Source organism: Zea mays, chromosome 5, assembly GCF_902167145.1.
Source record: "Zea mays cultivar B73 chromosome 5, Zm-B73-REFERENCE-NAM-5.0, whole genome shotgun sequence".
In the NCBI taxonomy this organism is placed as follows: domain Eukaryota; kingdom Viridiplantae; phylum Streptophyta; class Magnoliopsida; order Poales; family Poaceae; genus Zea; species Zea mays.
In genome coordinates this window covers 221094528-221165077 of record NC_050100.1, presented here as the reverse complement: position 1 = coordinate 221165077, position 70550 = coordinate 221094528, and the positions used below count along the sequence as shown (strand labels likewise).

At 46.9% G+C, this 70550-nt stretch overlaps 4 protein-coding genes and 1 pseudogene across 7 annotated transcripts; 2 read left to right on the top strand and 3 right to left on the bottom strand.

Moving 5' to 3' along the window:
* Positions 1-5065: 5065 nt before the first annotated feature.
* On the top strand, positions 5066-7004 carry LOC100280095 (uncharacterized). 2 transcript variants are annotated; one of them, XM_008645283.4, is made up of 2 exons: positions 5066-5255; positions 6277-7004. In XM_008645283.4, exons 1-2 carry the CDS (start codon positions 5134-5136, stop codon positions 6893-6895), a joined length of 741 nt encoding a protein of 246 aa, XP_008643505.2. In that variant the 5' UTR covers positions 5066-5133; the 3' UTR covers positions 6896-7004. The 2 variants fall into 2 exon arrangements, with proteins under 2 accessions (XP_008643505.2, NP_001146505.1); NM_001153033.1 differs by having other exon boundaries at positions 5067-5255; positions 6274-6981.
* A 14456-nt stretch (positions 7005-21460) lies between these two features.
* On the bottom strand, positions 21461-22669 carry LOC103627841 (eukaryotic translation initiation factor 3 subunit G-like; annotated as a pseudogene). Its single transcript, XR_002748332.1, has one exon. The product of XR_002748332.1 is annotated as a eukaryotic translation initiation factor 3 subunit G-like (transcript).
* Positions 22670-27244: 4575 nt separating this feature from the next.
* Positions 27245-36463, top strand: LOC100284664 (uncharacterized). 2 transcript variants are annotated; one of them, NM_001413045.1, is made up of 13 exons: positions 27245-28004; positions 29131-29253; positions 29475-29612; positions 29695-29780; positions 30239-30335; positions 30647-30716; positions 31152-31234; positions 32241-32311; positions 32378-32455; positions 35027-35114; positions 35391-35507; positions 35804-35986; positions 36090-36463. In NM_001413045.1, the coding sequence occupies exons 1-12, from the start codon at positions 27636-27638 to the stop codon at positions 35960-35962; spliced, it is 1479 nt and encodes a 492-aa protein (NP_001399974.1). In that variant the 5' UTR covers positions 27245-27635; the 3' UTR covers positions 35963-35986; positions 36090-36463. The 2 variants fall into 2 exon arrangements, with proteins under 2 accessions (NP_001399974.1, NP_001151031.2); NM_001157559.2 differs by having other exon boundaries at positions 36080-36463.
* Positions 36089-40472, bottom strand: LOC103627840 (glutamate receptor 2.8). The gene is made up of 4 exons (XM_008648156.4): positions 39950-40472; positions 38128-39437; positions 37701-38013; positions 36089-37609 (listed from the first exon to the last, which is right to left on the bottom strand). The coding sequence occupies exons 1-4, from the start codon at positions 40287-40289 to the stop codon at positions 36561-36563; spliced, it is 3012 nt and encodes a 1003-aa protein (XP_008646378.1). The 5' UTR covers positions 40290-40472; the 3' UTR covers positions 36089-36560.
* A 1667-nt stretch (positions 40473-42139) lies between these two features.
* LOC100272782 (uncharacterized) lies at positions 42140-46593 on the bottom strand. Its single transcript, NM_001147235.1, has 8 exons — positions 46255-46593; positions 45880-46168; positions 44665-44888; positions 44499-44589; positions 44091-44346; positions 43443-43510; positions 42798-43277; positions 42140-42726 (listed from the first exon to the last, which is right to left on the bottom strand). Exons 7-8 carry the CDS (start codon positions 42959-42961, stop codon positions 42357-42359), a joined length of 534 nt encoding a protein of 177 aa, NP_001140707.1. The 5' UTR covers positions 42962-43277; positions 43443-43510; positions 44091-44346; positions 44499-44589; positions 44665-44888; positions 45880-46168; positions 46255-46593; the 3' UTR covers positions 42140-42356.
* Between the last annotated feature and the right edge of the window lie 23957 nt (positions 46594-70550).

Genomic DNA, 70550 nt, shown 5'->3' with positions numbered 1-70550 from the left:
CAACCCTCCGGAAGGGTTCAGCCCAACGCAACCCCGGCCAAACCGCCCACCTCCATGAGTCGTTGTTTTAGACTTCAGAACTTATGTATAATACTTATGTTTCTGTTTGATACTTATGTGAGAGCTTGCGACGTTTGAGACTTATGTTTGTGTTTAATACTTGTGTTGAACACTTATGTTTGTGATGGATATTTATGTTTGTGGTCACGGTTTTATGTTTGTGTTGGCTATTTATGTCTGTGATGATATCTGTGATGTATATATGTGATATATATGTGATATCTTCTGTTTGTGTGGATGGAAAACAAAAATCAAATAAAAAAGGTACATACTGGTCACTTTGCCGAGTGTAACACTCGGCAAAGAGACTCTTTGCCGAGTGTCTGGGTCAAAACACTCGGCAAAGAGCACAAACCTGGGCACCGGCTTAGGTTCTTTGCCGAGTGTTATGTCGCTGACACTCGGCAAAGAGCCTGACACGGGGACCCTCCCTGGCGGGCTCTTTGCCGAGTGTCCCAAACGGCACTCGGCAAAGAAGGCGGCTTTGCCGAGTGCGACCAGGAGGACACTCGGCAAAGATATCTTCGTTGCCGAGTGTCAACGGTGACACTCGGCAAAGCCGCCGTCTCCGTCAACCGGCGCCGTAACGGTCGCTTTTCTTTGCCGAGTGCTCCCTGACACTCGGCAAAGATCTTTGCCGAGTGCCCGAGAAAAAGTACTCGGCAAAGAAGTCTTTGCCGATGCACTGTTTGCTGAGCCCTCTTTGCCGAGTGTTACACTCGGCAAAACCTTTGCCGAGTGTTTTTAAGGCTTCGCCGAGTGCTTCCGGCACTCGGCGAAGCTATTGATTCCGGTAGTGCCTTACTGCCTAGTCTTTCCGGCGGCTGCAAGTTGCAGTTCTTTTTCTTGTACGCCCTTCAGTCTGTTCCGAGAAAGAGGAAGAGAGAAAGCATCCAAAACTACTACTACTGCTGCCGCTGTGGGCATATTTGAATAACTAATCTTGACTGCTGTACACAAGCACCAATGCTATCCCCTAGAGATACACGAAGAATAAATACTACGCTATCCCATCATATGCATGGCAGAGCGCATATGCAGCTAGTACGTACGTCGTCGTCGTAGGTACGCATCGTGCGTCGAAATGGAAGGGGGATAGAGAGGGAATAATGACGGTCTGTCGTGGAACAGAGCAGAGAGAGAGAGAGAGAGCAGCTAAGCTAGGCGGCGGTAGCTGACAGAGACAAAACGGCTGCATGTTTAGGGATAAGGGCCAGAGGACAAATAAATGCACGCTGTAAGTTTCGTTATAACCACTCTCTGCTGTGCGTGGGCAGCCTCTGAAACTGAAAGGGGGCATATGCATGCATTAATATACAAAAGGTCTCAGCTGGCGGCCCATGCATGTGGTATGTGGAATTGGAAAGCGACATCTTTCTCATCACAGATGTACTACCGCCAAACAATTCATCTACTGACGTTACTACGTGCATGTAAGTTTCGTCCATCCTGCAGTTTGGGATAGATGATGCATGGGAATGGGATAAGAATGAACCAGAGTGAAAATATATGCATGAAGACTTAATTAATTTGCTTCAAGTACGTGCTCGATCTGGCAAGCAGATAAATTATTGGACGATGATAACGGCATGCAGAAGTGATTTAGTAAATAAAACCACCCCAAGCTTTTATCGATCGATCTTTTTTTCGCAGTAGGTGAAGCTTGCTCGGTCGCGACAAGGAGATGGATCGGAGAGGAGTAGTGGCTAGCTTAGCTAGGTCGACAAAGGCCACAGATGGGTAGGAACAAAGCGGATCGGGGAGCTAGACGCCAAGGACAAGACTGCTGCTTGTTTAGGGATAAGGGCCAGAGGACAAAAACAAATGAGGCGCGCCGGCTTATTAAGCACGTCGTAACCGCCTTTAATCTGCGCTGCGTGCGTACGTTTGCCGGTGGAGGTGTGGTGTCTCTGCAGATCATGCATGATAGATAGTAAAGCCCTAGCTAATCTATCCCGCAGATTTAGCAGCTACATGCCTAGGAGCCGTTGGAATCGACGATGGAGGAGAAAGAAGCTGCTCCTGCCTCCTGCTTCTGCATCCGCCCCCATTCTTTCATTTCGTTTCAGAGTTTGGGTGGGGGGGGGGGGGGGGTCAGGGTCAGGGATGGATGGATGCGGATGCGAGTCCGCGCGTGAAAGTCCGCGCCGCCACTGACGCCACTCGGCAGCTTTCTGAATTTACCACCACCCTCCCCTACTCCTCCGGTCCTCACCGCTTTCAGCGCCTGGCCTGCCTCTGCCATGCCATCGGTAAACAGAACAACATCCACACCTGCAAGCCCCATGCCGCCTGTAGACAGACGGTGGGTGGGTGGGTAGGTGGGTGGAGTTGGACGGTGGTACCATTTTGCAGCGCGGCGGCAGGCAGAGATGTGCCTACGGCGACAGTGGCAAGAACAGGAAGTGGCCGATGCATGCAGATGCTCATGCAGCCCATGCACAGCAAGCTGCTACTGCATGCAGGCTCCACTTTGTGTTGTGCTCTCTACTACAGTAGTGCTTAAGCTGGGGGCATGCAGCTTCGTACGTGTCCCTGCCCACTCTCTCCAGTCTCAAACATATGTAGTTTCTCCCAAATGACGAACTGTGCAAACGCGCAGAACCATGACATTTTTGGACAAAAATAGTAAAATGCTTTCAAATGCTGTGCTGAGCAGTGGAGGCCCGGAGTAGGGGGGCTGGCGGCGTGCGTGTCTTTCGCCATCTGCGACTACGCGACCCCTAAATTCTAAACTACTCCATCCGTTTTAAATTCTAAGTTATTTTTGTTTTTTCAAGTTATAAAATAAATTTAGTTATATAATAAAAGTTATTTCGTATCTGAAAAAAAAATCAGAATATAGCTCTTCCCTCACCTCATGGCTATAGTGGGAGCTCTTGCCCAATGGTAGAGCACATAGAGCCTTCCTAGAGCCTCCCTTAAAATTGCAACATGTACTTCTTATATGTATTTTATGATTTTTATCGTACATCGATGTTTTAATATAAGACTACTTTAAAATACTACTAGTCGGTTGCCCGTGCGTTGCGACGGCTTACAACAATACCGACGTAAACTATCCATCAAAAAAAATTCTAGATTTTTTATTGATTGTCTCCGCTCTCTGTATAATATTTTTTGATTTGGCTAACTGATGTTATTGTTTACTCCATGCAATATATCTTGGTACAACACGGCCAATAAAGTGAACGATTAGAAGTGAGTTCACAACGACTGACTGAACGAACAAAGAATATAAAATGAAATAATTCCACCATATAGAGACCAAATAAGAGAAAGTTTGTGAGCTCAAATTTCTAAAATAAGTCACATGAAGTCAAACTTATAAAAAAGATTGATCAAAATATGGAGTGATTGCTAAAGTCATGCATCAATAAAAACTGGTGCGCTCCATATAAATTATGCTACTTCGTAGCAATTACTAACGTTTTAAACTAACAAATAACCTTTCATTTTATTGTTAGTGTGACAAATCATTGTTGCTCCATCCAATTCAGCAACCTCAAACACCATGGAGTCCATTGCGCCAATGTGGTCTCACAAACGACTTAATGCTTGCAAGAGCCAAGAACGTCGTGTCGTGCTTTGGCTGTAGCCTCGGCACGTAATGCTGGCCCGCCCGACACGATTTTTTAAAATTTTTTTTACAAAAAACGTATATGCACATATAAAATTTATATTCAATACTAAAAACATCTTATCATGATGTTCTAATGGTTAGATAGCTTCACTCAGTGTCTTCCGCTCTTCTTTCATTATAGGGCATGAGTTTGAACCCCACCTCCTACACCGTTTTTTAACATTTTATGCTGATTTAATCAAATGGGCCGATAGGCTAACAGGCTGGCCCGACACAGTCAGCAGGCCGGCATGACGTGTCTGGGCCATACTTCAGCAGGCCGACATGACGTGCCTGGACCATAGTTGTGGCCCGCATGTATCTGGCCCATGTCGGGCTGCCGTTTGGCTATCTATAGACGTGCAACTGATTAATTTGAAATAGCTGAGGGTTATTTGTAAAAAGATGACGCGGGACGACCGTTGAAACTGACACTTTAAGTATAATATAAATTTGTCTATTGTGAGTGGTTTAGTGTGATATTGAGGTAGCGGTTTAGTTTAGCTCCTAAACTTTTTTTCTGACTCAATCCTTATCCTAAAATAACCTCCACGTACTCCTCCTAATGGTTCTTTACGGCAGGTGTTCAGGAGTCCAACGACGAAGAATAGGATTGATGTAAGTTTGACCTGTTTGCGGATCAGTTTAACGATCCCCTATGGTTTTTTGTTGCATTCAAAATTACGTGTCAATCATGGGTACGGTGTGCTAGCACTTGTTAATGTGTGATCTAAATCTCTTTTATCGCTAACGCAGGGCAAGATTATCTGTACAGACAATAGCTTCCACTGTCTGCGGGTCCTTGACTCCTTGTTAACGAGAAGTTAAGGGTCTGTTTGGTTGGGCTGTGGCTGTGAAAAAAGCTGCTGTGGGTTGTGAGCTGTGAAAAAAGCTGCTGTGGGCTGTGAACTGCTAAAAAACTAAAAACCGTTTGGTGGAAACTACTAAAAGTCGCTAAAAATTCTTCCATATATATTTTTACAGTTCCACCTAAAAGCTGCTAAAAGCAGGTCCAGAGGTGCTTTCAGTTTTGCACTACAAGAAAGTCGGCTTTTAGAAAAAGCTGCTTTTCTAGATTCAGCCCTTTGGTTTGACTTTTGGCTTTTAGGGGGCAAAAGCCAAAACCAAAAATCAAACCAAACACACCCTAATTCTGAAGCTCCCACAAAAACACCCGAATCATCTCTATCTCTGGCTATGACCGCATCTGTGACCTTACCAGAATTCTCTAGCAGTGATGCAATGATGATGGATCGCTACGACTTAATACGTGCTCCTAGTTCGCAGGACGTTTGCAAGCGGGCTGGCAGTTGGGCTTGGGCCCAACTATAAGCAGCCTAAAAGGCCCAGTGAAACGAAGGGGAAGCAGAAAAACAGAGGAAATGAGAAACCTTACCCGTCCTGTCCACCACTCTCATAGCAAAGACCAAGACCATATCCTTCCACTTGCTATGGCGGCGGCGGCGGCGACGGCGACCACGACCTCTCCGGCGAGGGCTTCGTGGCGGCCTACGGTTCCCGCGACCTCGGCATCGGCAGCAGGAGTCTGCTTCCGTGTTGGAGCGAAGCGCTTGTGAGGCCCCTCCCTTCCCCTGAACTCCGTCTTGCGTTATTTCGCAGAATGTTCTTTAGACGAGCGCTCGAGCAGCAATTCCGCGAAATTGGGTTCTGCTTGCTTTCCGCGTACCTGCAGTAGGAGTCTAGGGGCAGATCTTCGGCTTAATTTGATGTGTGCCTCTTCACTAAGCTTGTCGTTAAGGGTTTGAGTTCTTCCCCCAGTGACATCATCACAATAAGGAAATGCAGCATCAGAGACACGCTAGTAGTTTATGCAAACCAACAGAAGATATCTATGTCTTCTTCTTTTTTACAAAATTTCCAAAGAATAATGTAACCTCTGCTCTGGCCTTGATCCTCCTAACGATGCTTAGCTTTACTCTTAGGGCCAATTCCCTATATGTCACTGGAATTTTGTTTGGTATCTTATTTGTATCGCGAACGTCATGATCCCCACTCGGATGCTTTTTCATGTTATCGTTAGTAGCATCGAAGGATTAGGGTATATAATTTTCTTACTCTTTATGTCACTGAAAATTTGTCTCATACCTTATTTATCATCGCAAATGTTTTATTCCCTTTTATGCCACTTGGATCTAATTTCTTAGAACAGATTAGAACATACAATTTTTTTAATCCTTTTATGTCACTGGCGACAACATAAAAAGATAATAAATTGCATCCGGATGGCACAGAAGGGGTTAGTATATTTACAATGACAAAATAAGTTATTAGACAAAATTACAATGACATACATACAGAAATTTTTCTCTTACTCTTATTATTTGTTGGCCTGAGAAGATTATCTGAATCAAAACAGATTTTCCCATTTCTCCTCTTCCTCTCTTCTGTCTTCATCAGTGCTGGTGCAGTAGTTCAATCTAGGAGCGTATGCGCACTCGATTCACCGGTTTCATGAAATTTTGCTGCTTTGCTTGCTGCTTTGCATCGATTCTTTCCCCTTGGAAATGTGTGATGTCATTGGTAACGTGCTGATAATAAACTCTGTAACATCTCCTCTGCATCCTGTCCAGCAGTCCAGGGCTCCGAACGGCAAGCACCTGTCGGCACCGACACCGAGGCAGAACAAGGCTCACAACAGCTCACGTCAAGAGCGGGGAAGCCGAGGGGCGTCCAAGCACGGAGGAGAGCGCAACTGGCATCGGCGGCCCGGACGAGGACTCCTTGCGGCGCGAGCTCGAAACCGCGATCGAGGAGGAGGACTACGCGCGCGCCGCGGCGCTCCGGGACGAGCTGCGCGTGCTCCAGGAGGACTGCCGGGCCGCGGTGCTGGCGGCGAACGCGCGGTTCTACGCCGCGTTCAAGGACGGCGACCTGGCGGCGATGCGCCGGGCCTGGGCCAGGGGCGACCACGTCTACGTGGTGCACCCGTCGGCGGGGAGGATCTCCGGGTACGAGATGGTGATGCAGAGCTGGGAGATGGTGTGCGACGCCGGCTACGAGTTCCCGCTGCAGGTGGACCTGCAGGACGTGGAGGTGCGCGTGCGGGGCGGCGTCGGCTACGTCACCTGCCTGGAGATGGTCAGGACCAAGGGGAGCAGCAGCTGGGGCAAGCAGCTGGCCACCAATGTGTTCGAGGAGGTGGACGGCGAGTGGCTCATGTGCGTCCACCATGCCTCGCACTTCGATGAGTGAAATCGCTTTGCAATTCGATCGATCGATGAGCGGAAATAATTTTGGTCGGCCGTCAGTACAGAAACATATGGATTCAGATTTCGGAAATGTGATCTCTCTCTCTCTCACACACACACACACACAGTTGCATTGCACTCTTTCGTTCTTCGCGGGAGAAAAGACAGCCACGCGGCAACACACGTTAAGACACCGAATGCTCGGTTAGTGAATTCGTCGTTGATACGTAATTCCCATCATTTTACCGTGGGGGCGGGACGGCGGGGTCGCGAATTATTTTTGCAATAGCGTTTTTAGTTTCTATATATACAAGTAACGAGAGAGGATTGAATAAGTTTTCAAGGGGAAGAATTTCTGGCGCCACAAATAAATGCTAGACAATGACACAAAAACACTCAAAATGCATACGGTGTATTTTCACGCAGCTTTGAAAGAGATCTTTGAAAACTGTTTTGCAGAGAAACAAACAAACTTTGTTTTGTTAAAAAAAAATTAAAAGTATCAAAATTTTAGTGAATTCTAGCTTGAGGGAAAAAAACACAGCGCTCGTGCCTCGTAGTTGTCGTCAAAGTTGATGTCGTCGTCAAAGTTGTATGGTGATAGAAATTATTGTCGTCAAAGTTGATTTCGTCGTCATAGACACGAACTCAACGTAGGAATGTCTTATGTTCAAAACCACTACAGCGTCCACTTCAAATACTGCACGATTCATAGCATTCACTTTAAATAATGCACGATTCATAGCATCAAAATGTAAGGCAAGAAATTGTATATGGTGATATCAGACATGCTAGCTGACATAAAAAGGGGTGCAAAAAGAGGTGTTCTCGTCCAAAGAAAACTAGTGCGTTACGCGCGCAGGCGCGCGCGTGTTGTCCTTTTTTTTACAAACCTATTTTATTTCAAATAGCAAGTATCTAAGAACACCTGCTGAAAATTCAACAATATTTTCTGGTACCAATAGCAGTAGTAATACAAACTTAGATTACAATACATAGCAAGTTGCATTAAAGTAGCATATTTAAGTCTCCAGCAATAATGTATGTAAAGTTTGTATAGACAAACATAATTCTAGAAAGGCTTCAGCAGTAGAGTCATATGTACACAAAAGTCTATTGACAAAAAATGATGAAGCCTTTCTTGCATAGACACACAGTTCAAGAAAGGCTTCAACATCAAGTTCATATGTACATAAAAGTCTCATGACCAAAAGTATGACCAAAAGTGAAGGAGCCTCTTCTATGCTTGTAGAAAAAAACTAATACATGTACACAAATGAGAGGAGTATGTTAGCCTAGACAGCATCAAAGAGCTCAATGCGATATCAGGATTATAAAAGAAATAATATTCTTTCAAAGGAAAGAAACAATAACACATAACATGTTAATTTTATCTTTCCATCTGATCACGGTTCACGGCAAGCAGGTACTAAGTCTATTAACACAACAAGACATGTTCTTTCCAAGACCTTAAGTTACAAAAACTTAATTGAAAACTTAAAATGCTTATCGAATAAGGTACATCAAGAGGCTAACAGTCTAACACACTATTATGACAATATCTAAGGAAATAGCAATATACAAGCAGGTTCATTAAAAACACTGGCAACTGCATCTAGGTAATGTTTGAAGAAAAGGTTCAAAACATTCAAATAAAAATTATTAATGACAGGATAACTTTAAAGAAATAAGTTGCTGGAGTGAGTAAGTTTGGTAAGCAAAAGAATTTAGCATTCCATAGATCAAATTGTAAAGCCAAAAAAAGTAAGTTTGGTCCAAAAGCATTTAAATAGAAAGCATGTATTTTGTTTATGTATTTATTTTATATTCTTCTTTTTTCTGTGAAAGTGTAAAGTATATTTTTAATGAAACATGAGTATGGAACTGTTTTTTTGTGTGTGTGTATTTGTGTTGCACTTATTCTTTTTTTCCTAAGCTATTTTTTATAAGGAGATTAGAACACACAATGCGGACTATGGGTCCGGCCAGGCAAGTCCGCAAAATATGCATAAAGGTTTCTAGAGAAAGCTAGAAGTAGCAGCTTTAATTATTAGTAATACATTATTTTGGGTTATGGTTGTTGATTGTGGAAACAAATTATCATGATACTTAAATATGGATTTTTTTGTCACACACAATGTAGTTTTGTTTGCTGTAATGGGAAAAAGGGAAAATGAGGATGCGAGGTTTGTGTACAAAGGATCCTGAATGGTATCATACCTTGATGTATTTTAGGATGGTCTAACTGAGAGCACCTAGAGGGTGGGGGGTGAATAGGTGATCCTGTAAAACTTTAAACTTAAGCCACAAAGACTTGGTTAAGCGTTAGCACAATAATGCCAAGTGGCTGGAGAGGAGTCTCAACAAAACACAACAACCACAAAGATATCAATCACAGAGATGGCACGGTGGTTATCCCGTGGTTCGGCCAAGACCAACGCTTGCCTACTCCACGTTGTGGCGTCCCAACGGACGAGGGTTGCAATCAACCCCTCTCAAGCAGTCCAAAGACCCACTTGAATACCACGGTGTTTTGCTTGCTTTACTATATCCCGTTTGCGAGGAATCTCCACACTTTGGAGCCTCTCGCCCTTACACTTTAGATGATCACAAAGAAGCACGGAGTAAGGGAGGGATGAGCAACACACTCAAGACAAGAAATCACAGCAACACCACGCACACAAATCGCAACAACAGCTCACAACACAACTCAAAGAGTTCACAACTCAACTAGAGCTCTAATTGCTATCGCAAAGAATCAAAGGCGCGGAATCGATGTCTTAGTGCTTAAGGATGCTTGGTGTACTCCTCCATGCGCCTAGGGGTCCCTTTTATAGCCCCAAGGCAGCTAGGAGCCGTTGAGAGCAATCTGGGAAGGCAATCCTTGCCTTCTGTCGCATGGCGCACCGGACAGTCCGGTGCACACCGGACAGTGTCCGGTGCCCGATTTCTTTCCTTAACTGGCGTAGTCGACCGTTGGCAGCCAGAGAGCCGTTGGCGCACCGGACAGTCCGGTGCCCCTTTCTAGCCGTTGGCTTGGCCACGTGTCCCGCGCAGATCGCGCGGCCGACCGTTGGCCCGGCCGACCGTTGGCTCACCGGACAGTCCGGTGCACACCGGACAGTCCGGTGAATTATAGCCGTACGTCGCCGACGATTTCCCGAGAGCGGCCAGTTCGCCCGAGCCAGTCTGGCGCACTGGACACTGTCCGGTGCACCACCGGACAGTCCGGTGCTCCCAGACTGAGCAGAATCTTGGCTGCTCGAGCCAAGACAATTCCAATTCTATTTTTCCTGTTTCCAGCACTTAGACACAATACATTAGTCTCTAAAACAATGTACTAAGTCTGAGAAACATACCTTTATCCTTGATTTGTACTTTGTCCACCATTTTACACTTAGGCACTTGTGTTGGACACTAAATCACTAAAATACTTAGAAATGGCCCAAGGGCACATTTCCCTTTCACTAACTGTCGTCATTCTTGGAACATGTACAATCTGGCATGGCTTTGCTAACCTGGGTGTGCTTCATCCTGCATGTAGTGTATTATATTAATATGGAATAGAAGTTGTAGTTGTAAACTTAAAAGGCATGCTTTGTTTTCATTTTATAACTAATGTCTTTCCATACATACTTTTTTTGTGGTGATGACAATTCATTGTTGGTAAACTGATCTGTATATTTGTCAATGTTCTGTGATTAAAAGAAAAAGGTGTTAGTTAACTTAGATGGTCCAAAATGAGAGAGCATTTTTATACTAACAAATTTACACATGCTTAATTGGTTAAGCATTGTTCTTGTTACCATCCTTTTTGATAACTTAACAATAGAGAAAATACCTATCTGTGTCTATATTGTACAGAAGTCAATATTATAAGTACATACAAATTAACTCTAAACTCTTGGATGCATCGTAGTACTCTAAAATGCGTCGAACCTGTCAAATATATTTCATTATGTTATGTATCGATAAGATGGTTTACAGAAACTTGAAGACATTATTATGTAAGAAGTTTTGTACCGTGTTTTCCTGTTTAGCTGAAGTGGATAGCTTAGCAAATGATGTTGCTGAAGAATCCTGCGTGGTTGTATATTCGAACACATCGTCTTGTGTAAGTAGCTGCTATTGGGGGTAGTTGAGCATGATAGCTGGTACCGAGGTTTGTCTTCCATGATTTGTTAGCACATATAGGATAGAAAAGTTAAAATTTAAATATCTCAGAGATTGAGAACATCTAAGGTTAGATTAGACATGTGAAGTTGTTACAAAGTTATTGTAATAGATGATTGGAGAAACCATAACATATACACAGGAGTAACATAGTACATAGTGAATATTTCCAAAAATGAGAAAGTACAGTCTAGCTGATTGTATCTAACATTTGCGAAAAATTGTAAACCTATGTGAAATAAGAAAAAAGCAGTAGGCAAACAGTAGCTGTCAATCCATGTAACAGATTGGCAGCCTGGTTGTTGTTAGTCACATAATTTTAACAAGAGTGTAAACGTCTGTAAAAGCATGTGGAAAACAGGATTGGTGCCATGTGTGATACAATATGTATTTGCAAGTGGATATAGTATGTTGTATGCTATAAAGTGTATACATCTAAAACACATAACTAAGTAAACTGTATGGAATGGAAAGAATAAAAAAGAGAGAAGGTATATGTACATTTTTAATGTGCCTGTAAATAATTTGAGTACTGATAATCTTGAAGAAAATATATAAATAAGTTTTTTTGTACTTATTGATGATGTACAACACACACCAGTTAGAGTAGTACCTGCTCATCAGCTAAAATCAAATTGATATGGCGTAGAGGACCGTCATTTGTTGCACCTTGGAACTCCCATTTTCTGATGACACAGACTCTTATCACAACATTCATGTTCTGAGGATCTAGCTCTTTGACATGTGTGAACAACATTGATAATCGTTATACCTGCAAATAGAGAGATGGGATTGTTCAGTAACTTGTTACTAATGTGCAACAATGGTTACAAATCTTCAGTATACAAGGTCAATGAAGAGATTGCTTATAATTAGCATGGAAGACATACCTGTTAAAGACATAATAGTTTATTTGTACATGTTTATATATACACATTCTTCTATATGTATACATATGCACGTACATATATGAGGGTAGAAAACACAACTTGCTATCCATCAATGCCTTGTACACTAATACGTGTGAAGACCTCTTTGTACACTATGTTTCGAGTCTTAGTACCGCATTATGTAAGGGTAGTACAGAATTATAACCTATAGATAGTATACCTATTCACAAAATAATGTAAAAAAATGAGGCCAACGTACTGAAATCTCAAATATACATTTGAATAAGAGATGTAGTTATGTTAACATCCTGACGTGTAAAAGATATCTGATTTGAGGATCACTAAATCTTTGATAAGGGCAATTGAAGTTGTAGCTATTCTATCTACCAAAACAAGCCTAACCTTTGTGCTTCATGCCTTGATCGTCCCATTCTAATGCAGATAGGAATATATTTAGACATTGATATCATTGTTCTCATATTATATATACCAACAGTAACTACAACAACATGTCCTATACCATTGCCATGTACACAATTTCTATGATGCATCGAATAAAAGTTTCTAATTGTTTTCCGTGTGTAAGCTAATGCTAAGGATTCAGAGATGCTCAAAACAGATACCTCCTTCATGTAAAAAATTTTGAAATAAAAGAATCTGATACTCATTCAAAACAAATTATTGTAAATCCATTTATAACAGTAGCATATTACTAACGTAAAGATCATTTGAGTAGATGGTCTACACTTGGATTCCTGAATAGTAACATTTCTATATACTTTAACATTTTTGAAATAGGGGAAAAACATCAGTCTTAAGCATCTCTAAATTAATATATTATGGAAAATTAGTAGCAGCAATATATAAATAGATTCATATATGCATCCAGCTTATGGATGAGTTAAATGCAGTAGGAAACTATATGAACGTCTAAATACAATACCATATACTAATGAAAAGATCATGGGCACTATTTTTTTGGGAAAAATTTGAAACCATTTTTAGATGACTTGTTAAGATTGATGGGGTTCAACTGGTTCGCACGGACTACAATTTGGAACTAAGGCTTCTCGCATGTTTTCAAGAAAAAAAACATCTGCTTGATCAGTCAAAAGTAGTAAGGAACAATACCTATGGTTGCATATATTGATCAGGTAAGGTTGTTGTAGTGTAATATATAACATTTAATAAGCGAAAACATCAATAAATTGGATCACCATGGAAGGAAAATTACCGTAGCATATTACTAACGAAAAATATCACGTGTGCAGATGATTTGCAATACAAAAACAATTTAGTATACTGTTTTTAAGCCACAATAAACAATACAAAATTACAGTAGATAAAAAAGAACAATGAGGCTGATGCTCTGCATGCTGAGAGATATACCTAGCACAATTGTGATAGTTTGCACATACATATGCATATATATATATACATTTCATTATGGAATGCAACGAGACTGATAGAACAAGGAGAAGAGAGGGAAAAGGGGAAATAGGACCTGCACAATGTAAATTGAACACCAGGGAGGTATAGAACGCGGAATCCATAGACCAAAGAAAATGCATCAAGGTTTTACATTTTCCAACCAAAAAAGAAATCGTGAAATCCTAAAAAAAAACATAGTCTGCAGGAGATGGAGGGAAGCCGAGTGGCATCTAGAGGAAGGAGTGAGGTTTCTGGCTTGTATTTCAAAATAGAGTTTAAAAAGAAAATAGAGGCAAACATCGTTGAAGAAAAAGCCATAGAAAATAGCACGCAAAAGGAAACAATATTGCAAAAAATAATGCATTCGTGGAAGGTAGATGCATCATGTGAAATCCGAAAACAGAGGCAAACATCGTTGAAGAAGAAGCCATAAAAATAGCGCACAAAAAGAAACAATATTGCAGAAAATAATGCGTTAGTGGAAGGTAGATGCATCAGGAAAACCGCCTCGTAGAAGACGCAGATTCCCAGCTAAATAATAAGGAAATGAAAAATAGAAAGAAAACGGCAGCGCCTAGAAGGCTCTTGGCCTCTCGCTTTGAGTATTGGGATGTGGACGGGATGGCGAGGTCGTTGTGCACGTCCTTCCAGCGGAACGGCAAAGCGTCGGCCGCAGCACGACGCGACGAGCCCAGCCGGCTTCTTCTCCGCCGTCAAGAGCGCGACCACCGGCAGCAGCAGCAACCGGCCCGTCCACGCCAGTCATCCGCTGCCGCACTAGGCCGCTGCAGCAGCCGGCGGACCCGGCCCCCGTGACGCCACCCACCACGCTGGCGGCCACCAGTAACCACCGAGTGCCGCTGCTACAGGCGCTGACCTCGCCCAGACCCCCCTACAGATTCACGCTACTCAAGGCGTCGCAGTCCCGTCCAAGATGTTGTCCACATTTTCACCGTTTCTTTCTTCCTTTCTTCCCTCCCTTCCTTTTTGCTTGATGGTGCGGCAACCGAACCACACCGATGATGGGAATGGAAAAAAAATGGATCGATTCCTTCTCATCTCCTCTAATTTGGTTAATTGACTATTGTTGTTCTTCAGCGGCGCAAGCAAAGGCAGCCGATGGAAGACACCGGATCTGGCGGAAGCAAAGAACTTGGGGAAAAAAGGAAACTGGTGTCTACTCCAACCCCAGCACGACGAACCCTAGCAATGGGAACCAGAGTGGGGTGGAGGAGGCGAGGGAGGGAGCGCGCTTATCCGAACCTTTGGAGCACCGGTGGAGGGAACCGGTGTCCAAAAGCAAATGTCGCCGGAGCATGCGGGCGAGCCAGGGAGGGTGGGGTTTTGGGGAGGAGGGAGCGCGAAATGTGAATGAAGGAGACACAATGAACTGGCATGAGAGAAGAAACGCCTCCTAGAAGCATCTACACACGGTGGTCGGGTGAGAATGCCACCAATGGTCCACGATCGAACGGCCAAGAATTTTTTGCCGACGTGGACGCGTGTGGGAGCGGAAATCCTTTCTGCTTTAATAATAAAGAAATAGGACAAATCAGCGCCTGTTCATATAGCACAACTATATTACTACCCTTGAAAGTTTGAACCACCATACTAACATATAAACTGTTCAGTAACACGTATGAGAAAAGCAGCTAGTTGGGCCTTGGTGCGGCCCATTCGACGTGCAGGATGAGGTTGTTATAGTATACTCAGTGGTAACGAGACACGAAAATGTAGAGAGAAAGTGACAGTTGTAAATCTTTATTGCAAGGGAACATTTGATTATATACAGACTGTAGGGGTACTTCCCCAAGGGGTGCGACCCTTGGGTAGTAACCCATCGGATGGGTTTGATCACATGTGAATGTTTCGCAACACTCCCCCTTGATCAACCCAAATCCCTTTGATCACCTGCAAGTCGTCTTCCAATGTCCCATCTCCTCAAAAACCCCGTGGGAAAAAAATAAGGAGTACACAGTGTCTTTTGGATAATGAGAATAATCTCACTTGAATTCCAAAAGAAAATATGCTTGTAATTATCATGCATAAAAACCCCTATGGGGAAAAACAATGATGAAGCATATAGCTTAGTTGATATTACCTCGTTAAAAACTTTGGATGAGAAAACCTTAACAAGGCAAAACTCATACAAAGAAAAGAGTGTAATATGATGGTACAAAACAGGTCAAATATCATGGAGAATTACTCCCCCTGATCCTTGCAAGCACTTAAGTCTTCTCATACCATTCACCTCAACACATTTCTGAAAACGTTGAGTATGGTAGAGATTTTGTGAATAGATCAGCAAGATTTTCACAAGACTTTGTTTGCAAGATGTTTATATTTCCATTTTCCTGTTTCCATCTGAACAACACAAGCTTAATTATCTTTATGGATAATTATCGGTGGTTCAATTGAACCATGGTATGCCATTGTTCTCCCATGGACCTCTAGCCCAAAGAACAATAATATGTCTATAGTCATCATTTCAAAAACCCCCGTGGGGAAAATAAATGATGAGACATATAACTCAGGCTAATATTTCTCCAAGATAATCTTGCCAGAAAATCTGAGAAATCAACATATCAGCTGAGTCTCCTTAAAAACCCAGTGGGAGAAATAAGGAGAGTAGTCATACTCTATTGTTGATTCATTTGAACTCTAGGGAGATAAACTCATCACCTAGTTCAAATACAACAATAACTATGCCATAATGTATCATCCTCGAAAACCTTTACGGGAAAATAGATGATACGACATAGGCCTTGTGTTGATGTTGCCTCGTTAAAAACTTTGAATGAGAAACCCAAACAGGGGGAAAACTCATGCAAAGAAAAGAGTACAACATGATGTAGAAACAAGTTTTTCAGATCAAGAGGAAACTCCCCCTGATCTTTACAAATCACTAAGTCATCCCATACCTGCTCTCAAACACATCTAAAATGTGGAGTAAGTAGAGACTTAGTTCGTAACTTGTTTTTCATCTAAACAACACAAAGTAATATTATCTCCATGGATAATAAGGTCAATGATAGAAAATCATGACCACCACATACCCTCAGTATGTAGCATATCATTCTGTACAATCCCACGAAGTGTACTATAGAATGATTAGTGTAAGTGACCATTAATCTCTGTTGATCAACATTTATCAAACAGTAGGTCCAACTTACTGGAAGTATGTCATTGATCTTGTACCTGGCGATCTTCTATAGGTATCCAAGATCAATATATCCAAACATAAGGAGACATGAGTATACTTGGAGATCATAACTCGATCTCATGTGCTGTTAGCTAGCAAATCATTGCAAAGCAATATCCGGCTGGATGCTCTTGCAAGATACAATAGCACATCTCATGATCGGAAAGAATCAAATAACAATGATTCTCTCATATTGAATTTCTTCAATATATGTTGGATATAGACATTTTTGTATCCAAGATACTCAAGATAGTTTACTTTGAATTGAAAATCTCTTTCAACTCATATCCTCTATCTTGAACTCCGTCGATAAGTAATGTATGTTTAAAATATGCTGCACATATTTACACTAAACATACCATACTTTGTGTATCCTTTCAGAAAGAAGGATTCACTAGGTCGAATGTACCATATTTGACCAAGATGCTCTAAGTCACAAAGACTTTCCAAGCATTGCAATTTTGTGATTGGTGATTATGTATTTGGAATCCTTCAAGACTCCACATATACCATAATCTAGTGACCACATATGCATATGTTGTCGCTACATCTATCAACTGCACAGATAGATGATTTACTGCCCATATTATTGTATCGGAATTTACTACTCACAGTAGGGGAGAATTTATAGCATTAAAATAATGCTTGGGTTTGCGTATAAACCCAGTTGCTACTAGCCATGCTTTCTCACCACCTCATTGTTTCCAAGTCCATGAAAACAAACTTGTATCCACAGTAAGATACCTTGAAGTGGAAATAATTCAACACTTCTTTATGGTGAGCAAGGCTATCTCTGCAACATTGTATCACTCAACAAGATCCAATCGAGCATATTTATGCTCTGCTATGGCCATAGACTTTTGGATCACTTGGAGCGCATATACAATTGCTGAGATGTATGTGTCGACATTTGTAGATTTTAAATAACATAATTCTCTAGTTGACATGGAGTCATTTTTTATGCACCCTTATGATTCGTCGTGAAATCCCAAAACGAGAATCAAGGGCTTCCGATAACCTAGCCTCATCAGTGCGCACTGAGCTAGGTTGTGAATGTCTTCCATTCACAGGATAATCCATATCCTCTAGGTGTCTACCAACACTAGGTAGGTTACCAACGAATAGTTGGTCTGCATTTACTATCTCAGAAGGCATAGCCTTCAGGTGCTTGCAAGCATCTTAATCCCAATTTGTGACCATACTTCTCCCCCTCTTATTTACAACAACGTTGCAATAGGGAGTTTAGTGGTGTTCCATTTAACCACTCTTTCTGGCACTTCCACATAGGATTAATTTGAGTGACACCTCATAGTAAATGCACATGGCAGTTAATTTGCAACTTCTTGCAAATCATTCGAACCCAAAGGTTCAGTTTTAGTACGTGATCCTGAGCCTGAATGCTTACTGCATTCATTATAATTTCCTGGCATTCTTTTTGGTACTTGAAATCTCCCCCTAATGCCTGGAAAAGCTCTTGATTCAAGCAAGCGTACGGGCTGTAAATAAATTCTCATGAAGAGATTCTAAAACTTAATGATCGACGGAGAATGGATTCTCACGTAGATCCCCAGTTTTCTGTGTGCCCATACATGTACGCTGCGGTGGTGAGATTGGGAACATACCCAATTTACACATGAGAAATCTTTCACGGATTCCCACGTACTAAAAACCATAAGAGAACTTGTACATGCAGTACATGCAGTTAATCACAAGTCAGGAGCATGCAAAGCTTCCTGACTCCAACCATAACCAGATGGAAATGACAATTCATTGCTGATGGTCATTAATGATCTGAAATTTTCGAATCTATCACAGACTCGTCATATCCTTTATGGATATCATGCTGAATACCAAGACAAACAATCATCATTGTAAGCTCATTTGGTAAATTCAGTAGTGTGGAGGCTAATGTGCTCAAGCTTGAGACATTATTACTTAATGGTCATGAGTTATCTGAAGGACACACTTCAGGTCATCATATAGATGCACCAAAGAACCATATAAAGCCTTCAATGTCCATACTATCTTCGTAATGGACCACACTTGTTCTTTTGAAACAATCCAAAGAACTTAACCAATTCAGATCAGATTTTAAGATAAGAGGGACTTAAAATCTCAATCCCAATGATATTCATCAAGTATCAATCGTATGGGAAAATGACCAATAGAATTATCCATAACTTTTCATTTCATCCCAACAATGGGATGACCAATTCAATCTTACCCAGCATGGTAAGTATCATCACTTGAAAAGTTATAACATATGCAACACTTTGTATGGGAGGATGTATGTAAAATACAGTCCATATGAAATGTTTCACAGAAACATATGCAATATCCATCACTATCACCTTGTGTTTCCACATGATAGAAATTATATGGATATCTCTATAATATGGTAAGATAACAATTAGGATATATCAACACATCCTTGATACTTCCAATACCAAAGGGGATATGATAATAACATATCATTATATCGCTCGAAGCGATTGTCAAAATATTCTTTCCTCTTTCTAAAGGAATATGAGAATATTTTGTTTCCCCACTTATAGAGTTTGTGGCTCAATTCTCCACATTGCATGTTTCTTCCTCAATTGGAAGAATCCCTGTACAAGTTTGCACAACTCAAATCAATGAGTCTTCAACTCCCTTGATGAGTTGGTTCAACTCTAATCGATGAGTTTGTTCAACTCAAATCACATGAGTGATTAACTCCAATCGATGAGTTTGTTTAACTCAAATTCATATGAGTTTTTACACTCAAATCACATGAGTGTGTTCAACTCACATCGCATGAGTTGAACCTATCACAACATCAATTATGAAATTATACCAAATCTCATGCATCATTTAAATATTACTCAAAAGCAAATCATCTAACAAAGTGGTCTTCTCTTAGGAAGAGAAGTGTTGTTACATGATTAGTCCAAATCATGAATTACACAACTAACCACTGTTATCATGTCAGATGGAAGATTGAAGTACACTTCATATCTTAGCTTTCATGAGTAGTATGCATCTATTGGGATTTTATATACATGATTAGATGCTTAGGCATACAACACTATATCATGTATAGTGTAATGACAAAAGAGTTTGTCATACTCATTGTCCTTCCCTTTTTAATGTGCTTATATATTTGCTTTCAAGCAAAATGTATGAATACAAAGTGTTAGTCTACAACTTAATGTAGACACATACTCATAAGTCCACAAGTCTTATGATTTTCTTTGCTATTCATTTTGCGCTTGCACATCAAGCCGCAAAAGCACATAAGTTCTTTTCATAAGAACCATAAGAGAAAGTGAGCATCTCATTTCCTCCAAATCGAAGAGGTGAATTCCCATATCATGCAAAAATGAAATGAACATATCCAATGAACATTAAGGATAATTAAGCCCATTAGGCGAGTTCATCAAACTCTATTAAATAATTATCCTCCAAATGGCTTAACCATTTTTCTGATGTTGTAATATGCAGCAAAATATATCATATCTTCATATGTTGGAGAATTATAGGTATCACATACAGTGTACCAAAAGATTTCTGAAAATTGGTGGACACAATGTAGATAATCTCCATGTAATGAAACAATGGAGTAGATCTCTCAGTAGTGGGCAAAACTTTTGCTGCCTGAAAGCATGGTCTCTGGGCTGATATATTCAAGGAACATACCGCAGCCAATGCTTAGGACTCCACTATCCTGTGCTTGACCAAATTTTCAAAAACAAAATGGTAATCACCATAAAGGTGAATAACCAACATCAAGTCTCCTACATATCTACTTGGGAGAACACATAGGTAATCATCATAACCATATGATGTAGACCTCTTATTGATGGGCAAATAACATTTTGCTGTCTAAAAGCTTGGTCTCTAGGCAAATAAATTCCAAGAACTTATTGCAGCCAAAGCCTAGATCTCCATCATGTGTTGAATAATCCCAAGTTCAAGATATGTGTCATATTTTGCAAGAATTCATCGTTTAATTAAGCAGAACTTAATTAAAAGAATTCTTTTAGCAGTCATCATGACTGCAGCGTCCAGCCTGGCTCCATAGCCCGCGACGCTTGCTTGGTCCGTGATCTTTTTGGGTAGCACGTATAGGTAATCATCTCGAAAGATGTAGACCTCATAGTGATGGGCATTTCAAATGTGGCCTCAAGCACGGTCTCTGGGCTACTAAACAAACTCTATAAAGAATTTAGCGCAGCCAGTGCTTAGGACTCCATCACCCTATGCTTGTCCCAAAAAATACAACCTTATTTTGCATGAGGACCGTTAAGTTTTGACTTAATTATGTGCTATATTTTCCATGCAAACATAAAAGAATGCAAAATAAAAGCACATAGAGGTATATGAATTATAAATGTAAAACAAATATAATTCACAAACGAGTCTGCAATTTTCATCAAGAAAAACATACAAATATGTACAATTACATACATCATGAGCAATCTAAATATCTAAATTTAGATACAAAATACTGTTGAAAACAGTAATTCAAATGAACATAATGTTTTCGTAGACCAATTATCACAATCATTATTTTGAGATGAACATGTGTAGGTAATCACCATGTGATTGGTACATAGTGTAGACCTCTTAGTGATAGGCGAAATTAATCGCTGCATTAGGCACGGTCTCTGGGCAGGATTATTTTCGAGAATAAAACGCAGCCAATGTCTATGACTCTATCACCTTATGTCCAAATTCAAATAATGCGTGATATGAGATAAATCTGTATAAGATGAATCCTTTAAAATTTAAATTTCAAAGATTTATCATGCATATAGACAACAAAATATAAATACATGTATGTAAACAAATACACATATTTATATGTTAAAATTCTTTTTAATTTAACAAATGAACAAGGCAATAATCAATGTATGTTTCGAACTATGCATAAAAACATACATAATAATATCGTATTGTCTAGATGGAGTTTGCTATCCTCATCAAAATTCTTGTAGTTCCAAGAATAGGACAACGAAGAGCATTTGTGTTAAAAAAAAACGATGTCAGGTACCGGATCATGGTACGACGGTGTGGCCAGGATGCTGCTGTCCCGCTGTCCCATCCCTACACGAAAATTCGTGCCTGGCGGGGTCCCTCGCCGACGAGGCCCGGAGGCCGTCACAGGCACCGCCAGTTCCCACCACGGATAGCAGGTGGCCGTGGCCGTAGGCGACTTGCGAGAGAGCGCCTTCGCGGTCGCTGCAGGATGCGTTCTTGCCGTGCGGAGGGACACGACGCAACAGCGTCACGCCCGTGCTACGGCAAATCATCAGCGACGGGCTCATATCCGAGTGCGCCGCCACAGACCGCCGCATCGCCGCCGCGCGGAACGCCACACGCACCCGGAAGGATAGCGCCAGGCGAAGCCTAGCCAGAGACAGCGTTGGGGAGAACCGCTCGGTGGAGAACCAAAGTGCTGATAACGTGTTATAGTATACTCAGTGGTAACGAGACACGAAAATGTAGAGAGAAAGTGACAGTTGTAAATCTTTATTGCAGGGGAACATTTGATTATATACAGACTGCAGGGGTACTTCCCCAAAGGGTGCGACCCTTGGGTAGTAACCCATCGGATGGGTTTGATCACATGTGAATGTTTCGCAACAGAGGTTATTGAGCTTCCTGATAGCCCTCTCGCCGTCCTCCCTGTGAACAAAGTTGACGAAGCCAAACCCCCTGCTCGCGCCAGTCACCCGGTGCATTGCCACATAGACGCGGCTCAGATGGCCGAGAGGTCGGGGTCGGCCGGTCGGGGTCGCGGGCGTCCTCCGAGAGGTTGCTCACGCGGACCGAGTTCTCGTCGTTCCTACGCCTCATCACGTCCGCTCCACTTCTGTAGCCACCCAGCCTCTTGACGAACACAGGAACGTATGCTCCACTTGCACTGCCCTTGCCGCCTTGCGTCCCAGAGCCGTCGGACGCTAGGAGGCCTGTCGGCAGAGCACTCGCCGTGATATGGAGCAAGATCCTTGTAGGGGCATTTTGAGGTCCAGTGGTCGCCCTTCTTCCCTCCGCTTCTGCAAACCGTGCGTGAGAATTGAGAAGGCCTCCCCCTGGTTTATCCTTTGCCTTGACCAGCGACTCGGCGGAGCAAGTGCAGTGCAGCCACCCAAACGAGCACTCGAGCAGTTGGCAGTTAGTAAATGGAATTATGGAACGGAGATAATACCCACAAAGCAAAAAAACTGCAGAATTGAGAACATTCAGAACCGAATGTGATATAGGAAGCGTAGCGATGCACGCTGCGAGTAGCTAGCCCACTATTATCAGTTTGTTTTCTTTCTTTGTATCTTTATTTTTATTTCTTTCACGTCACCATAAATCTAACACAACATCTTTTACGGTCCATCTATAACACCTTATTATTTCTACTATACGTAAGTGAGAGTTTTCTTCGTGCGTCAGGCAACTCCCACCGCCCGAACTGGGCACTGTCCGGCGTAGACCCTTGCGCACAACTTGTTGGCAAAATTGCAGAATTAGACAACTGCGATTTTTTGGTAGTTTGGTTGCATTTTTTTGGCTGGGCTATGAAGCAGTTTAGCTACAGTTTTTTTTTTTTTTGGCTGGGCTGCTGCTGCACACAGCAGACAGGCTGGCGCTGTAGCCAGCTAGCTGAATGGCGTGAATGGATGGGATGCGAGTATGCGATCCCAACCTCGCTAGTAGTAGTAATAGATCGTAATCTAAATCCTTCTTCATAAAATAATAGAGTTCTAAATAAATTTTAGTTAAAAATATATAAAAATAAGATCTGATCTGATTTTTAAATCTGAACCCGTATGTTGTAAAATTTAGATTTCATCATCCATACCTACGCCCCACCCAGGACTTCAGGAGCGGGGCTTCGTGATCTCCGCCCGCCCGTCCTGTCCTCTGTCCTGTCCTGCCCCTTCCCCGCGGCTCCACCGCCACCGTGGCGCGCACGCGCAGGTTCCGTTCGGTCCCCACGCTCCTCCGTGTCCGTCCAGCGGTCCAGGGTCATTGGCTCCGACAACGCCGCTCGTTGGTTGGTGGAATTTTAACATGGTTGCATACTTGTTGGGCAGTGCTTGCTGGCGTAGGCGTGTGGCAGTGCTTGCAATGTTGCCTACTACTGCTACCAGTCCTACTCACTCCTGTCTAGCAAGGACATTGGACTGGGCTGGGCCTGAACTGATCAGGTCCAGAACCAACGGACGATGGAACTCCACCGGCCCCTCCAGGCAAGAGGCTAGCTACCGCGTCTCCCCGGGCCACCCACCATCGCCCCCGCTTCGAAATTCCAAACCCTCTCTGTCCCTCGTTACATGACAGTTGAGCCAGCGATGATCCTGGGACCGCATGGCACCAATCGTGCGGTCGAAGGCTGGAGTCACAGACCCGGCAGTGGGCACAGGCAGAGGCAGCAGCCCAGACTTGGAATAAAGCGAGTGGTTGCATGGAGTGAACTTGCATTGCATTGCATGGGTGGGTGCCAACCACATTCTGCCACCCGTTACACATGACGGACAGGTAGGCGAAGCAGAAGCTAGCGTGCCAAAGGGAAGGGAACGCAACGCAACGCGGATCATATTATTTTTATCATATGCTGGTTCGGTGCACCCGCAAGGGGGCAAACAAACGCGCACGCATCCTTTGTTCCAATTCCAACCGTAGATTGCTGATTTCTTTTCGAAACAGTTTTGCTGCTCCGCCGACCGCCAGTTTGAAGGAAAACCCTCCAACGACAAGGCCAACGACCCAACGTGGACAAAGGAAGAAATTTCAGGAAACCAAAAAAAAAAAAAAACGTTAGGTTGAGCTTAGCGACTAAACCAGTGAAACACTCCATTGACCAACGTGAGACATACCGAGTCGTATAACAACCATAATTTAAGTATTTTTTAGTAGAGGTTCGTTGCAGTGCCTAAAGATTTTCTCTTTTTTCCAACCATGCGATATGAAAATAATTGATTATGTGTAATTACGGGATCTTCGTTTCCCGTTAGAGATGACAACGCGGTCCCTCATCCTCCGTGGGGAAATTCATTCATTAAGGGACGGGTATAAGAAAATTTCTTACCCCACAAAAATGTAAACGAAGAAAAATGTTTTCTCGACGGATAAATAGTGACAGAGACGGAGAAGCATTTTCTATCCCCGTTCCGCGCAAAGACCCGATAAACTTGCATGTGACGATGCTTTCATATAATAGTTAATGAGAAAAATAAACTATTACATTGTCAATTAATCACTTATTTAATTTAATAATTAGACTATGTTTAATATTTCTAACAAGCATAAAAAAATATAATGTGGCTGAAACTAAATTTAGTGGGAGTATTCAAACGTCGCCGAACCCATCTACGAGTGTGTGTGTGTGAATATCGAGAAGTCCGAAGTGATACGATCCATTTTATAAAAGATAACCCACACATGGAAAAAGCGCTATCAACAAGATTTAAAAGGATGTATAGTTAAGGGCATGTTTGGAAGCACATAGTTTTTAAAAAATTAGTTTATAAAATTGAGGTGGTTTTGTGTTCCAGTTTATAAAAAAAATAGATACCAGTTTATTAAAAATCAATAAACCGATTCCTCCTAGCTAAAAAGTAAAATTGGGTTGCTTCCGAGGATCTAAGGCTGTCTTCAGCAACGTCCTCTATATCCGTTTTTTACGGTTTTCTCTAAAAGATTTCGCCCTCTATATCTCTTTTCTCTCCAACAATGTTCTCTAAATTAGTCCTCTATACTCAAATACCTATATTAGAGACATTTTTTTTTATTTTTTATACATACGTATTTGTCATACTCTCAAATGTATTGTTCATATTTTTAGTTTTGCTAAACCGATTAGTTAAAGTATTAAATGTATAGAGAACCGTTTAGAGAAACTCTATATATAGAGAGAATCCAACAACGTCATCTAAATTTAGGGCCCGTTTGGCACAGCTTCAGCTCCTAATTCTAAGCGAGGATCTGGAGGAGCCGTGCCAAACAGGTATTTTTTAAACTGATTCTCGTGTGGAGCTGAAAGATTGGGAGTCGTTTTTGTGAAGAAAGGTGGGATCTAAAAAAACCTGCTCCACCCTCCCTTAAAACAGCTCCTCAACCAACCAAATATGGACATCCCCTTAAAGTTTGATCGAAATTATCCGCAATTGCCATTGGACAAAAACATAACGAGCCAATTTATGGATTAAACATTTGAGACCATTTTATGCACTACTATGATGGGAATATTTTATATGTTATTGTTTCATAATTTTTTCCCGTATATGCATCCTACTTATTGGTTTGTAACAAAGCTGAACTGCAAAGGGTAAAACAGACAATCGCCACATACCACCAACTCTCATCAGACAAGAATCAGTTTACTTGCCAAACGATTTTAAAAATGATTCTGATTCTCTAGGAGAATCAGGAAGATCAGCTCCTCACGAGGATCAGGATCTGGAGCTAAAGAAGCAGGAGCTGGAGCTTTGCCAAACGGGCCCTTAGAGAACCGTTTAGATGACGCTGTTGAAGAGCATAGAGGACCGTTTGGTACTCTATATTTAGAGTAGAGGACCCTTTAGAGGTCCTTGCTGGAGCCAGCCTAATATGTCATATCGTGAACAGATTCTTTTTCTCCTTTGGTCTACTAGATGCCACGAGATTCCAAGTTCTTGTTCCTTATCAAAGCAACACCCTCACGGTAATCACGTCAGCCTGCACAGGGTAAACTAGTGCAGGGAATATGGGCTGAGTTTTTTTGCCAGCACAAGTACGACATGAAAACAGTAATCCAAAGCACGGCTCGGCACGAAATAATATGGGTTAGGCTAGCACGGTCCGGAGACGGACCTAGGACGGGCCTCAAATTCTGGCCCGTCGGGCCCCAGCACGGCCCACACAAATAGGCTAGGCTTGGGCCGATACAGCCCAATGTAGCCTAAGTTGTTTAATTACTTTGATTTAGTAAGCTACCGACTTTATATTGTTGTAATATTTAGAGTTTATGTGGTCAAATGATATTAGGATTGTTTAATATATTTAATTTATTAAGCTATGAACTTTATGTGATTGTAATATTTTGATTTTATGTGGTCAAATATATGGGTCATGCTTGGACCGACATGATCCAATGAAGACATGACATGGTTTAGGGTCGGACTGAGCTACTGTTTTTACACTTCGGACTGGCACGACACGGTCCAAAAGTTTTTATGCTTTCCTGGTTCGAATCCATTTGGCACGAAGCACGATAGACTTGGCCGGCCCAATTCTCAGCACTAGGGTAAACAAATATGCCATTTGATTTGGCGAGGTGGGAGCGGTAACTGCGTTTTTTTTGAATCGCCAAGCCTTTTATCACCTATCATATAATTGAGTCTTTTTTATGGGTGCAGCTGTGCCCAACAAATTGGACACCGTGTAATTTTTTTTATCACTAGATTTACTTTTCCACGTGAACACATCTACGTCAACACGTCATCTAAATCGAAAGTCTTCTATAGAAAAATACTCTACTATCCAAGTTTGAGACCTTGTATAGAATACAAGTAACGTTCAAAATCAAAAGTTTGAAATCTAGAACGTCTAAACGAAAACGCGGTCCCCGAAAAGTACGGCCCCCGTCCTGCAGGTTGTTGTGAGCTACAGTACTACGCCTCAAAGATATCGGAGGCGACGGCAGCGGCCAACGCCCAGCGCGACACAAGTCCAAATTCCAGACGCCGACGGACGCGGCTGCCGGCCTGGCGCTGGCGAGAGCCGCAGGAAAGAGAAGAGAAAGAAAGAGCGCAGGCAGGCTGCGGGCATCGGCAGTCGGCACCAGTCAAAGCCACCGTTTTGATTCCCCTTCCGTTAGTAAAACCTCTGCCTCGCCGACGCCCACCAATAAAGTCCACAGCCATTTCATTTTCTTCTTTCCCCAATTCCCGTCCATCAGCTCGCAGTCGCACCAGCGACCAGAGCAGCAGACCAAGCAAGCGCGAGGGAGAGAAGAGACGAAGAAGAAAAGAAAAGCCGGAGCTCTGCCGAGCTTAGTCCGCGGAGGCGGCGACCGGCGACGCGTAACCATGGAGCGGGCGGAGGAGGCGCAGCCCGCCGCCGAGCGGAGGGCGCCCTCGACGGCGCCGTCGGCGCGGGTGTCGATCTGGGAGTCGGTACGCGCGTGCGGGGTGTGGGGGAAGGAGCTGGACAAGGCCGAGCTGCGGAGGCAGGTCGTCATGCCACGCTACCTGCGCCGGGCCGTCGCGGCCGCCGTCAAGGCCAAGGACGAGGCCGCCGGCGTGGCGGTGGCGGCGGCGGCCGCGGAGGACCGCGCGGGGGAGGACGCCGACGGCCCGGCGGTGGCGCCCGTGGTGGTGTTCGTCAACTCGCGCAGCGGCGGGCGCCACGGGCCCGAGCTCAAGGTGCGGCTGCACGAGCTCATCACCGAGGAGCAGGTGGGTGTGACGCCATGGAGAATCTCTCTACGCTCGTGCAACTCTGCTTGCCCCAATTTTGCTTCCCCCCTTTTCTCTCTCTCCTTCTCCCCTCCACACCCCAAACCGGAGCTTCGGTTTCGCGTTTGTCGGTGGCTTGGTGTCTGAGCTTGCAAGTGATCACTCGTGAAACTCCAGTGGAATTTCACAGCGATTTTGACCTCAGAGACGTGTTTAAATTGAATTCCCTTGGTTTGGTGGACATCCGTCGGAGTAGTACGCACATCAGTACTACTTTGGGAAAGAGAATATAAGCGTCACACCATCTGTGTGACGGCTCTCTAAAGCAGTAAAGCCTTGCGTTGTGTGTGGATCAATTCAAACGTTACAAACTAGGTTACCAGGCCACCACTACTTTTTTTTTTTGTGGATTTCCTATTATTTACACTACGAAGGCAGAATCACCAATTCACTTGGATGTTGGATCGATCGACATACCTAGTTCGATGGAAGAAAGCGAATGTCGCATGCTACTGGATTTAGGACTGCTCACGAAAAAAATAACAGTTATATCTGTTGTCTGGTGAATGCTAAATGCATAATAAATGCTTAGGCCGCTGGCCGTTGGGAAGGTTGTGCTATTTGCATCTTCACATGGTCTCGGATAGAAATATTCAATTTGGTTGGTAGCAGGCAGGGGATGGATAATGGATGGATGACCTAGATAGGAGGTCATTTACTCCTAAAATGTGTCTGTCTAAATTGACTCTCTTTCTACGATATGATCCAGAGCCATTCTATTTGTTAGCTTGATATTCTCTTGATAGAAAAACCAGAGCTGTCAGGCAACACTGATTTGGACACTGCTTGAATCTATCTGATTCTCTTATGCATCAGATCTTGTGCAACTTGATGTTGACTTGTTGGATTTCTGATGTAATTAATGCAGTATAATAGGGGGCTAGAACTGATGAAAAACTATGGTTACAAAAATTTATACAAATCTATGGAATCTGATAAGCGTGTGCATTACCCTTGACAGGTTGGACAACTCATGTAGCATGTTATTGTGGTTGATGTCTCTTTTTTTTTTTTTAAAAAAAAAAAACTATCTGTACATTGCATATTGACACAACCATTTTCTCAGGTCTTTGATCTTTCCGTTGTGAAGCCTTCAGATTTTGTTCACCATGGTTTGAGTTGTTTGGAGAGGTTAGCTGACCAAGGCGATAACCGTGCGAAGGCTGTTCGTGAGAAAATGAGGATTGTGGTATGTGCTAGATTCCTTTAGTTATATTAGTGCATTTTTTTATTAACAGTGCACATCCAATTTTCTTTTCCCGCCTAATAATTTAAGAAAGGCTGTGGCTTTCTTCACTAATTCAGGCATCCTGTATTCTCCTCATCAATAAATGATTTTTTGTGTTGTCGGTTGCATGTTATCCTCCAACAAAGTTTGTGTAACATCCGTGCGCTAGTTCTTCCTGGCAGGTTGCTGGGGGTGATGGTACAGTTGGTTGGGTGCTTGGATGTCTCTCAGATCTTTATAAGATGAAAAGGGAACCGGTTCCACCTACAGGAATCATTCCACTTGGTACAGGAAATGATCTTGCTAGATCGTTTGGATGGGTAATGACCTATATATGTGTTCTTTTTTCTTCTATGTAAATCTTATATTTTCAATCCAAACAACTAATCAGACCGTGCACAGGGTGGCTCTTTTCCCTTTGGTTGGCGCTCAGCTGTAAAGCGTTATCTCAGCAAAGCTTCCAGATCTCCCATTTGCCGTCTTGACAGGTGCGGGTTTTTGTTAGTTTTTATTGGCACCTTTTTTTCGGCTACGCACTTGACTAGTTGCTTAGCTAGAGGAAAAATAATTAATATTGTGTAGTAGGTTGCCTTCTACTCCACTTCAAAGAACTTCTGATCTACTATCTGCTATGAATTTGCCGATAGTGTGAAGCAAATTATCACTCAATATAACTTGCGCAGGCAGAGATCCCAAGCGTCCGATTTTGGATGCCTGTGGCTGCTGTCACTCCTAGGAGGGTGCAAACCCAACATTCACTACTTATTACATGAGATGACTACTTACTCTAGATAGGCAGAATAATGCATCATGATATTAATGGGTATGTTTGTATGTCTATATGATAGCATCACAATGTAGTATTAGTATCTACTGTAGATATTATGTTCCTATGCAGGCGATTTGTCCGTTTATGTGCTGCTAACCTCTATTATTGTCAATGCAGCTGGCAAACTGTAATTCAGATGCCAGAAGGAGAAATAGAAGAGTTGCCATATGCACTTAAGAAAGTAGAACCTGTAGACCGGTTGGAGATCAGCCAGGTTTGACTAATCACTCCATGTCTTCATCTAGATTTATATGCTACTTAAATATAAGTCGCCCACATTCACTACATTACTCTTTCCTTCTAAGCTCCTTTGCTCTTATCGAGTTTATTTATGCTTTCCGTGCTTGCTAAGATTGCAAATGATAACAGAAATCTGAAAAGTAATGTTATAACAAGAAAGTAACACAAAAAGAATGTGGTTGCTTGTCCAAAAGGTGCTGTAGATTATATTTTGTAGTGCATGCCATAGTACATTTAGTGATTTATGATTTGAATGCATTAAAATATTAATCTCATATGGTGCAGGAGAACGGTACAGAGTTATCCGAAAAGGCTTCTTTCTATAAAGGAGTATTCTACAACTACCTTAGCATTGGTATTTCGTTGATTACTTTTTTTTTATATAATGGAAGGTTTTATTATATTTTCAAGCACATCATATCGAGTTGATACAAATTCTTGAAAATTATTCTTCTTCCGGCCTCTGCTTGACAAGAAGCACATATCCAATTAAAAGAGGAAAATTATTTCCCTTTGTTAAGGGTTTTCTTTTCTATTATCATTGAAAATGATGACTGTAATTCAAAGGTTTCATTTACTGAGGTGATAATGCTCAAATATGAATCCTTCAGAAGTTTGAAGCTAGTGCAGTAGATAGAGTTAAATTAGACCGTTTAACTTTTTAAACTATATACAGAATTAGAACATATGTTCTATTTGCTTAGGTTTCATCAAGAGTTTGAAATTTGATTAATGTTTTTAGTTTTTATAGTTTATTTTCATTGATGAAGTTGTCAGTTATTTTGAACAGGGATGGATGCTCAGGTTGCATATGGCTTCCATCATCTTCGTGATGAAAAGCCATATCTTGCACAAGGACCAGTTGCAAATAAGGTGCTAATAGGAACCCTCCAATGATGTAATCTTAATGTTGTCTCGCTTAAATACTCTGCTATATGTTTCATCATTATTATGTATGAAGTGTGATTATTGGCTAGATCATATTGTTGGAACTACATAGCAAATTCTTTTACTAAGTGCGCATCACATATCCTTCCACTGAGACTGCTGGTTAGCTATATCTTTGTAGGTTGCATGTTTCATCATAATCTCATAATTATCATGATGATGAATATACCATGTAATGTCACAAAGATAAAAGGAAATATACAATGTAGTGTCACAAAGAAAAAATGGAAATCCTTAATTTCCTTATATTGCTATATGACTGTTGGATGAGCTGATGTTACTGCAAATTCTTCTAGATTATAACTTTTTTCTTGAACAAGCAAGAGAGCTTCATACTATTTTCTTAAGAAAGGAATTGTTAAAAGTGAGAGGGAAGAAAATTCCTCCCCCAAATACAACCCCCTGAAAACACCTCAAACACACCCAGAGAGAAACTGGAAAGGACTTGCCAGATGCCACACACAAAGTTGTATAAGTTAAACGTCTGGAAATATGACCAACTTTATATGAAAGAACATATCAATATATATGACACCAAATAAGTAAACTATGCAAATATATTTCATGGTGTAGCTAATGATAGTATTTTTGTGTCATAAAATATGCGTGTTCTTTTCTATAATATTCTGTCAAAATTACAAAAGTTTGACTCATGACAACTCTAGAAGTTGATTTATTTGGGGATGGAGGTAGTATAACATTATAACTTAGAAGAAGGAAGATTAAAATAGGCTTCAAAGGCTTATTTATATGCATGGACCTTTTCTATTTCATTTTCTTTAGCAATATTCCTCCGGTATCTCCCAACTTCCTTGGGACTAAAAGTCTTTGTTGTTGTATGTCATTTGGTACTCCAGATTCATGTCTTGGGTATTTACATGACTTTATAAAGTGGTTCTGCTGATGATCTTTGTTTTCTTACCACATGCAGTTGATTTATGCTGGATATAGCTGCACTCAGGGGTGGTTTTGTACACCTTGCACAGCGAGTCCACAGCTAAGGTAAATGACATGCTTTTACATGAACTTCCACCCATCCAAAGCTCACATAATGCTTTGTTGATGCAGGGGGCTTAAGAACATTTTGCGACTTTCCATTAAAAAGGCCAATTGTTCAGAGTGGGAGCAAGTGAAAATGCCTTCAAGGTTAGTTATTGATATCATTTAACATCCTAAACATGCTACAACAAATATCTTTAAGAACCATTGAAAAATTCATGTGATACGCTGCCACTTCATATGTGAATTCTGTGTAGTTTAGGAATGAATTTATGACATTCATACCTATACTTATACTTCCTTTGGTCATATTTACATCATTACATGACATTTGAGGCTTTTAGGAATAGTACAAGGACACTTGATGAGCTTCTCTTTGTTTGGTTCCAACTTTGAAGTTTGCACCTGATTCGCCCAAATGAACTGTTGCAATCACCCTTTGATTAGCTAGCTAGTTACTAGTAGGGACCAAAGTACCTTAATTTCTGCAAGCCTCTTCGCAATATCATCTAAACTGGCAAGTTGCCCCCTGCAAATATCACGATTAGAATTGTCACAATATTATTTTAATCACCATATTCCCTTTAATTATAAAGCCTATCTTTGGTATAAGATTTTTTTCTCGAACGCGCAGGAGAACTGCGAATCACTATATTAAGAAGATATGAGTGTCCAAAATAGACCCATACAAGAGAAAGAAACCACCTTACGACGGCCAAAAACGAAAATACAAAAAGACATGAATAGGAAATAAACTACTAAATCAACCACCTAAGGCTACAATCCAGAAATAGGGGCCGTTAGGAGGGAGAGACTCTTTGCCCTTGCATTCTCCCACATATCTCTACTTTAACTTCCTAAAGGCCGAATCCACATTTGGGGTGAGCTTTTCAAAGACACATCCGTTCCTGTTGTTCCAAAGCGTCCAGAACCCCAGGATGATTAGGGAATTAAGCCCCTTTGCAGCAATGCCTTGCACCTGATGTTTCTTTCATGGTGTTTCTTTCACCTGGCTGAGGAGTGAGGCTATGAAGATTGACCTGTCCAAGTAACCTGAACCAGAATTGTCTTGCAAAAACGCATCCAACCATCAAATGGTCGATGTTTTCAGATTCTTGATCACATAGAGGGCAACGATCAGGGTGTTGAATCCCTCGCTTTTGCAGCCGATCAGTTGTCCAACATCTTCTAAGAGCCACAAGCCACAGGAAAAAATACATTTCGGAGGAGCCCAAGACCGCCAAATTCTCTCACAAGGCTTAAACTATGTTGATCCCAAAAATAGGCTCTCATATGCTGCCTTGGCTAAGTATTTACCGTTATTCGCCATCCTGAAAATGTGATTATCTTCTATCTCTGGCTGCAGCTCCACCAATCGTGAGACATCCCAAAGAGTAAGGAACTCGGTGATGACTCCAACAGTTAGAACACCTGGATATCATAAATCCATTTCCTGTCCATAAGGGCCTCTTGCACGTTCCTGTTATTGGCAATGCGTCTAGGGACAACCTCAACCAACCTAGGCACCAGATTCTTAATACATTTGCCATGCATGCATCAGTCCTTCCAAAACAAGGTTGATGCGACATTGCCAATTTTTGTCACCATAGCTATATAGAGAAGATGGCCTAGACTTTATCACAAAACTGCAATGGAAGGGAAGACCAAGGTCTCACAGGGTCACTCTTGGCCAACCATAGCCACCTCATCCGAAAGGCCCACCCAAGCTCCTTTAAGCTAAAAATACCTAGCCCTCGAAACTCCAAAGGCCGACAAACTCTCCCCCAAGCCACCAAACAATGCCCCCTTTAACATCTTTTCTTCCACGCCAAAGAAAGCCCTTTCTAATTTTATCAATAGCCTTTAGGGCCCAAGCGGTCAACTCCACAACCATTGCAAGATAAATAATCATTCATATTAAAACAAACTGCACTTGGACTTTGTCCCCTGCCATCGTTACCAAATCCGCCTTCCATCTCGGAAGTTGATCCGCAATCTTGTCAATGATTGGTTGTACTTGAGTCTTCGAAAGTTTTTTCAGGGATAAAGACAAACCCACCCTTTATTTTAAAAACTCACAAAAATCAAGAAAATAGCAAAAACTTTGTACTTACAGTACAATTATACGTAACAGAAGATGGAGCACTGCAACTGTACCATTACAAGTAATTTTTCTATCGTTGTATTGGATATTCAGTTTTGGTATAATTATGCTGGAAAAAAGTCATTATTTTTTATAATTCAAATCAGAGTATATCAAACAATGCTGAAGTGGAATTGCACTGCTGGGTTTACATATTTGATTAGTAGTAATTATTGGAGCATGCTTGTATCCTGGGTCTATTATAACTTGAATGACTATTATTAGTTTTGGATTACCGAGGTAGTACATGTCAACGGCTCTGATTTGCTAGTGTACAATAACTGGTATGGCAGACACCTATATGGCTCACAATTATTTTTAGCTACAAATGTCCTATGTAAAGGCATGAAGTTGTATGCGGAGCTTGTACATGTCAGTTTACAGCTTAACTGGCTTAGTCACAGCTATATTATGCCATTTGGTGAACCACTAATATATTATGCCAGAAGGTTCTAATTTGCTAATCGATATTTGAATACCTTAGATACTCATCCTATCGTCTAAAGTATTTACTGTTGACCTGTTGTGGAGTATGCCCTGGAAGTGCACTCACATCCTTCTCCCTGATAATGCAGCGTTAGATCCCTAGTTGTGTTAAATTTATACAATTATGGCAGTGGAAGGCATCCATGGGGTGATCTAAGACCTGAGTATCTCGAAAAGGTTGGTACTTGCATTGCCATGTGGAACACATATGATTTCACAATTTTACTTTCAGTTCCTAAACATGGGCCTTTGGGACCTAAAAGCAAATATATTTGATTTCGCAAATTGGATTGAAAAATGGGTCAGCTTGGCATTAGTTTTCTAGAACTATTGCTGTTTCTTTCAAGGATATGGAGTACCCAGAATCAGCATTAAGTAGTTGGGTTTGGACAAGGGTTTTGTTTCTTTTGCGCACAATGGAATGTGATGTTGGCATTCTCTACCGATTCGCAGAAAGGCTTTGTTGAAGCCCATTCAGATGATGGCTTGCTTGAAATATTTGGTCTGAAGGAAGGTTGGCATGCTTCATTTGTCATGGCCGAGCTTATCAAAGCAAAGCACATTGCCCAGGTACTTTATTTCTGTGGCCTTAGTTTTTGCATCATATGTCAGGCAAAACATTTGTCTGTTGGAATAATCAGAGTGATAAGCAACTGCTTTGTTGTGTTCACTATTTTTTATGAGACACCTTGATATTGTTTTTTTTGGCTAGTCAGTAGTCACAACATTGTTTGGTCTATTAAGGTTTTAGAATTTGTTGGGGCTTAGTTTAGTACTTTAGTCGATGTTATTGAGCAGTTGAGTCAATGTCCTGGATTGTTCCTAATTAACTCAGGTCTTTTCCTGCGGACGTTTCTTGCTACCAGGCTGCGGCTATCAAGTTCGAAATGAGGGGTGGCGAGTGGAACCGAGCATATGTTCAGATGGACGGAGAGCCGTGGAAACAACCGCTGCTACAGGAGCACTCAACCATCGTGGAAATAAACAAAGTTCCGTATCATTCTCTCATGATAAACGGGGAGTAATGAGATTTTTACTCCGTCAACCAGGTAAAAATTCTGAAGTCCAGTGTTCCTTTAGGCACCATGTCCTTGTTGGCATATCATCTCCTGATATCACCTCCGGCGGCCGCTCACTCGCAGATTGTACCAGGGTTGCATTCATAGATCGTTAGGATCGTGTACAGTTCAGGAGCAGCGGGCACTAGATCCTTAGAACTGGGTCGGACGGACTGCAGCGAGGATGGCATGCATGTTCGTTGGCCTTTTGTCGTGCTATGGTCGAAGCCATGGCCGGAGCGTGATGTGGCACCATGCATTGTTGTATTCGTACCATAATATGTGCGTTGTTGTATCCTAAGTTCTTTTTGAAGGAAACATGATTGATTTGTTTGTATTGTAACGTTGTGTCATTGCAAAAGAATAACCTGGTGTAAAACTGTAAAATGTGACAGTCTGCCGTTTGCACAGCCCTGTAGCATTTTTTTTTTGTTCTTGTTAACTTTTTTTTTATGAAAGCATTAACTGATTTGACTTGTCAGAGTTTTCTATTAGGAATGCCAGGGAGCAATTTCCCTCTACCAACTTGTACGTAGAAACTAGGAAGTACTAGTGTGGTAGTAATTTATGAGGCCGTTGATCCTGGCATCTCCACCGATACAGAGTGTGGCGCCTCCAGTATCCCCTGCCCGAACGAGGTGCCAAGCTCCGACGCCGGCGACGAATCAGCGTTGATCGTCTCCGACGCAGTAGAGGTGCTGAACCTGAGCGGGGTCATGCCAACGGCTATGGCTCCCTCCTCGATCGCCGCCTGCACCGACCCGTTCCCGCCACGGCCATTCCTGACGGACTCCACCCATCTCCTATGGTTCCCTTCCCTGACGCAGTCGTCGTTCCCCGTCTTGAACGTGGGGCACTTGAGATCCCTCTGGTCGAAGTGTCGCATCCACGCGAGCAGCCGGCGCACCGATGAGCTCCCCAACCCTCCCTCCTCCGGCTCCGGCCGGACCTCGCCGCGCTCGCGGTAGATGAAGGTGGCGAGGTAGACGAGAAGCATGAGGCTGGACACGACGCCGGTGATGAGGAACAGCCCGCCGAAGCTCCGGAAGCTGAGGTTGGAGGCGCCGAGCGCGGCGGCGGCGCCGCCGCCGCTCTGTCTCGGACACGCTCCCGGCTCGCCGAACCACTTCTTCTCGATCTGCGCCATCTCCTCCCCTTCCGCTAGCGTCAGGACCGCCCGCGACACGTCGGGCGTCAGCGGGCTGCCCGTCGGGAAGACGAACCCGAAGCCGTCGGCCTTGTAGACCGGGCCGTACATGGTGTAGCCATCGCAGTACTGCGACAGGAAGAGCTTCAGGTACGGGATTTCGTCGAACACGGCGGCGACTCGGCCGCTGGACAGCGCGTCGGCGTACTCCTCCGCCGTGCTGTAGCTCCTCATCTTGGTCTCGTCGAAGCCTTGTTTCTGGAGTCGTTGCTTGATGAAGGAGCCCTCCTGGTACCCGATGTAGGCCCCGGTCCGCTGGAGCTCTGTCACGTCGGTCGCCGCCGGCTGGAGCTTCTGGACCGTCAGCATCGACGTCAGGCTCGCTGTGTAACTCGACGTCAGGATCAGGACGACGAACACCCAGATGATCACCACGAACCTCGACAGGTTGCTCTCCAGCTTCTCCTCTGCACGATGCAGGCTCAGCCTTTTCAGCCATCGGTCGTCCAAGAAAGAAAGAAAGAAAGAATGGAACTAAACTAGCAGATTGGCGCGTACTGTGCGAGAAGACGAGGGTGGAGAAGGCGAAGTAGAAGATGAGGCCGAACTGCTGCCACCGCGTGCCTCGGAACTCGGGGTTGATCCGGTGCTCGATCGCCCACACCACGAAGCCGGTGAAGCAGAAGAAGGCGAAGCTGGCGAGCCACAGGCTGGTGGTCAGCGGCCGCAGGAAGATCCACATGCTCGTGCTCGTCTCCGTGCGCACCGCCACCACCATCGACCACCCCGAGTCCGTGAACGGCATGCTGAAGTCCACCTTGCTCATCCTGCTCGCCGTGATTGTCACGTCGCCGACGACGATGTCCGCGCTCTGCAGTCACCATTGGTGCGAAACCATGAAGCTTCTCGATCAGCGCGCGCTCACACACAGACACGCTACCCTACGTGCTGCTGTCATGCATGGTGTGTGTGTGTGTATACTGACCTGCTCTGGAACCAGCGACACGATGTTTTCGTAGGACTCGGAGCTGTCGGGGAACGGCTCGTACTCGTAGCTCACTGGGTACGGCATCTTGCTCATGACCGCGTCGAACACCTCGATGCAGTAGCCTGTGATGTTTGGATGCTCTGCTGTCGCCGACTCACCGCCGACGTCGACGAACTCCTTGAACCCATTCTTCACCGGCACGGCGACGCGAAGCTTATGTCCGTTCGGCGACACGACCCAGCCTCTCGGGGCGGACGTGGAATCACCTGGCCAAAAGATTGTCCTCCTCATCCCCTTGGCGCCGTCCGCCCCCAGAGTCTGCGTGATCCCATCATCCGGCGTCCAGAAGCCCACCGCTCTCGAGCTTTTCCCGACGACGTTGACGAACTCGTACGCCGGCGGCTGCAGCTGCCCGTCGAGAAGGGTGAAGTTACCGGCGAGGCCGCGGAAGGTGGTCTCGCGCACCGCCTTGAGGAGCGTCGCTCCGGTTGCCGACACGCCTAGCCGGTCCAGGTCCGTGGCCGCCGTGCTCTGCTGCCGTGTCTGGAACGCCGGGCTGGAGACACCGGCAGCCTCGGCCGCCGCCGCGATCGCCCACGCCGTGTCGTATGTCCAGAGCATGACCACAGTCGGGTCATGCGGGTAGTAGACGTCGGCGCTCGGGTACTCCCGCCGGAGCCTCTCCCTGAACCGCGCGGAGAAGTTGCCGACTCGGTCCGTCATCTGCACGAACGGGCGGAGGCTGAGGACCCCTTCCATGGCGCTGATGTCGTCAGGGCTGAGCGCGTCCACGACGCCGCCTACGCCGTCGGTGGCGACCCACGCGTAGTCCTCCGTCATCATCCCGGCAAGCCTCGCCCGGCGGAAGAAGCGCGCGGCGAGGCGGGCGTTCATGTGCACGACGAACACGCGCGTGGGCATCGCCTTGAAGCGGTAGAGCAGAGCGTCGATGCGGCCGTCGCCCGGCACGGCGGCGCGGTCCATGATCCTGACGCCGACGCCCTGCAGCGCGCCGGCGAGCGCCGGAAGGATGCCGGACCCGTAGGGCGAGTCCTCGTAGACGACGACCGCCGCGCGCCAGCCGAACGTGGCGAGGGCGGCGGCGACGGGCGCGGCCTGGAACGAGTCGTTGGGCGCGGTGCGCACGAAGAAGGGCGTCTGCGCCGGGGAGAGCGCCGGGGAGGTGGCGGAGGAGGAGAGCATGGGCACGCGGGTGCGGTTGCAGAGGTAGGCCACGAAGTCGGCCTCCGCCGACGTCTGCGGGCCGATGATGGCCTGCACCTGCTCGTTCTTGATCAGGTCCACCGCTGCAAAGCAAACGGGAAGGAAACCATACGCTTTCAGGCTTCAGCTCAGGAAACGAATAATAGTGGAGCTGAAGCCCACAAACATTTCGGCCCAACGGATAATTTGGTCTGCAAATTAAAGCAGATAGATTCTACGTGTCTCTGTTGAGAATTTACCGATGGAAGCACCAGCATGCACGCATCTGCAAGTGCTACCATCCACAAACCACCGCTGCTGACAGTGACAGTGACCGAGAGATGGAGAGCTACACTTTGAGCAGCTAGCTATGAGCGGAAAACCGTCCGGCTACAATTTTCCCAAGGACCGACCAACCAAAGCGAGGTCGCCTGTGGCGTCCCCATCATCGTGGAACTGTCAACGCGCATTCGGAGCACAGATTTTCCACGCGGCGGGACGGGAACCGCAGGGATGGAATTTTCGCTTCAGTTATTGCCATTGCCACTGGTAGGTACGTGGCTGACACCAGTGAATCTATCGCAACCATCAGGCTTATTGTATTGTATGTAATTACCGGCGGAAGTGGCGGCGACGACGTCCCCGGCGGAGTCCCGGAAGCGCAGCGCGACCCTGGTCCGGGATCCGGGGCGCGCGGCGTAGTAGTCCTCCACCGCCATCTCAATGCCGAGCTTCCGCCGCTGCCCGACCGGCGACGACGGCGTCAGGTTGAGGATGACGCCCACGCGCACCGGCACCGGCACCGGCTGCTGCGCCGTGGCCACCCGCTGGCACCAGACCAGCAGCGCGGCCGCCAGAACGAGGCCGAGGCGTCGGAGGGAGGAGGAGGGGACGACGGGGCGAGAGGACGACGTGTAGGAGGAGCAGTAGCCCATTGTTTCAGCCTGCTGCTGCATGCTGGATCGCCTCGGCAGCCGGCCGTTTGGGAGGGGAGCGCACTGTGATGTGATGAGTGATGACGCTACACCTATAGCTAACCGCCGCAAAGAGGCCCTATTTTAACCGCGAGAAGGATGGAAGCGAACCGGCGTGACGTGGACTGTCGTGTTGGAACTGCGACGCTTCAAGAACCAGTGGTCTGAAAATTATACGGCCCTGACCCACGAGTGGCGTGGGGCGCGCACGCAAGAAGCCAAGGACTCGGTCGTGACGCGGTGGCAACGAGCGCGCCATGCATGGGAGAAGTCCGGGGGCCAATGCCATGGCTGCGTCGTGGTCTTGGTCAGCCGGCCGCCGGTGTACAGTAGTACATACCCTACGTGTTGCCCTTGGCGGGAGAAACGTTATCGGAAGAGCCGTCGTTACTGTCTGCACCTGACGCATCTACCGACCTCTCCCGTGAGGTGACCGTGGTGTAGCTGCATGTAACTTTATTTAAAGCAGAGATAAATCTTACGTATTCAAGTATATCCGGTATCCGTAATGATCTCAAGCAACATGGCGCTCTCGCATGGTTTTATTAATTGTTTTCTATACGTTTCTCAGCCAGGGGTGCGTGGAAGCGGAGCTGAAATTTCGTGGGGTTTGTCAAACGTTAACGCTTGAAGCAAAGAAAGTCAAGATCTTGAAACAAAGATATGACGTCTCTGATTAGTCCAGCAATTCCGTAGATTTTTCTTGTTGTACTACTCTGTGCCTCTCACATCAAAATTCATCTTTGGAAAGTACCCTTAAACAAAAGATTATATATATTAGAGATAGAATGTTATCCACTGGGTAAGACTAGTGAATTGGACTGATCGAATTGGTAAATGGCAATGAAAGCCCTCCATCGGTTTCGCATAGTTGTTCCCCCCTGGCGTGATTTTCTACTGCATGGAAATCATTGTCAGTTTCTGACGAGGCTCTACCGCTCTAGCTGCAAAAATCAATCAACACATGGATGCTGCCCCTCAGCTTAAATTTCTACATCAGACCTAATTAACAAAACGCCATAAGTTTCCAGCCCCACCTTTGTCACTGACGTCTAGCTAGATTTCCTACCGGCCACTTCTTTCGTCATCCTATATCCCGAATAAGGTCGGTAAAGTGACGGCCACTCTCATTGAGGTTTATGATAGCTCAGTACGCATTAAATAAAGTTGATATGTAATACTCCATCCGTCCCAAAATATTAGTCGTTATAGCTTTCGATTTTTTATGTCTATATTCAAATGGATGATGATGAATTTAGACACACACATATTAAGTATTGTATAAATGGATGATGATGAATTCCCGTGTGCCAGCAATTTATTTTCTAACTGGAGAGTGAGAAATGGTGACCAAACCAAGCATCGGGACCAGAAAGTCTAGATTAAGACAACATGCTGTTTTAACGTGAGAGAAGGGCTTGAGACCAACTTGTTTGACGGGCACTTGAAGCATAACTTGTCGTGGACCAGTCCAGAGACAAGGGAAGCGACAACGTTATTCATTTCGGTTGCTGGCAAGCATCTATAGTACGAGAGGGCGACTCCGCTGTCTTGAAACGCCGCTCACCGATGAAATCCAGGCATCGTTAAAAGGTTCAGAAATTAAAAAGGGTGAACAAAGACCCAATGGCAAGTCAAACATACAGCAGAGTTTAGAGTTTTAATGCAACATTTTTCATAATACTTTTATAAAGCTGGTCCAGCTTTATCTTCAGTAAGAGGAGAAGGATGTTGTTTACAGACGTTTGCATGCTTGATCTCCAAGGAACGCGAGCAGCATCCTCACAAGATCAAGCAAGACAAACCTACAGCCAGATACCCAGGCACGATTTACAAGCAAGACGAGACATACTCCCGGTATTGTATTAAGAAAAGACCTTCTCAGATAGAATGGTTTAAAGTTTACTTTACATTTTAGCATACATTTTATAAAGCTGATCCAGCTTTACCTTCATGATGAGAGCGACAAACTTACATCGACCATCACTCCACCAGCATAAACTTTCGGCCCCTGAACTCGATCGAAGAACAGTAGCTTAAGTAGGACGCCTAGCCAAACTTGTTCTGAATGTCAGTGCCTTCGAGCTCGCCTTCCAAGTGCAACATCTTCTGCATGACCATGAGCAGCTCGGGCCATTCGCAATACAGAACTTCCTCGATGTCGTCACCGTCGCTGTAGCGATGCATGTGGCTTCTTACATTTCTGTTGAGCCGCAGCAGATCATGTGGAGTCGCTCTGTACTCGTTCTGAACATTGGCAACCCACTGGTTGATTTTTGTATTTGCCTTGGCAGTATCTAGCCAGTCTTCCTTGTAGGGAAGACTAGAGAGTATCCTCTTCTTTTTCTTCTTCTTCGTTTTGTCCGTACTCCCAAGATAATCGACAATTCTATCGTGTAGCATCAGAAAGACCTCAGTGCTGTGAAGTGCGGACACAAGTAACAAAATGAGCATGTGGTAAAATAAAGGTAAAATAAGTAAAGACATTACCGGTTTTTTATGGGCAGCAGTGCAGCATTGTTTACAATCAAGAATTCATCTTCCATTGTAAGGGTGTCCGATTCCAAGAGCAGGAGGAACTCTTTGTAGTCCGGAGGCAATTTGCTTCTGTCCCCACCCGAGAGAGTAATTAACGCCATCAGGATCCTGGACATGCGTTTGTAGTCATCTCTCACACGCTCAGTGCTGAAGCCTTGACCAGTGAAACTGACCCCCCTTAGCTTGACACTCCCATTGCTCCCAATCCAGATGTTGGACACCTGCAGAGGAGCAGCTAGGTACTTGCCGACGGAGTGGTGGCTCCTCAGTATCAATGCAAGTTTTCTGCTGATCCTAGTCGCTTTGTCAGATAATCACCAGAATTCCTTCGTTGTTCCTAACACTGGGACCTGGATCAGCATCATGTTGTCCGTGGTGTACTTCACTGCGTCGTACAGCCTCTCGGCGGATGACTCGTCAATGTCCTTGGTGCTATGAACAGAGAGAGCAAAATGAGGGAAGACAATAAAACTGAAACGACGCAACAGGGAGAAGTTTCTCGCAATTATCTGAGGAAGCAACAACTAGCAGCATCTTACTTTTAACTGGCAGGCAGAGCTCCTGCCAGTATTTGAAAAGAAAAGTGCAACATCTTACTTGCATTGACACTCAGAAGTCATCACCCCACTCCTCCTCTGCTGGTGTACAGTGTTTGGACCACCACCCTGACAAAAATACCCAATCAAGCACACTAAACCGAAATATTTCAAGTGGAAATAACTGTACTAACTTCTCAGGTCTCAGTAACACATATTGGTCCAGGAGGATCCTCATCAGTTTCCTTTAAAGAAAGACCAGTGTTTTGTTTTTTTTAAAAGGAAATAAATCTCTTGTCAATTGTCATAGGAAGGTTGTCAAAGGCCGAGCCGCTGAAATTCTCATATTACTACCCTAAGTCCCCAAATTAAGTCATGCACGCATAAGGCGATCTAGATGATCTGTCAGAGGATGACCTTGCACACATGGGTTCGACTTCAATAAAATCATAACCTTAAATCTTGAAAAGGTAAAATTTTGCTTAGGATTAAGTATCAATCTAGATTGTGGAATTCTGAATATGCTGTCAAGGATTTAATGTTTTACTAAATTAAATTGCGACACATGAAATCAAGACCATCAGCCGCTGCAGCCAGCATTGTCTGAACAAGCACAAACACAGTATGGTATGGGCACAAAAGGGGGAAGGAAATGGAGAACACTGTATGTTAATGGCAGTATTTTGTTAATATCGATGTAGATTCAGACCTGCATCATGCACTGACGGTGAGACCGAGGTCACTTGTGCAGAAAGCTGCCAGAGCTAATGGAAGAGAAAAGGATAGGGATGGTAGGACTGGACAGGATAAACAAAGGAGATATAGACCCGAGACCTTCAGTCAAGCTGAATAGCCAATTGTTCATGATGGCATGGCATGCAGGATAGAGGTCGATTGACTTTCGATGGCCATTCGGCCTGCTCTTCATCATGTAGTTCTCTTGCTCTACTTCATATAAAATGTACCTTTGGAAATAAAAGAAATTTTGTTTATGCATGCAAAACACCAACTTGAATGCTAAGAATAAATGGAACTGTGGCACCGACAGTGTCATTACTCTCTAAACAATGGTAGTCCTGAATTTTCTTTTTAATTTTGGGTTTATTATTACACTTACCGAGAAATATTTCAATTCATCAATATCAACATATTTCAAATCCTCGATCTCAACATCACCCGCATTAGACCTCTTAACACATGCTGCACATCTAATTCAATCAAACACAAAGTCAATTTAAATCACACCATGACTAAAGAAGACTAGAAGAGAACTGGAAAGCTACCTTCTTAAGCCATCCAGAACCTCCATATTATTTGGGTCACACTTCAGACCCTCTAGGTAAGTTGCCAAAGCATTTTCATAACTTTCCATCAGGAACTGGACTTTAGCTTTACGCACATAGCCCTTCAGAAAAGTTGGATCTAGTTCAATGCATTTCTCGGCATCCTCAAGACCTTGAGGAAAGGCTCCCAGATGGATGTGGCATTGAGCTCTGTTGCTAAATGCCTGTAAGATCAGTCATAAACTAAACAAATTACTACAACAAGGAGTGCCAAAGGAAAAAAAAAGTCAACTCCAGAGAATGTTTTTACAGCCAAGGTGCATGGAAAATAAGAGTTATCATTAATGATGTTTTACCAATGAAAAAATTCAATTTATCAGAAATCTTAGAAATTTCAAAAAAAAAAAAGGGTACCACCTCCAGTCATATTTACTTGATGTTTAGACATGGGACAGTTGGCTTATAATCTTCTTGTTTTCTTGCCTGAAAATCATCTATATTTGACTGAAGATAGTACTACTTTACTAGTGTTCTGGAATTACCTTTACTTGAGAAGGAAAATCAGGGTAACAACCAATATGCTTACTCTTGGATCCTTTGGGTTCATTTTTATAGCTCGTGTGTATTGTATTGCTGCTTCATTGTATTTCTTCTGCCTAAAAAATTCATTGCCTGCAGCATTTGGGCAATTGTATCATTGTATGGCATGCAACTAGTACTTAGGAATTGGATACATGATGCTTAAAAAACACAGATTAGTAGATTACTAGGAGAAGTGTCTACTCGCCCCCTTTCTTTTGTGCTCTGTCTTCTTTCGCATGGAAATCCCAATACCATATACGCACAAAAGAACTAAATGGGAATTTCTGAGAGTATTTCATTGTCGACCAAAATGTGTGTTTCTTTTGTGATTGGTAAGGGAATGCAGAACAACAAAAAAAAAACAAGGCGAAAGCTATCAACAGATTGAGAAAACAAGTATTTTTTATTTTCTTTTCCTTTAATTTCTAATTCCTTTTCCTTCTTCTTGTTTTTCTTTTGTCTTTCTCTTGTGGTCCTTGTGTTTTCCATTCTTTGCCGCTTGGCTTTGCATATGTACACCTTGCATTTAATTTTAATTTAAAATTGGGTAAGGTTCTCCCCTTCCCAACATCCTCAAAGAAACATTGCCCAATTTCCCATTTCAATGGTGCTGTAATCGAGCAACATCCAAACCTTCCTCGCGGCATTGGTTGGCGGCCTCCTGATCCAATCGCTCCTGTTCCTCAACCTCCTTCCTCACGCTCTCCGCGTCGTTGAGCTTCTCGAGCGTCTCCTCGCTGTAATTTTCGGCCAGCGACAGCTTGAGGGCGCCGATAGCCGGTGCGTAGTCTGCGGCGCAGCACGCGAGCTCGAGCAGCGCCGACGCCTTCCGAGACAGCGCCTTCGCGATCAGCTCGCTGCCGGAGCTGAGCTCCCTGCCGCGCTTCACGGCCTCATCGCAGTCCCTCACGCACTCCTCGTACTGAACATGTCCCAAAGCGTAAGCCGCCGGCGGGTAGCATAGAATCATAGAGGGAACGGAGAGTGGGAGCGCGAACCGGGAGAGACCTTGCCCATGCGGAGGTAGGCGGCGGCGCGATTGGTGAGGAAGGCGATGTCACTGGGGTCAAGGAGCGCGCCGAGGGTGTAGTGCTCCACGGCCTCCTCGAGCAAGGACTTGCGGTAGGCGTCGTTGCCGGCCTCCTTGGCGCGGCGCGGCGCCTCCGCCTGCTCGTCCGCCTGCATCGCGCGACGGCTCCCAACGGATTGGGCGACGCGGTGGCGCTACGGCGATCGCGAGAGTATTTGGTCCTCCGCCAGAGGCTTGTTAAGGTGGCCGTCGGGAGTGCGGCAGCGGCGAGAACGAAGGAGCGACGACAGGCGCCGCGGGTTTGGTTTTTGTCTCTGTCAAAGTGCCAAGTAGGAGTGAAGGAGAAGGACACCGGGTTGAAGGTGGTAGCGATAGGATCAGAGGATTACTTTCCTTAGTTACACTTACCTATTTGTAGAGGAATATTTTTTAATTCTCTCTCTTTTTCTGCAGAAGGAGAGCCCCGCCTTCTAGACTTTAGTTCGTAAAAGTTAGTTAACGAGTAAAATCTGTTAGACAAAAAATTATTTAATATGTAATCTAATAACGGACTAAACTGTGGTCCAACAATACGGAGGCTATCAACACTCTTTTTTCCACTAAATATCTATTTTAAAAGAAATATTCTAGGTAATCAGTAAGATTAATAATATCAGACTGTTTTGCACTCCTATTTTTCTATATGTTTTCTTTATATTGAACTATCCACTATTTTATTCATACGCATCTAGCTATCATTTCACCGACACATTTACTTACTAAAATCAAATATATAATATTATTTGTTTCATCATTCATCTCTCATCCTCACTCCCCTATGATCCCGCCGCTCCAAGCATCCCCTGGCCTCCCCTCTCCTACGTGTCCCCACCATCCCCTCCCTCGCGCCACCTATAATCCCTTCACTCGTGTCGTCACCGCTATTAACCACTTCTCCGCGGAATCGCAGTGTTGCAGGCTATATGCTAGTACCAAATAATAGACTTTATTTGCGGTTATACACATATCAGTTTGTTTTCTTAGCTGTTTTGAATACTCGTACCTCAAATCCTAGGTCGCTATTAGAAACTCATGTTTTATATATTAGTGATGAAGATTTGTTTTTTCCATACTCCGTACATGGTTTTAAGCTGCAGCGAATGATGTTTCTTTCTCTATGAATACCAGGACGGCTGGTACAAAAGGAGTGGTGTCGGCCAGTTGGGTGCGGATTGCGCTAGAATCCCCACTTGCATTTGGTCTTGGGAAGACTACAAGTCAGTAGGCAATCGTTTTCAGTGAACACAATTATGGGCCATGCTTCAAAAGAAAAGATCGTTGGCCATAGGTTGAGCCGTAGAGGCTAAAGGCTAAGTGAAATCTTTTTTATAAATAGCTTTTTCATAAAGTTTTGTTTCATCCTTTGTTTATGCACTCAACCAAAGTTTGATGATATAAAACAAGTCTCAGGCATAAAAGTGAACTCTCAACCATAAGTAGCAATAAACTACTTACACAGTTAACCTATTCTAAGCTAGCTACCTATGTTTGGAGAAAATCTCTATTAATACTGCCCACTTTAAGGCGTGTTCGTGAAATTGATTAAGACTTTGTTTGGATACTCTAGTATTGATTTCAATCCACATATGTTGAGGTAGATCGGGGCCTCAACACATATGGATTGAAGTCAATATTAGAGTAACCAAACTAGACAAGGGGGATTGGAGAAGATTAAATCCACTATTATCCCTCCAATCTCCCTCAATCAAGCCCTAACCGAATAAGCCCTTAAGCGCTGATTTAGTGGACACGGAAATGGATCCCCTCTATTTCTCTGTCCACCAAACTAGCCTTAAGATTGGTTAGTAGTTTTTTTTAGAATAGATCAAAAAGAAACTTATCCAATTATAACGCTAAATGATCATGTAAATAGAAAGTTAGTGTCTTTTTGTCAGATTCACGTCATTTTGACTCGACAAAAATATACCAATTTTGACTCAACCAAGTAGACCAAATGATTGTGTTTGCTCTCACACAAACTTGCTATCGTAAATTGTGATCTACTTGCTGAAGCTAAGGATAAATAAATCAGCGGAACTTGTTGGTGGATGTAAACCAAATGCAATTTCAAACACCCCCTTGCTACATAGCAATAAAAAAAATATGTTGAATGATTTCATTTGTGTTGCAGAAGAAACAACTCTCAGTATCTCTCCAATTACGTTTTACAAGGTAGCTGTTTTTTGTTAGTATATTTTTTTCATAGCATGTTAGGTTCTACTTGTGGTTTTCTATTTTTTCTAAATGTGTGATTATAGAGAAATGTTTCATATCGAGACACATAGAGAGGTGAATTTCATAGTTGTTTTAACCAATTTTTTTTTAACATATGGCATACAATAACTTTTCTATAGCTTATTAGTCCTTGCAACAATTTTTATGTGGATCAACTAAATCAACAAACGGCGAGTCTCAGCCTCTCGGCCGGCATTTGGATGGCCCATAGTATAAAGGGATAATTCTATGAGTAATTTTGCTTAAGATCTTATTTATCATCGTAAATATCTCTTCTACGTTATTCTAGAAAGGATTAGATCATACAAATTTCTTATCTTTATATGTCATTCGTGATGGTATGGAAGAGTAAAAAAATTATATCCAAGTGGCATAAAAGGGATTATGATATTTAGGCCCCGTTTGGTTTAGGGTGACAGTTTAGTGACTAAAGTTTAGTCATTTTTAGTTACTAAAGAAGCAAACATGATGACTAAAGTGGGGTGACTAAACTTTAGTTCTTTAGTCCCTAGTCCCTTTTAAAGGACTAAAGTATGATTTTTAACTTATTTGCCCTCTATTGCAGTAAACATTCAAATCAATTAATGATCTTTAGTCCGATTTAGTCGTTAGAACCAAACGATGTACTTTAGTGACTAATCACTAAAGTTTAGTCTAGTGACTAAAGAAACCAAACAGAACCTTACAATGATAAATACGATACTAGACTAAATTAAGTGACATTTAAAGAATCTTCTATATATAAAAAAAATAGACTCTTATATGAAGAGGCTGGTTATGGTTTGAGTTGTAGGTTCCTAATCTTCGCCGCTCCACTGACTGGCCTGACAAGAGGACAGCGCCGCCTGCGCCGCTCCGACTATTGTGCCACTCGACAGAGTGAGGCTGACAGCAGCCAAGTCCGGCCTCGGGCGCCATAGGAAGCTCCGCCTCGCCCGACCCCAGGGCTCGGACTCGGGCTCGGCCCCGGAAGACGACGAACTCCGTCTCGCCCGACCCCAGGGCTCGGACTCGGGCTCGGCCCCGGAAGACGACGAACTCCGCCTCGCCCGACCCCAGGGCTCGGCCCCGGAAGACGACGAACTCCGCCTCGCCCGACCCCAGGGCTCGGACTCGGGCTCGGCCCCGGAAGACGACGAACTCTGCCTCGCCCGACCCCAGGGCTCGAACTCAGCCCTGGCCTCAACCGACGGTCTCCGCCTCGCCCGACCCAAGGGCTCGGACTCGGCCTCGACCTCGGAAGACAGACTCGACCTCGACCTCGGAGGAGCCTCCGCCTCGCCCTACCCAGGGCTCGGACCGACCACGCCACAGGAGGGGCCATCATTACCCTACCCCTAGCTAGCCCTGGCTACGGGGGACAAGACCGGCGTCCTATCTGGCTCGCCCCGATAAAACAAGTAATGATGGCGCCCCGCGTGCTCCATGACGACGGCGGCTCTCAGCCCCCTTACGGAAGCAAGGAGACGTCAGCAAGGACTCGACAGCCCCGACAGTTGTCCTTCCACCAGGCTCCAGCGCTCCTCCGACGGCCACGACATCACACGAACAGGGTGCCAAAACCTCTTCGGCTGCCACGACGGCATGTACTTAGGGCACTAGCTCCTCTCTGCTAGACACGTTAGCACACTGCTACATCTCCCATTGTACACCTGGACCCTCTCCTTACGCCTATAAAAGGAAGGTCCAGGGCCCTCTTACGGAGGGTTGGCCGCGCGGGGAAGGACGGGACAGCGCGCGCACAGGCCTCTCGCTCCCTCCCGCGCGGACGCTTGTAACCCCCTACTGCAAGCGCACCCGACCTGGGCGCGGGACAAACACGAAGGCCGCGGGTTTCCCCTTTTACGCATGTCTCCCTTCGGCTTTTCCCCCCTTCGCGCTCTGTCTCGCGCCGACCCATCTGGGCTGGGGCACGCGGCGACAATTTACTCGTCGGTCCGGGGACCCCCGGGGTCGAAACGCCGACAGTTGGCGCGCCAGGTAGGGGCCTGCCGCGTGTTGACGAACAACTTCCCGTCAAGCTCCAGATGGGTAGTCTCCGGCAACCTTTCCAGCCCGGGGCGGTGCTCCGTTTCGGGAGTCTTGAGTTCATGTCCCTTGATGGCAGCTACGACATGATACTCCTTCCCCCGCCACGCGACAGCGACAATGGCGGCCGACAACCCGCCCGCCGGCGGCGGAATCGACGACGTCTTCCCCACGTGGCGGAAGAAAAACATTCGGGTTTGTCCCGCCGCCTCCCCCGCCGACGGAGGAGGAGGCGGGGCAACCAAGGCCAAGCAGGAGGCGGCACCTCGTCGGCTGTCGAGCGAGTCGACGGCGCCGGCGCCCCAACGGGGGACACGTCGGGCATCGACCTCGCGTCTGAGACGAAGACTAGCGTCATTTCCCCGCAACACGCCAACTCCAAGCGGACGGACGACGCCAGCACGCTCGCAAAGGACTTGCTGGGCGTCACCCTCGTACCTGAGACGACGGTGCAGTCTGCCTCTGACGTGACTTCGTCACTGCCCGTCGACCAAGAGGTACCGACCGATTCCCATCTCGAGCCTTTTGGATTCAGCCTCGACACACCAAGCGACTTCGCTTCGGTGGACGCTTTCATAGAGGCGAGTCCAAACCCTCCGGGGTACGGTATGCGGTCACCCTGGGACCGGCTGACAGCCGTCTCGACCTACGGGCCCTCGGGTTCCGAGGAAGATGACGAGCCCGACTTTTGTTGGGATTTCTCCGGACTTGGTAACCCCAGTGCCATGCGGGACTTCATGACTGCATGCGACTACTGCCTTTCCGATTGTTCCGACGGTAGCCGCAGCTTCGGCGACGAGGACTGCGGCCCAAGTCGTGAATGTTTCCACGTCGATCTAGGGGGTCCCGGCGAAGGCAACCATCTTGGTATACCGGAAAACGGTGATCCCCCTAGGCCTGCGCCTCGCTTTGACATCCTTCGGGAGCTAGCTGTGGTCCCAGTCCCTGCGGGGGGGTCAGGACTCACAGCTTAAGCAAATCCGCGAGATGCAGGCCAGGCTCGACGAGGGAGCAGGAACACTTGAGCCGTTCCGCCGGGATATCGGGCAGGAATGGGCAGGCCAACCTCCGGCCGGAGAAGCGCGTCATCTACCCCAGGGCATCCAGCACCGCATCGCCGACGATGTCAGGGCAAGGCCGCCACCGGCTTCCAGTGGGGTCGGCCAGAACCTGGCTGCAGCGGCAATACTTCTCCGCGCGATGCCGGAACCATCAACCACCGAGGGGCGGCGTATCCAGGGAGAGCTCAAGAATCTCCTAGAGGATGTCGCGGTCCGATGGGCCGAAAGCTCTGCCTCCCGAAGGCAGGGGTACCCCTCGGAGCATCGCGCCGCGACTTCCCGATTCATGCGGGAAGCCTCAGTCCACACCGGGCGCACGCGCAACACAGCGCCTGCGGCCCCGGGTCGCCTCGGCAACGAGCACCATCACCGCAACCGTCGAGCCCACCTCGACGAGAAGGTGCGCCGAGGCTACCACCCAGGCGTGGGGGACGCTACGACAGCGGGGAGGATCGGAGTCCCTCGCCCGAACCACCCGGTCCGCAGGCTTTCAGCCGGGCCATACGACGGGCGCCGTTCCCGACCCGGTTCCGAACCCCGACTACTATCAAAAAGTACTCAGGGGAGACGAGGCCGGAACTGTGGCTCGCGGACTACCGGCTGGCCTGCCACCTAGGTGGAACAGACGATGACAACCTCATCATCCGCAACCTCCCCCTGTTCCTCTCCGACACCGCTCGGGCCTGGCTGGAGCATTTGCCTCCGGGGCAGATCTCCAACTGGGACGACCTGGTCCAAGCCTTCGCCAGCAACTTCCAGGGCACGTACGTGCGCCCCGGGAACTCCTGGGATCTCCGAAGCTGCCGCCAGCAGCCGGGAGATTCTCTCCGGGACTACATCCGGTGATTCTCGAAGCAGCGCACCAAGCTGCCCAACATCACCGACTCGGATGTCATCGGCGCGTTCCTCGCCGGCACCACCTGTCGCGACCTGGTGAGAAAGCTAGGTCGCAAGACCCCCACCAGGGCGAGCGAGCTGATGGACATCGCCACCAAGTTCGCCTCTGGCCAGGAGGCGGTTGAGGCCATCTTCCAGAAGGACAAGCAGCCCAGGGCCGCCAGCCGGAAGATGTCCCCAAGGCGTCCACTCAGCGCGGCACCAAGAAGAAAGGCAAGAAGAAGTCGCAAGCGAAACGCGACGCCGCTGACGCGGACCTTGTCGCCGCCGCTGAATACAAGAACCCTCGGAAACCTCTCGGAGGTGCCAATCTCTTCGACAAGATGCTCAAGGAGCCGTGCCCCTATCATCAGGGGCCCGTCAAGCACACCCTTGAGGAGTGCACCATGCTTCGGCGCCACTTTCACAAGGCCGGGCCACCTGCGGAGGGTGGCAGGGCCCGCGACGACGATAAGAAGGAGGATCACAAGGCAGGAGAGTTCCCCGAGGTCCACGACTGCTTCATGATCTACGGTGGGCAAGTGGTGAACGCCTCGGCTCGGCACCGCAAGCAAGAGCGACGGGAGGTCTGCTCGGTAAAGGTGGTGGTGCCAGTCTACCTAGACTGGTCCGACAAGCCCATCACCTTCGACCAGGGCGACCACCCCGACCGCGTGCCGAGCCCGGGGAAATACCCGCTAGTTGTCGACCCCGTCGTCGGCAACGTCAGGCTCACCAAGGTCCTCATGGACGGAGGCAGCAGCCTCAACATCATCTACGACGAGACCCTCGGGCTCCTATGGATCGATTTGTCCTCGGTCCGGGCAGGCGCGGCGCCTTTCCACGGGATCATCCCCGGGAAACGCGTCCAGCCCCTCGGACAACTCGATCTACCCGTCTGCTTCGGGACTCCCTCCAACTTCCGAAGGGAAACCCTCACGTTCGAGGTGGTCGGGTTCCGAGGGACCTACCACACAGTGTTGGGGAGGCCATGCTACGCCAAGTTCATGATCGTCCCCAACTACACCTACCTCAAGCTCAAGATGTCGGGCCCCAACGGGGTCATCACTGTCGGCCCCACGTATCGACACGCGTACAAATGTGACGTGGAGTGCGTGGAGTACGCCGAGGCCCTCGCCGAATCCGAGGCCCTCATCGCCGACCTGGAAAGCCTCTCCAAGGAGGTGCCAGACGTGAAGCGCCATGCCGGCAACTTCGAGCCAGCGGAGACGGTTAAGTCCGTCCCACTCGACCCCAGCAACGACGCCTCCAAGCAGATTCGGATCGGCTCCAAGCTCGATCCCAAATAGGAAGCAGTGCTCGTCGACTTTCTCCGCGCAAACGCCGACGTTTTCGCGTGGAGTCCCTCGGACATGCCCGGCATACCGAGGGATGTCGCCGAGCACTCGCTGGATATCCGAGCTGGAGCCCGACCCGTGAAGCAGTCTCTGCGCCGATTCAACGAAGAAAAGCGCAGAGCCATAGGCGAGGAGATCCACAACCTAATGGCGGCGGGGTTCATCAAAGAGGTATTCCATCCCGAATGGCTCGCCAACCCTGTGCTTGTGAGAAAGAAAGGAGGGAAATGGTAGATGTGTGTAGACTACACTGGTCTAAACAAAGCATGTCCAAAAGTTCCCTACCCTCTGCCTCGCATCGATCAAATCATGGATTCCACTGCTGGGTGCGAAACCCTGTCTTTCCTCGATGCCTACTCAGGGTATCACCAAATCAGGATGAAAGAGTCCGACCAGCTCGCGACTTCTTTCATCACTCCTTTCGGCATGTACTGCTATGTTACCATGCCGTTTGGTTTGAGGAATGCGGGTGCGACATACCAAAGGTGCATGAACCATGTGTTCGGCGAACACATCGGTCGAACGGTCGAGGCTTACGTCGATGACATCGTAGTCAAGACGAGGAAAGCCTCCGACCTCCTTTTCGACCTTGAAGCGACATTCCGGTGTCTCAAGGCGAAAGGCGTAAAACTCAACCCTGAGAAGTGTGTCTTTGGAGTCCCCCGAGGCATGCTCTTGGGGTTCATCGTCTCCGAGCGGGGCATCGAGGCCAACCCGGAGAAAATCGCGGCCATCACCAGCATGGGGCCCATTGATAGTCGCCTAGAGGGGGGGTGAATAGGGCGAAACTGAAATTTACAAATATAAACACAACTACAAGCCGGGTTAGCGTTAGTAATAAAGAAACGAGTCCGTGAGAGAGGGCGCAAAACAAATCCCAAGCGTATAAGCAAGTGAGACACGGAGATTTGTTTTACCGAGGTTCGGTTCTTGCAAACCTACTCCCCGTTGAGGAGGCCACAAAGGCCGGGTCTCTTTCAACCCTTCCCTCTCTCAAACGATCCCTCGGATCGAGTGAGCTTTCTTTTCTCAATCACTTGGAGCACAAAGTTCCCACAAGGACCACCACAAGTTTGGTGTCTCTTGCCTCAATTACAAGTGAGTTTGATCGCAATGAAGGAATCAAGAAAGCACGATTAAAAAGCCAAGCGACAAGAGCGACGAATAACACACGGATCACTTTCTCTCTCAAGTCACTAATCACTAGTGATCTCTTTTCTCAATTGTGAAACTTGGAGAGATGGAGGCTTTGAATGTGTCTTGGAATGGATTGCTAGCTCTTGTATTGAATGTTGAAGGTTGGAATGCTTGGTTGTTGTGAATGGAGGTGGTTGGGGTTGTATTTATAGCCACCAACCACTTCCTAGCCGTTGGGCCATTCTGCTGAGCGCGGACGGTCCGCGAGCCAGGTCCGGACGGTCCGCCCCTGTAGATCAACGGCTGAAAATGCAACGGTCAGCAGTAACGGCTATATCAACGGCTATATTGCATTTAATGCATCGTCAGATGTCAGACAGAGCCAGTCGCGAACGGTCCGGTCGTGCACCCCGGACGGTCCGCGAGGCCCCCTATAATTCATTTCTCCGAACCCGTCACCTTCGGGTTTTTCGGTTTCTTACCAACCGGACGGTCCGCGCCTGAGGCCGGACAGTCCGCGCGAGGGCTCAGACGGTCTTTGCTTTTCCTTCGGACAGTCCGTAGTGGAAACTTGTGTTTTTGCATTGGTTCTGTCCGAGGGTCATTCTTGTGTCGCGGACGGTCCGCCGCAAGGGCCCGGACGGTCCGCGCTTGGCCTGTTTTTCCAAAAAGCTTCTCCTGTCCGGAATTCCGGACAGTCGATTTCGTATAGTTATAGATGAACCTTTGGTACCTGTAGAACATATAATCTAGAGCAAACTAGTTAGTCCAACAATTTGTGTTGGGCAATTCAACCACCAAAATTATTTAGGAACTAGGTGTAAGCCTAATTCCCTTTCAATCTCCCCCTTTTTGGTGATTGATGCCAACACAACCAAAGCAAATATAAAAGTGCATAATTGAACTAGTTTGCATAATGTAAGTGCAAAGGTTGCTTGGAATTGAGTCAATATAAATACTTACAAAATATGCATGAATTGTTTCTTTCTTATATAACATTTTGGACCACGCTTGCACCACATGTTTTTGCAAACTCTTTTGTAAATCCTTTTCAAAGTTCTTTTTGCAAATAGTCAAAGGTAAATGAATAAGATTTTGAGAAGCATTTTCAAGATTTGAAATTTTCTCCCCCTGTTTCAAATGCTTTTCCTTTGACTAACAAAACTCCCCCTAAATGAAATCCTCCTCTTAGTGTTCAAGAGGGTTTTGATATGTCATTTTGAAATACTACTTTCTCCCCCTTTTGAACACAATAGGATATCAATTGAAAAATATTCGACACTTAAGTTTTTGAAAATTGGTGGTGGTGCGGTCCTTTTGCTTTGGGCTCTTACTTTCTCCCCCTTTGGCATGAATCGCCAAAAACGGAATCATTAGAGCCCTCTAAGTGCTATCTTCCTCTTTGATCATAAATAAATGAGTTAAGATTATACCAAAGACGAAGTCCGGTCCTTTTGCTTTGGGCTTCTTTCTTTCTCCCCCAAAGACAAAGTCCTTTTCTTTGATGCTCATGCTTTTCTCCCCCAAGAATGGAGAGTTGCTTGGAGTGACGGCGAAGGATGAGTTACGGAGTGGAAGCCTTTGTCTTCGCCGAAGACTCCAATTCCCTTTCAATACACCTATGACTTGGTTTGAAATAGACTTGAAAACACATTAGTCATAGCATATGAAGGAGATATGATCAAAGGTATACAAATGAGCTATGAGTGCAAGTTAACAAAAGAAATTCCTAGAATCAAGAATATTTAGCTCATGCCTAAGTTTGTTAAAGGTTTGTTCATCAAGAGGCTTGGTAAAGATATCGGCTAATTGATCTTTAGTATTAATGTAAGAAATCTCGATATCCCCCTTTTGTTGGTGATCCCTCAAAAAGTGATACCGAATGGCTATGTGTTTAGTGCGGCTATGCTCGACGGGATTGTCGGCCATTTTGATTGCACTCTCATTATCACATAGCAAAGGGACTTTGGTTAATTTGTAACCGTAGTCCCGCAGGGTTTGCCTCATCCAAAGCAATTGTGCGCAACAATGGCCTGCGGCAATGTACTCGGCTTCGGCGGTGGAAAGAGCGACCGAATTTTGCTTCTTTGAAGCCCAAGACACCAAGGATCTTCCCAAGAACTGGCAAGTCCCCGATGTGCTCTTCCTATTGATTTTACACCCCGCCCAATCGGCATCGGAATAACCAATTAAATCAAATGTGGATCCCTTAGGATACCAAAGCCCAAACTTAGGAGTATAAGCCAAATATCTCAAGATTCGTTTTACGGCCGTAAGGTGAGCTTCCTTAGGGTCGGCTTGGAATCTTGCACACATGCATACGGAAAGCATAATATCCGGTCGAGATGCACATAAGTAGAGTAAAGAACCTATCATCGACCGGTATACCTTTTGATCCATGGACTTACCTCCCGTGTCGAGGTCGAGATGCCCATTTGTTCCCATGGGTGTCTTGATGGGTTTGGCATCCTTCATCCCAAACTTGTTTAGAATGTCTTGAGTGTACTTCGTTTGGCTAATGAAGGTGCCCTCTTGGAGTTGCTTCACTTGGAATCCTAAGAAATACTTCAACTCCCCCATCATAGACATCTCGAATTTCTGTGTCATAATCCTACTAAACTCTTCACATGTAGACTCGTTAGTAGACCCAAATATAATATCATCAACATAAATTTGGCATATAAACAAGTCATTTTCAAGAGTTTTAGTAAAGAGTGTAGGATCGGCCTTTCCGACTTTGAATCCATTTGCAATAAGAAAATCTCTAAGGCATTCATACCATGCTCTTGGGGCTTGCTTGAGCCCATAAAGCGCCTTAGAGAGCTTATAGACATGGTTAGGATACTCACTGTCTTCAAAGCCGGGAGGTTGCTCAACATAGACCTCTTCCTTGATAGGTCCATTGAGGAAGGCACTTTTCACGTCCATTTGATAAAGCTTAAAGCCATGGTAAGTAGCATAGGCTAATAATATACGAATTGACTCAAGCCTAGCTACGGGTGCATAGGTTTCACCGAAATCCAAACCTTCGACTTGGGAGTATCCCTTGGCCACAAGTCGAGCTTTGTTCCTTGTCACCACACCATGCTCGTCTTGCTTGTTGCGGAAGACCCATTTGGTTCCTACAACATTTTGATTAGGACGTGGAACTAAATGCCATACCTCATTCCTCGTGAAGTTGTTGAGCTCCTCTTGCATCGCCACCACCCAATCCGAATCTTGAAGTGCTTCCTCTACCCTGTGTGGCTCAATAGAGGAAACAAAAGAGTAATGTTCACAAAAATGAGCAACACGAGATCTGGTGGTTACCCCCTTATGAATGTCGCCGAGGATGGTGTCGACGGGGTGATCTCGTTGGATTGCTTGGTGGACTCTTGGGTGTGGCGGCCTTGGTTCTTGCTCATCCTCCTTTTCTTGATTATTTGCATCTCCCCCTTGATTATTGCCATCATCTTGAGGTGGCTTATTTGATTGATCTTCTTCTTCATCAACTTGAGCCTCTTCCTCATCTTGAGTTGGTGGAGATGCTTGCATGGAGGAGGATGGTTGATTTTGTGCATTTGGAGGCTCTTCAGATTCCTTAGGACACACATCCCCAATGGACATGTTCCTTAGCGCGATGCACGGAGCCTCTTCATCACCTATCTCATCAAGATCAACTTGCTCTACTTGAGAGCCGTTAGTTTCATCAAACACAACGTCACATGAGACTTCAACTAGTCCAGTGGACTTGTTAAAGACCCTATATGCCCTTGTGTTTGAGTCATATCCTAGTAAAAAGCCTTCTACAGTCTTAGGAGCAAATTTAGATTTTCTACCTCTTTTAACAAGAATAAAGCATTTGCTACCAAAGACTCTAAAATATGAAATGTTGGGCTTTTTACCGGTTAGGAGTTCATACGATGTCTTCTTGAGGATTCGGTGAAGATATAATCGGTTGATGGCGTAGCAAGCGGTGTTGACCGCCTCGGCCCAAAACCGATCCGAAGTCTTGTACTCATCAAGCATGGTCCTTGCCATGTCCAATAGAGTTCTATTCTTCCTCTCCACTACACCATTTTGTTGTGGCGTGTAGGGAGAAGAGAACTCATGCTTGATGCCCTCCTCCTCAAGGAAGCCTTCAATTTGAGAATTCTTGAACTCCGTCCCGTTGTCGCTTCTTATTTTCTTGATCCTTAAGCCGAACTCATTTTGAGCCCGTCTCAAGAATCCCTTTAAGGTCTCTTGGGTTTGAGATTTTTCCTGTAAGAAGAATACCCAAGTGAAGCGAGAATAATCATCCACAATAACAAGACAGTACTTACTCCCGCTGATGCTTATGTAAGTGATCGGGCCGAATAGATCCATGTGCAGGAGCTCTAGTGGCCTGTCGGTCGTCATTATGTTCTTATGCGGATGATGAGAGCCAACTTGCTTTCCTGCTTGGCATGCGCTACAAATCCTGTCTTTCTCAAAATGAACATTGGTTAGTCCTAAAATGTGCTCTCCCTTTAGAAGCTTATGAAGATTCTTCATTCCAACATGGGCTAGTCGACGGTGCCAGAGCCAACCCATGTTAGTCTTAGCAATTAAGCAAGTGTCGAGTTCAGCTCTATCAAAATCTACCAAGTATAGCTGACCCTCTAACACTCCCTTAAATGCTATTGAATCATCACTTCTTCTAAAGACAGTGACACCTATATCAGTGAATAGACAGTTGTAGCCCATTTGACACAATTGAGAAACAGAAAGCAAGTTGTAATCTAAAGAATCAACAAGAAAAACATTGGAAATAGAATGGTCAGGAGATATAGCAATTTTACCCAAACCTTTGACCAAACCTTGATTTCCATCCCCGAATGTGATCGCTCTTTGGGGATCTTGGTTTTTCTCATATGAGGAGAACATCTTCTTCTCCCCTGTCATGTGGTTTGTGCATCCGCTGTCGAGTATCCAACTTGAGCCCCCGGATGCATAAACCTACAAAACAAATTTAGTTCTTGACTTTAGGTACCCAAATGGTTTTGGGTCCTTTGGCATTAGACACAAGAAGTTTGGGTACCCAAACACAAGTCTTGGAACCCTTGTGCTTGCCCCCAACATATTTGGCAACTACTTTGCCGGATTTGTTAGTCAACACATAAGATGCATCAAAAGTTTTAAATGAAATGTCATGATCATTTGATGCACTAGGAGTTTTCTTAGGCAACTTAGCACGGGTTGGTTGCCTAGAACTAGATGTCTCACCCTTATACATAAAAGCATGATTAGGGCCAGAGTGAGACTTCCTAGAGTGAATTCTCCTAATCTTGCTCTCGGGATAACCGGCAGGGTATAAAATGTAACCCTCGTTATCCTGAGGCATGGGAGCCTTGCCCTTAACAAAGTTGGACAATCTCTTAGGAGGGGCACTAATTTTGACATTGTCTCCCCTTTGGAAGCCAATGCCATCCTTAATGCCCGGGCGTCTCCCATTATAAAGCATGCTACGAGCAAATTTAAATTTCTCATTTTCTAAGTTGTGCTCGGCAATTTTAGCATCTAGTTTTGCTATATGATCATTTTGTTGTTTAATTAAAGACATGTGATCATGAATAGCATTAACATCAATATCTCTACATCTATCACAAATAGACACATGCTCAATAGTAGATGTAGACGGTTTGCAAGAATTAAGTTCAACAATCTTAGCACGTAATATATCATTTTTATCTCTAAGATCGGAAATAGTGATATTGCAAACATCAAAATCTTTAGCCTTAGTAATCAAATTATCATTTTCTACTCTAAGGCTAGCAAGAGAAATGTTTAATTCTTCAATCCTAGCAAGCAAATCATCATTATTATCTCTAGGATTGGGAATTGAAACATTACAAACATGTGAATCAACCTTAGCATTTAAACTAGCATTTTCATGTCTAAGGTTGTCAATCATCTCACGGCAAGTGCTTAGCTCACTAGATAACTTTTCACATTTCTCAATTTCTAGAGCATAAGCCTTTTTAACCTTAACATGTTTCTTGTTTTCTTTAATTAGACAATCCTCTTGGGAATCCAAAAGGTCATCCTTTTCATGAATAGCACTGACTAATTCATTTAATTTTTCTTTTTGAGCTATGTTAAGGTTGGCAAAAAGGGAACGCAAACTATCCTCCTCATCACTAGCATTGTCATCACTAGAAGATTCATATTTAGTGGATGAGTTAGATTTAACCTTTTTCCTTTTGCCGTCCTTTGCCATGAGGCACTTGTGGCCGACGTTGGGGAAGAGAAGTCCCTTGGTGACGGCGATGTTGGCGGCGTCCTCGTCGTCGGAGGAGTCGCTTGAGCTTTCGTCGGAGTCCCACTCGCGACAAACATGGGCATCGCCGCCCTTCTTCTTGTAGTACCTCTTCTTCTCCTTTCTTCTCCCCTTCTTGTCGTCGCCTCGGTCACTGTCACTTGATATAGGACATTTAGCAATAAAATGACCGGGCTTACCACACTTGTAGCAAACCTTCTTGGAGCGGGACTTGTAGTCTTTCCCCCTCCTTTGCTTGAGGATTTGGCGGAAGCTCTTGATGACGAGTGCCATTTCCTCATTGTCGAGCTTGGAGGCGTCTATTGGTTGTCGACTTGGCGTGGCCTCCTCCTTCTTTTCTTCCGTCGCCTTGAATGCGACGGGTTGAGCTTCGGATGTGGTGGGTTCGTCAAGCTCGTTGATTTTCCTCGAGCCTTCGATCATGCACTCAAAACTTACAAAATGCCCGATAACTTCCTCGGGGGTCATTTTAGTATATCTAGGATTGCCACGAATTAATTGAACTTGAGTAGGGTTAAGGAAAATAAGAGATCTTAGAATAACCTTAACCACTTCGTGGTCATCCCACTTTACGCTCCCGAGGTTGCGCACTTGGTTCACCAAAGTCTTGAGCCGGTTGTACATGTGTTGTGGCTCTTCTCCTTTGCGAAGCCGGAACCGACCGAGCTCCCCCTCGATCGTTTCCCGCTTGGTGATCTTTGTGAGCTCGTCTCCCTCGTGCGCGGTTTTGAGCACATTCCAAACCTCTTTGGCGCTCTTCAACCCTTGAACTTTGTTATACTCTTCTCTACTTAAAGAGGCGAGGAGTATTGTTGTCGCTTGAGAGTTGAAGTGCTCGATTTGGGCCACCTCATCCTCATTATAGTCTTTATCCCCTACGGATGGTACCTGTGCACCAAACTCAACAACATCCCATATACTTTTGTGGAGTGAGGTTAGATGAAATCGCATTAAATCACTCCACCTAGCATAATCTTCACCATCAAAAGTTGGTGGTTTGCCTAATGGGACGGAAAGTAAAGGTGCATTTTTAGAGATGCGAGGGTAATGTAGGGGGATCTTACTAAACTTCTTACGCTCTTGGCGTTTAGAAGTTACGGAGGGCGCATCGGAGTCGGAGGTCGATGTTGATGAAGTGTCGGTCTCGTAGTAGACCACTTTTCTCATCCTTTTGTGCTTGTCCCCTCTCCGATGTGGTTTGTGGGAGGAAGATTTCTCCTTCTTCTCTTTGTGGTGCGAAGAAGATTTCTTCTCCTTCCCTTTGTTGGAGGAGCTCTTCTTCTTCTCCTTTCTCTTGGTGCGGGACTCTTCCGATGAAGTGCTCCCGTGGCTTGTAGTGGGCTTTTCGCCGGTCTCCATCTCCTTCTTGGCGTGATCTCCCGACATCACTTCGAGCGGTTAGGCTCTAATGAAGCACCGGGCTCTGATACCAATTGATAGTCGCCTAGAGGGGGGGTGAATAGGGCGAAACTGAAATTTACAAATATAAACACAACTACAAGCCGGGTTAGCGTTAGTAATAAAGAAACGAGTCCACGAGAGAGGGCGCAAAACAAATCCCAAGCGTATAAGCAAGTGAGACACGGAGATTTGTTTTACCGAGGTTCGGTTCTTGCAAACCTACTCCCCGTTGAGGAGGCCACAAAGGCCGGGTCTCTTTCAACCCTTCCCTCTCTCAAACGATCCCTCGGATCGAGTGAGCTTTCTTTTCTCAATCACTTGGAGCACAAAGTTCCCACAAGGACCACCACAAGTTTGGTGTCTCTTGCCTCAATTACAAGTGAGTTTGATCGCAATGAAGGAATCAAGAAAGCACGATTAAAAAGCCAAGCGACAAGAGCGACGAATAACACACGGATCACTTTCTCTCTCAAGTCACTAATCACTAGTGATCTCTTTTCTCAATTGTGAAACTTGGAGAGATGGAGGCTTTGAATGTGTCTTGGAATGGATTGCTAGCTCTTGTATTGAATGTTGAAGGTTGGAATGCTTGGTTGTTGTGAATGGAGGTGGTTGGGGTTGTATTTATAGCCACCAACCACTTCCTAGCCGTTGGGCCATTCTGCTGAGCGCGGACGGTCCGCGAGCCAGGTCCGGACGGTCCGCCCCTGTAGATCAACGGCTGAAAATGCAACGGTCAGCAGTAACGGCTATATCAACGGCTATATTGCATTTAATGCGTCGTCAGATGTCAGACAGAGCCAGTCGCGGACGGTCCGGTCGTGCACCCCGGACGGTCCGCGAGGCCCCCTATAATTCATTTCTCCGAACCCGTCACCTTCGGGTTTTTCGGTTTCTTACCAACCGGACGGTCCGCGCCTGAGGCCGGACAGTCCGCGCGAGGGCTCGGACGGTCTTTGCTTTTCCTTCGGACAGTCCGTAGTGGAAACTTGTGTTTTTGCATTGGTTCTGTCCGAGGGTCATTCTTGTGTCGCGGACGGTCCGCCGCAAGGGCCCGGACGGTCCGCGCTTGGCCTGTTTTCCCAAAAAGCTTCTCCTGTCCGGAATAATCTACGGTATTCCGGACAGTCGATTTCGTATAGTTATAGATGAACCTTTGGTACCTGTAGAACATATAATCTAGAGCAAACTAGTTAGTCCAACAATTTGTGTTGGGCAATTCAACCACCAAAATTATTTAGGAACTAGGTGTAAGCCTAATTCCCTTTCACCCATCAAGGACTTGAAAGGCGTACAGAGGGTCACGGGATGCCTTGCGGCTCTGAGCTGTTTCATCTCGCGCCTCGACGAAAGAGGCCTGCCTCTGTACCGCCTCTTAAGAAAGGCCGAGTGCTTCACTTGGACCCCTGAGGCCGAGGAAGCCCTCGGGAACCTGAAGGCGCTCCTCACGAACGCGCCCATCTTGGTGCCCCTTGCTGCCGGAGAAGCCCTCTTGATCTACGTCGCCGCTACCACTCAGGTGGTCAGCGCCGCGATCGTGGTTGAGAGACGAGAAGAGGGGCATGCATTGCCCGTCCAGAGGCCAGTCTACTTCATCAGTGAGGTACTGTCCGAGACCAAGATCCGCTACCCACAAATTCAGAAGCTGTTGTACGCGGTGATCCTGACGCGGCGGAAGTTGCGACACTACTTTGAGTCTCATCCGGTAACTGTGGTGTCATCCTTCCCCCTGGGGGAGATCATCCAGTGCCGAGAGGCCTCGGGTAGGATTGCAAAGTGGGCAGTGGAAATCATGGGCGAGACAATCTCGTTCGCCCCTCGGAAGGCCATCAAGTCCCAAGTCTTGGCGGACTTTGTGGCTGAATGGGTCGATACCCAACTCCCGACAGCTCCGATCCAACCGGAACTCTGGACCATGTTTTTCGACGGGTCGCTGATGAAGACAGGGGTAGGCGCGGGCCTGCTCTTCATCTCGCCCCTCGAGAAGCACCTACGCTATGTGCTACGCCTCCAGTTCCCGGCGTCCAACAATGTGGCCGAGTACGAGGCTCTGGTCAACGGGTTGTGCATCGCCATCGAGCTAGGGGTCCGACGTCTCGACGCTCGCGGTGACTCGCAGCTCGTCATTGACCAAGTCATGAAGAACTCCCATTGTCGCGACCCGAAGATGGAAGCCTACTGCGATGAGGTTCGGCGCCTGGAGGACAAGTTCTACGGGCTTGAGCTCAACCACATCGCCCGACGATACAATGAGACTGCGGACGAGCTGGCTAAGATAGCCTCGAGGCGGACAACGGTTCCCTGGACGTCTTCTCCCGAGACCTGCATCAACCCTCCGTCAAGACCGACGACGCGCCCGAGCCTGAGAAGGCCTCGGCTCAGCCCGAGGCACCCTCGGCCCTCGAGGGTGAGGCACTGCGCGTTGAGGAGGAGCGGAGCGGGGTCACGCCTAATCGAAACTGGCAGACCCCGTACCTGCAATATCTCCACCGAGGAGAGCTACCCCTCGACCGAGCCGTAGCTCGGCAGTTGGCGCGGCGCGCCAAGTCGTTCGTCTTGCTGGGGGACGGGAAGGAGCTCTACCACCGCAGCCCCTCGGGCATCCTCCAGCGATGCATATCCATCGCCGAAGGCCAGGAGCTCTTACAAGAAGTACACTCGGGGGCTTGCGATCATCACGCAGCGCCTCGATCCCTTGTTGGAAACGTCTTCCAACAAGGTTTCTACTGGCCGACCGCGGTGGCCGACGCCACTAGAATTGTCCACACCTGCCAATGGTGTCAATTCTATGCGAGGCAGACGCACTTGCCCGCTCAGGCTCTGCAGACGACACCCATCACCTGTCCGTTTGTTGTGTGGGGTTTGGACCTCGTTGGCCCCTTGCAGAAGGCACTCGGGGGCTACACGCACCTGCTGGTCGCCATCGACAAATTCTCCAAGTGGATCGAGGTCCGACCCCTAAACAACATCAGATCCGAGCAGGCGGTGGCGTTCTTCACCAACATCATCCATCGCTTTGGGGTCCCGAACTCCATCATCACCGACAATGACACCCAGTTCACCGGCAGAAAGTTCCTGGACTTCTGCGAGGATCACCACATCCGGGTGGACTGGGCCGCCGTGGCTCACCCCATGGCGAATGGGCAAGTAGAGCGTGCCAACGGCATGATTCTGCAAGGACTCAAGCCGCAGATCTACAACGACCTCAACAAGTTCGGCAAGCGATGGATGAAGGAGCTCCCCTCGGTGGTCTGGAGCCTGAGGACAACGCCGAGCCGAGCCACGGGCTTCACACCGTTCTTTCTAGTCTATGGGGCTGAGGCCATCTTGCCCACAGACTTAGAATACGGTTCCCCGAGGACGAGGGCCTACGACGACCAAAGCAATCGAGCTAACCGAGAAGACTCACTGGACCAGTTGGAAGAGGCTCGGGACACGGCCTTACTACACTCGGCGCGGTACCAGCAGTCCCTACGATGCTACCACGCCCGAGGGGTTCGGTCCCGAGACCTCCAGGTGGGCGACCTGGTGCTTCGGCTGCGACAAGACGCCCGAGGGCGGCACAAGCTAACGCCTCCCTAGGAAGGGCCGTTCGTCATCGCCAAAGTTCTGAAGCCCGGGACGTACAAGCTGGCCAACAGTCAAGGCGAGGTCTACAGCAACACTTGGAACATCCGACAGCTACGTCGCTTCTACCCTAAAGATGCTTTCAAGTCGTTCGTACACCTCATTCACACACAAAGTCTAACCATCAAGGAAGGGTCAGCCTTGCCTCGGCAAAGCCCGACCCTCCCTCGGGGGCTAGAAGGGGGGAACCCCCTCTCGTCAAAATTTTCCTCGAAAAAAGTCTTCCATCAAAAAGGCTTCCGCGTCTTCCGGCTATATCAGTAGTAGGACCCCAAGAAACGAATAAGGGCGCATGTAAGTGGCAAGGCCGACCGAGCCGAGGGACTCCTACGCCTCTGGGATACGGATACCTCACTCGTCACCTACCACGAAAAATGACTCTTACTTGGGCAAGCTACCCTACTACTGACGAACGGGTCCGGATACGCAAAACGGAAGGAAAAGGAGCACAACCTTATATTACGATAATAAAGTGTTCGGGTCTCGGCGGCCTCAAAATACACATATGCATTCAAAGAAAACTGCTCCGGCAGAGTTAGGCGTCGCCCGGAGAAGGCGTCGCGCCCTCGGCTTCGTCCCCACCTTCGGCAAGGTCCGCCCCGGCTTCCGACGACGGCGCAAGCAGGAGGATCTCTGCCTCGAAGATGGTTGCCAGCACCGCGCTTGGGCCCGCGGCGGTCGCGTCGAGCCTCTGGACTTCGACCAGGGCGGCTTCATCTTCGTCGGGGAGGCAATACCCCTCGCTGACCCGCTCCAGATCCACGACATAGTGGGAAGCAAGCACGGCGAAGGCCCGCCTGACGCCGTGATGCAGCGTCTCGCGGAGTCTGCCACGCGCATGGTCACCCAAGGCCTGCAGGCGACTTTGAGGGGAGCTTCCCGAGGGGACATCGTCAAAGCCAACAACTCGGGAGAAGGCCGATATGGCCTCGGACATGGCCGCGTGGTCGACCTCCCTCTGCTCGGCCGCCTGAGCAAGCGCCTTGGTGGACTTATCAAGAGCAGACTCGAGCTCTGCGAACAACCAAAGCAGAAGACCTCAAACACAAGTTGAGGAACCGAGCTGAAACAAAAACTTGAAACAGCCAAGACATACCTCCGGCTCGGGCACGCTGCTCCGAGGATGCGGCTTGGGCCACGACTAGGTCTGCTGCAAAGGCTCCGGCCCGAGCAGACGCCTCGACTAACTGGACTCCAAGAGCCTCAGCCCGGCTTTCGGCCTCGGCGACCCGGCCCCGAGATTGGTCCCGCTCGCCGGTGACCTGGTCAAGCTCCGACTGCTGCCGCTGCTGCCTCTACTCCCAGATCGGCACAGAGCAACCAAAGGTCCGCCACCTCGGCGCTCTGTTGGGAGAGGCGCGCGGTAGCCCTGGCAAGCGTGGTCCTCAGGGACCGCAGCGAACCCTAGACATCGACCTCGCGGCGAATGAATGACGACTTGGCGGCGCTCAGATCCATCAGATCCTGAGGGAAGAAAGCGGGGCGTCACAAAGAACGACTTGATCACGAGAAAGGTATGCCTGAAATCATTACCTGGACGATCTTGGGAACGTCCCTGCAAAGGACCTCCAAGGTCGACCGGAGCGACCCCACCGTTGCCTCGGCACACTCATGAAGCCCGTCCCAATACTGCTCCTCCCGCTCATCGTCAAGAACGAAGAGGGGATCCGAGGCCCAACGGGTCCGGAACCAAAGCAACTGGCGCCGCTCCTCGGAGCTGCGCCGCACAGGGACAAGGCTACCGCTCAACGGGACGGGTCGCGGTCCCGCGCCCCCCTCCTCCGGGGCACCGAGTAGCGACGCATCGGCCATCTCAGCGTCGGCGGCGACGGGTGGCTCCACGGCCAGAACGGCAACGACCTCGGCAGCAGCCGGCGCCAGCGCCGGTAGCATGTCTGGTGGGCCCAAGGCCACGGCCGCGCCAGCAGCCTCCCCCAGCGCGACGACCGCCTCGACAAAAGAGCCAGCCTCGGGAGCTCGCTCCACGGCAACTGGTGCCGCCTGAGCCCCCCGCTGTGGGGCGTCTTGTGAGGAGGTCAGCTGGCCGGCGAGGCCCGGCGCGGCACTAGCTGCGGAAGCCGACACCGTCTTGAGGACCTTCCGGGGAGCCAGATCGGTCAAACCGTGACTCCGCTTGCTAAGGAGAAAATGAAAATCAGGGTCGGGACATACGAAGGAGGAGCCATGACGAAGATATCCTAAGATACTTACCCACTCCGGGCCATAATCAACCGTGCCTGTGGGGACTGGGGAGGTCTCTCGAACCTCGACCCCCGAAGGTACCACCGAGGACTGCCTCGCTGCCACCTTCGGTACCATCCTCGCCTTAGGCGCCCTAGGCGCCCGAGAGACGGACTGCCCAGGCGCAGCCACGTCGACCTGAGGATCGCCCTCCTGCGCAGCCGGCACGGGCGACGGTTCTCGGGGAACAGGTAGCTCGGCCTGACTCCCCGGGGTCACCTCAACTTCCCCGGCCGAGGGGTCAAGTACCCCCTCGGTCCGCCCCCGCTCTTCGGACCGGGACCCCGACGTCCTGGCCCCGGATACCGACGACACCAGCCCGCTCGGGGGCTGGCTTGACGACCCCTGGCCCAGCCTCAGATCCGGGCTGAGGCCAAGGCGGGCAGCCATATCGTCGTCTTCGTCATCGTCTTCATCGTCGTCAGGCGTCTCCGGCGACGGCTCCCTCGGGAGCCCATCCCGCTTCTGCCGACGACGGAGCTTTTCCAAGGCGTCCCGAGCCCGCGTCCGCTCGCGGGCCCGAGCCTTCTTCGCGTCCTTTTTCTCCTTCCTCTTCTCCGTGGCAACCCTCCGCGCAGCTCGGTCCACCGCGTCCTCCGGGACCGGTGGCCGGGAAGGCTTGTGATGCCCTACCTCCTGGAGACAGACGAAAAGTCTCGGCTGTGAGAACCAAGGGCAATCCGACGCAAGGAGAAAGAAGGAGCAGATACTCACCAGGGACACACACCCGCGGTCGGGACGCATCGAGGGCTGGGAAAGAGCGCCGTCGTCCGGCTTCCCCAACGTGACGGCTACCCGCCTGTGGAGGTTGTCGGAGGGAAGGGGATCCGAGGACATTCGCAAACCCTCCAAGTCGGCCCCCGGCGTCATCTTCCAAATCGGCAGACGCCGCTCCATCAAGGGGAGCACCCTCCGGCGATGAATGGCGGCAACCACTCCCGCAGCGGTGAGCCCTCCTTTCTGCAACTCCTCCAGGGCCTTCAGAAGGGGCTGGAGATTCTTTTGTCTGTCGCACGGGGTCCCGTACCGCCAGATATCGGCGGCGGCGGTCACCACTCGCTGAGAAAACGACGGGAGCCTCCCGTCGTCATTTCGGAGATAGAACCACCGGCGCTGCCACCCTTTGTTCGAGGACGCAAGGATGGTGGGGATATACTGCGGCGCCCACGCCTGCCTCAGCTGGGGGATGCAGCCACCGGCCCGCACTGCCGTGCGGACCCTTCTCTCCCCCGTCGGCGAGGCGAAAAGCTCCGCGGAGAAGAAATGAGTCCACAGGTCCCAGTGAGGGTCAATCCCCAAGTATCCTTCACAAACCGCCGCGAAGATGGCGGCTTGCGAGATGGAGTTGGGACTGAGGTTGTGCAGCTCCACCCCATAGACATGCAGAATCGCCCGCATAAAACGGCTTGCCGGCACTCCGAACCCCCGCTCGTGAAAGGAGACGAAGCTCACGACATACCCCGACGGCGGGGACGGGGTGGCTCCGCTCGAGGGAGGCATCCACTCCGGCTGCGAGTCACCGGAGAGAGGGCGAAGCAAACCCTCAGCGACAAGGGCCTCCAGGTCATCCGCCGTGACGGTGGAGAAAGGCCACGGGTCGCGCGGCGGAACAATGGTCACCCGGTCGGCCATCACCAAGCAGAAAAGATGGCGGCGGAAAGGACTGGATGAGCGGTTTCCTTTCTCTGGCTATTCCCTCGGGTTGCGAAAACCTAAGAAGGAGGCAAGTAGCAAAAGTAAAAAATCGTCACCGGTCCCTCTCCCGAATATATAAAGACCCAGGCGAGACCCATTCAACACTTCGCCCGAACCCGCCGCGGGATTCAAAACTCAAAGCGAAACGCCCGTTCCTCGAACGGCTCGCGCACGCGCAACGGCCGCCCCGTGAACCACTCGTCCCGTCGCATTAACTCTGCGGCAGGACGGGCGGCGCCTTTGGCGGGCGAAGCAGGCGATGCTTCGCTTCCGCCATAAAGACCGCGTAAAAAAAG

Bases quoted from the DNA above. Each gene is read 5' to 3' on its own strand.
- LOC100280095 (NM_001153033.1), top strand. From the start codon at position 5,134: ATGGCGGCGGCGGCGGCGACGGCGACCACGACCTCTCCGGCGAGGGCT. The intron at 5,256-6,273 runs GTGAGGCCCCTC...CATCCTGTCCAG, and splicing joins CGTGTTGGAGCGAAGCGCTT to CAGTCCAGGGCTCCGAACGG.
- LOC100284664 (NM_001413045.1), top strand. From the start codon at position 27,636: ATGGAGCGGGCGGAGGAGGCGCAGCCCGCCGCCGAGCGGAGGGCGCCC. The intron at 29,781-30,238 runs GTGCGGGTTTTT...TTGTCAATGCAG, and splicing joins CCCATTTGCCGTCTTGACAG to CTGGCAAACTGTAATTCAGA. The intron at 32,456-35,026 runs GTTAGTTATTGA...CTGATAATGCAG, and splicing joins CAAGTGAAAATGCCTTCAAG to CGTTAGATCCCTAGTTGTGT.
- LOC103627840 (XM_008648156.4), bottom strand. From the start codon at position 40,289: ATGCAGCAGCAGGCTGAAACAATGGGCTACTGCTCCTCCTACACGTCG. The intron at 39,438-39,949 runs GTAATTACATAC...TTTGCTTTGCAG, and splicing joins CGTCGCCGCCACTTCCGCCG to CGGTGGACCTGATCAAGAAC. The intron at 38,014-38,127 runs GTCAGTATACAC...TGGTGACTGCAG, and splicing joins TGTCGCTGGTTCCAGAGCAG to AGCGCGGACATCGTCGTCGG.
- LOC100272782 (NM_001147235.1), bottom strand. From the start codon at position 42,961: ATGTCCAGGATCCTGATGGCGTTAATTACTCTCTCGGGTGGGGACAGA. The intron at 42,727-42,797 runs GTAATGTCTTTA...CGCACTTCACAG, and splicing joins CTGCTGCCCATAAAAAACCG to CACTGAGGTCTTTCTGATGC.